This window comes from Zingiber officinale, chromosome 4A (assembly GCF_018446385.1).
Source record: "Zingiber officinale cultivar Zhangliang chromosome 4A, Zo_v1.1, whole genome shotgun sequence".
NCBI lineage: Eukaryota > Viridiplantae > Streptophyta > Magnoliopsida > Zingiberales > Zingiberaceae > Zingiber > Zingiber officinale.
In genome coordinates, this window is record NC_055992.1 from 122,198,415 (window position 1) to 122,261,366 (window position 62,952).

At 39.9% G+C, this 62,952-nt stretch overlaps 2 protein-coding genes and 1 long non-coding RNA gene across 3 annotated transcripts in view; 1 reads left to right on the top strand and 2 right to left on the bottom strand.

Annotated features, from left to right (window-relative positions):
• The window catches only part of LOC121970856, a 2,243-nt gene extending 1,591 nt beyond the window's left edge, over positions 1-652 (top strand). Inside the window, exon 3 of the mRNA XM_042521852.1 lies at positions 416-652. Coding sequence (XP_042377786.1) covers positions 416-431 — 16 coding nt within the window. The 3' untranslated portion in view covers positions 432-652. The remainder of the gene's footprint in view (positions 1-415) is intronic.
• Positions 653-32,531: 31,879 nt separating this feature from the next.
• On the bottom strand, positions 32,532-35,305 carry LOC121972716 (granule-bound starch synthase 1b, chloroplastic/amyloplastic-like). The gene is made up of 12 exons (XM_042524361.1): positions 35,033-35,305; positions 34,761-34,940; positions 34,588-34,677; positions 34,421-34,484; positions 34,227-34,327; positions 34,005-34,114; positions 33,680-33,923; positions 33,423-33,599; positions 33,143-33,334; positions 32,975-33,061; positions 32,762-32,890; positions 32,532-32,672 (listed from the first exon to the last, which is right to left on the bottom strand). Exons 1-12 carry the CDS (start codon positions 35,303-35,305, stop codon positions 32,532-32,534), a joined length of 1,788 nt encoding a protein of 595 aa, XP_042380295.1.
• Positions 35,306-44,714: 9,409 nt separating this feature from the next.
• On the bottom strand, positions 44,715-48,347 carry LOC121970857. The gene is made up of 4 exons (XR_006109023.1): positions 46,178-48,347; positions 45,820-45,931; positions 45,514-45,564; positions 44,715-45,104 (listed from the first exon to the last, which is right to left on the bottom strand). It is a non-coding gene; the product is annotated as an uncharacterized LOC121970857 (long non-coding RNA).
• Between the last annotated feature and the right edge of the window lie 14,605 nt (positions 48,348-62,952).

The window sequence follows — 62,952 nt, forward strand, 5'->3', positions numbered from 1 at the left end:
GTGCACAACTTACTTCCGTTCTTCTTGGTTAATGATGTTCATTGGCAGATGATGTGCGGAATGCTGTAACAGTTGAGCAGGCATATAGCTCATTTATAGTTGAGCTAAGTATGTGCGGACATGTAGATATAATTTCTTAAATGTTTGTGTATCATTAACTCAGTTTGAACCAGTTATTGGAAAGTGCGTGTGTTTTGGATTATTTTCTTAACTGAAATGTAGAAGCACTCCAACTTGGTGTTTTGGGACCACATTATTAGCTGCATTTTTGTGTTGAAAAGGCAAAAAAATTGTACCTGCAAAGCTATAATCAGAATTAAGAACTGAAAACATGAATGTAGAATAGATGAATGTGCATGGTAATGTTACTGGAAAGCATAAATATCAGTTCATTTTTGATTTATTGTGTGTGCAGATGTGTAGATGAGTAGCATTTTGAAGCATCACCAACATTGACACCAAGTGCCTCACCAGGTCTTAATTACTACAGAATCTCCTACTGCATGTACTTTTTAGATGAGTTTTTCCTAATTCTTCTCATCTCATGATGTATAGTTTCGGCCTTTTATACTTCTCATATTCAAATTTGCAAACCAGTAGCACTTTTTTATAAGAAAATAACTTGTATCATGACCTGTCTTTATGTATGGTGCTGGTGCCCCTAATTTAAATTTGTATTGTGGACTTTTATTCCATTCAAACAAATGAAATAGCCGTAGTATTGTAGCTTAACATATGGCATACCATATGTATCAGATAGATACTGATCTAACAATATGCTAACTGCTTTTCGTTCCAGGCCCATGTATCATGAACCTGCAGTTATCAGCTTTGATATCAAAATCAAAGTTTATCATCTTGGATATCAAATTTTAAGTGATCTGTGGCCTTAATTTCACTTTGTTATACCTGTTTATTTCTGAATTGATTCCGAGTTAATTTTCTGAAACTTCATTCAATTTTGGAAATTTGATTCTAGTTATGAAACTTGATTAGTTGTTAAATTTATGTCGACTTCAGACTAAAAAACTTCATGGCAACCTCAGAATCTGAAACAAAAACTGGAACTTAATTTATGAATTCATTTTCTGGCTTGTAAACTGAGAGTGACTATGTTTCTGATACTGGATTCCAAATGGGCATGTCATGGTGCTTATAGATTTTCAGCGATCGTGATGTGACAATATTGGATTCTCCGTAGATTTTGATAGCATATTATGTATTTAGCGGTGTTTTCAGATGGTGCTGCACCCTAAACTAGCCGCAGTTACAGTGATCTAAATTAAAAGGTTCGACTGAATTTGTGTTGCTGCTTTGATTATAATTTCAATTGGATTTGTTTATCTGAACTCATTTTATTAGCTTTAACTATCTGAATTGAGTTAATTGAAATCAGTTTATCTGACAACAGCTAACTGAATTCAGTGCTGTTTTGAAAATCCCAACGTAGACGACTTCAGGAGCTTCTGAAAACTACCACTGTAGGTCACCAAAACTTGCCATATGTTAATAACCGAACCTTTAAATCAAAATCGAACAAATTTTAATTGATTTTTGGTTCGGTTTAAGTGATTTTTGAATTTGAAAATCGAGATGAATTAATTAAAAATTTTATTTGCAAAAAAGTTTTTTTTTTTTTTTGAATAAATCTAATTGAATTGGTTGGTTCGATTTTATCTATATTTTGCTCGCCCTTATCCAATGTTGCAAGAAGCAAAAGTCTAAGGATCACCCCATTGGGCACAGCGTAGCGATTGGAGACATAATGATTAACTCATTCAACTATGGTTTGATTATCTTGTCGGGCATACTAGTGCTCGAACGACTATTGACATTGATTGTTGCTTCAAAATTTACTTGCGTTTTTGGGTGAGCGAATTAAAAGGGAAGGCTGCGCACTTCCATATTAGTCGAACTTAGGGTTGTAAATAAGTTAAGTGAGTCAAAGTTTAGAGTGCTCAAGTTTGTTGATAAGGTAGCTGAGCCAAATTAAGTCATTAAAATCATTATTCAAACTTGACTTCAAACTTGACTTGTTTTTTTTATTGTTTAAAATTTTAATTTGATTGATTGATTATTCAACTTACCATTCAACTTTATTCATTCATTTTAAAAGTTTCTTTATTTATTTAGTATGTTAATAAAATTTTTATTAATTAATATGCTTTATAAATGTTGTTTATTAAAATTGTTCACAAGCATTAAGGGTATTCATAGTGGGAGCTCCTACTGTTGATGTGACAATAGGAAGAAACTCCCTCCCCATTTGGGAAGGAGAGTCGCTCTTTCATCTTTTTTTTTTTTAAATTTTTAATTAAAATAAGTTTTTTAATTTAAATATAATATTTAAAATATTTTTTAATTTAAATATAATATTAGAAAATATTTTTTTTATTATGAAAGGAATATATATGGTGTGGAGGTTTAAAAAATATGGGACCCATGAACGAATTATTGAAAGGTTTTTTTGATAGTGGAAAGATATGTGAGGCTTTCTACTTTTGATGTGGCGCGGATATGACAACGAAGGAGCTCTCCAAGAGGTCCAACGACTGTGGATGCTCTAATTAACTAAACACATATATACTCAAACTTATTTATTTAATTTAATAAATTATTTAAATTTATTTATTTATTTTATCTTATTATTTATATTGAACGAGTATAAATAAATTATTATCAAGTGGAATATTATATTTATTTATGAACGTTCCATTCTATGACCTTAATCGGATCAGACTGAAGCTTGGGATACATTGATTAAAAAATAATAATAACAAGGTAAAGATTAAATCAGTGGATACTACGCAATACACATTTAATTTTATTTAGTTGTTTCAAAAAAAGGTAAAGTGACTTCAAATCCCTAATAGTAAATTCAATTTCTTTCTCAGTTTGTGTTTCTACCCCTTACATGTAAAATTAAACTCCCTAATATAGTTCGATTTATTTAATTATCCACATTTTATAGGTAAATAAGTCAAAAATAAGATATAATTTTTCTTAAATTTAATATCATTTAACTAGAATTTAATATATTTTTAATCAATTGGGTACTTCAATCAATTAAGAATCAATCGACAATCAATCAGTTTGTCATGAGTAAACAGAAGTCCTCGTTATTTTTTATAGGTAAAAAAAATTCAAAATGAGTATAATCAATCCTAAATTCAATATTATTTAACTATAATTAAGTATATTTTATATTCAATATTATTTTGTATAGGTTAAAGCATCGTGCTCACTCACTTGCTTTCACCATCAGTTCAAATCTCCTGTCCCTAATATCACATGTCCCCATATCTCACTCGTCGTCTCAGCCTATCACCGGCGGTCTCCGGCCGCCGCCCCGATCAATACTATAACCTTTGGGGAAAGTAAACCTAAGGGGATCGTCATTGGCACAATCGGCGTCGGAATTCAGCCGGATCTGAGCAAACTTTCCTCTGTCGTCAATCTAAGCCCCTGCTCAGATCCAGTCAGATTCCGACATCGATCGTGCCGATGGCGACCCCCTTGGATTCACCTTCCCCAAGGGTTATAGTGTTGATTAGGGCGGTAGCCGAAGACCGTCGACGGTAGGCTAGGATGATGTGTAGGGCACGAGGACAGAAAAATTTGGGAACCGAGGATTTGATCTCCTTTGCATACGCTTCAAGTACAATTACGCCACACACGTTTTTTCCCATGGAATTTAATTGACCCAAAAAATAAAGAAACTCTTTTTTTTTAACCTATTTATTAAAACAATTAATTTAAAATACTTTTATTTAACAAAAAAAAAATAAAAAGGAATAAGAGTCTTCGCGCAAAAACAAGCAAAAGCTTGAGCCGGCTAGTGGAGATTCCGGTTGGCTTCGAGCTTCAAGTGAAGATGACGACGATGACGACGATAGCTCGTCTTCCATTCGTTCACGAGTGGCCGGTCCTTTTTTTAGTGACGAGTCAATTTACTCTTTAAACCATATGCTTTTCCAGCCGTTCAAGAACCGATGATATTCTTGAAGTTGCACCTTGCATCCAAGTTGACATAGTACTAAGGTGATCATCAAGACTTTTCATAAAACCTCGAATTTCATCATTAAATTTCTCGTACTCAGTTTCAGCATTCTTCACAGGTGCAAACTCGATCTTCTTTTAAGTTTTATAAACTTGATAAAGGCATTTTTTTTTGACAGCACGTGAACTGGAAGAATTAGATGACAGTGACTCCGTGGTAGATAAAAATTCAATTTCAGTATTAGAATCACTCTCATCTGTCATAGTCAAAGTAACATCAGTATTTCCTAAATTCTGCTTAACAACAAGTGGATCTTCAGTCACATCCCCTCATTGCTCGATCCTTGCCATACATAATATCCAAATCCGTAAAGTAAGGAAATGAGATATTATACAAGCCCTTAGCATCTTTGTGAATTTGTAATGATGAAAAGGGCATAAATATCAGTAATATCTTCAAGGAAGCTTCAGATTACAAGATTATGTTGAACAATCGAGAGGAAAAGACATTACATTGAAGAGGTACCTGGTGGTGAGCGTGGGGAGGAGATGCAACGGTTTGTGATCCAGTCGGAATACTTAGGTCACCGGTACAACGCTACTGGGAAAAGCAGAGGAGTTCGGGTTCGGGGAGGAAGGGGATCTTCGAATCCCCAGCGAGGTGGTGGCGTTCAGTGAGGTGGCGGCATTCAACGTTGTTTGAGAGCAGCATCGACGTCGTTCGAGAGCAGGCTGCAAACAGAGGAGAGGAGAGAGATACGATGGGATATCATTTCCTCATTTGTATTTCTATTCCTGTAAATTAACTATTAACAATGATTGCTATTCTTATTCTCCACTTGTATTTCTCTAAATTCTGAAAGCAGAAAATAGTTGAATAATATTCGTGTATTGTTAATTATTAGGGTTTTAGTCGTCAGTCAAAATGTTAGGGGAAGTTAAATTGAATGAAGAAGACAAAGATAATGCTATAAATTAGGAGTTAATGAGGAGAAACTTTGGAAAGTGGAGCTGCACCTAAACGTTTGGCCACATGCTCTCTTTCTTCCAACTTCGATCGTTATTATCTTCTTGCTTCTTCGACTTCTTTCTTTTCTTATAACATCTCCAATGCAAATTTTGTCAAAGATTTTATAAAATTAAAAAATCTTATTAAAAATTTTTTTATAATTATGTAGGTGAGGTTTGGAGTTTTTAATCTAAGAACATATTTATGTTTTTAAACTTGTTTTTTTTTCTTTTGAAGGTGGAGCTTGTAATTAATGTGCATGATTGATTATTTTTAAATAATTAAAAAATAAAATTATTTGATGAAATAGTGAATTATAATATTTTATTTTATAAATAATTACTAATAATTAAAATGATATATATTTTTTTTTAAAAATAAATATATTTGAAATAAGTTAAAAAATATACAAATGATTATAATTAAATTAAATTTATAAATTAATTAAATATTAAATAAAAATAATAAATTATATTAAATTTAAAATCATAAATAAATTAATTAATTAATTATTAATTATAAATAAATTAAATTAAACATCATAATTAATTAAAATATCAAATGAAAAAAATATTGTGGAGAGAATAGAAGATTTATATTAAAATTGATGTAATATATATGCATGGAGTCATGCAATTAGATGTGGAAAGAATTGTAAAAAATCTCACTTGGAGCTTAAACTATTGAGAATGTTTCAATGAATTATTATAATGTCGATGTGGTATGTTGAAATTTAAAAAAATGTTCACTTGGAGCTTTAATAATTGGAGTTGCCTTAACTTTGTGTGTGGAACTATTCCGGCCTAACTTTGATTTTTATGTTTTATGGGCCCCACCCTGTGCTGTGTTTATTCAAATGGGTTTTGAAGTAGAAATAAATAAAATAGATAGGGGAAAATAATATTTTAATATATTTTTTTATTTTGAAAATATTTTTATTTTAATATTATAGTAGTTGTAAAGTCAATGTTAAAACGTAGTAAAATAAATTAATTTGATTTGATTAAAAATAATAATATCTTATAAAGACAGCAATTTTGATGTAAAAAATTATTTATTTAATTCAAATTATTTTAATATGATTGATTCATCATAAAATTATTATATATATTTTTTATATTAAGTATTCAGATATTATAATCCGACTAATAGCAAGAATTATTTTCTACCAAGTAAGAGTTTCAAAATCATGAGTTATTCAAAAATTTTCAGTTCTAAAATAAATAATTAATAAATTTGAAAAAGTAAACCCAATTTATTTATTTAAATTGAATAAGGTGAAAGTATATTGATGCGATGGTACGGGAGGGGCCCATGTAATTCGGGTCGAAGACGTCGGTAATCGCCAGCGTGGAGGTTAAAGTCAAAGAGTCAGTCACAGTAGCCGAACGATCAGCTCAAGTGGCCAAGGAGCCCCATCCACAGTAGTCAAATGGGCTTATAACGAACTCTCCAAGGAAACCCGAGCGACGGCCGATCGAGTGGCTACCCTCGCTCGGCGAGTTGCAGATTCTCCCGGAACGGAACTACATTGTGCCGAGAAGATGGAGGACACCGGACAACTCAACACTGTGACGTTGACGGAAGAGGAGTTGGATATGTTAGTGCAAGCCAAAGTGGTGAAAATGGTGGAGCAACAGTAACAGCAGGTGCTAGCCGAGCGCCAAGCACAAGATCCTGCGACTTTAGCAGCAGGACATAGGGCCGCGCACAAGGAAACGACAGAATACGCATCCGTTCGGGCGCAAAAAAAGAGGTCAATTGGAACCATTAGGGATGCACCTAATGCCCCAATTCCATTCCACCGAGTGTTGTTCCAGACACCGTCAGAAGAACGACGCTAAGAGAAGAAGGAAATAGGGCCTTCCTCCGACGAAGCGCCCCTTCGAGACGCATGCAAGGGGAAAGCACCCAAAAAAGACAATTCGGCGGAGCGAGTCAACGAACAGTTCACTCAAGCCTCAAGGGATCCTGGATGATCCGTTGCCCTGCCATTATACTCCACTAGAGATCGAGGAGTATAATGGAGCGACGGACCCAGACGATCATCTGACCAAGTTTGATAACGCGACCACACTCGGACACTCCACCAATACACCGACGGAGTGAAGTGCAGGGTCTTCTTCACAACGCTGTCCGGATCAACACAACACTGTTTCCAGCAACTGTCGATCGGATCAATCCACAACTTCAAAGATTTCCGAGCGGCATTCTTACACCACTTCACCAGCAGCCACCACCACCAAAAAACCAGCGTGAATCTATTCGCACTGAAACAAGGGCCCAAGAAAGCATTGAGGGTCTACATCAAGCGATTCAACCAGGTCGCTATCGATATTCCAACGGTCTCCTTGGAGACATTAGTAAAAGCCTTCACCCAAGGACTCGTCGAAGGAGAATTCTTTCGATCTCTCATTCGAAGGCCGCTCAGGGCTTCGACCACTTACAAAGGAGAGCTACGAAGTACATAATTGTGGAAGAGGCTTAGGGAGCCAGAAAAGGAGAAACGCATACCGAGCTGGCCCCGACACCCGAACGGCAACCACCCACTAATCACCAACCACCAAAGGGGCCCCAATCGGGAGAAGTACAACACCAAGAGCACCAGACGCATGCGGTGCAGCATGGCGAAATTAGTCGACCAAAATCCTTCAAGGGAAAGAGGTGGACATCAATGTTCTGTTCGTTCCACCAGTCGACCACGCACAACACACGTGATTGTTACGATCTGACATCGATCGATAGCCGACCGGTGCTGCGAGGGTATCATCGCCGATCACCACGACCCTTCCAGTAGCCGAAGTTTTCGCCGGAGAAGAGAGGTGGGTGAGCTGTGTTGTACCTATTGGTGCGGTTAGCACTAACGGTCTAACTCAGGTTTTGATGAATGACAAATCGGGTTAAGTTAAGTTTGTTGTGATCTAACACTCTGACCGAGTGTGCAAACGAAGTCCAGACAGGTCGACGGGCTGACCGGATGTCTGGCACGAAGTCCAGCTAGGTCGACGGGCTGACCGGATAGCTGGCAAGAAGTCTAGCTAGGTCGACGGGCTGACCGGATAGCTGGTGAAAAGTCCAGACGGGTCGAAGGGCTGACCGGACGTCTGGCAGGTAAGTAAGGTAAGTCACTGGAGGGGAGTGACTGTGAGGACGCGCTCCCGGGAAGGAGACATTAGGCGTCGATCCGACTTAGATCCATTTCGGATATTTAAGTCGAGATCATGACTAGATTCCGGTCTCGAAAAGACGGAATCTAAGTCATACTTTTTATGTCAAACTTATAAACTGTGCTAACACTTTGTTTTGCAGGATATACACTATTTATTTGCCTCAGACTAACTGTGTCTTGCAGGAAAGCTGGTTCCTGGAGCAAGGTGGTCCGGGCGCCCGGGAGGCAAAACTCATCCTGATCGCGCGTCGCCACGTGGAGCTTGCTGGTTGGACCTGCCACGTCCCACCAGGGCACCCGGAAGGGATCCAGGCGCCCCGAGCCTCCTATATAAGGAGGGTCAAAGGCAGAGCACAAAACACAACTCAGAATTCTCATACTGCTCTACGCTCCAGCGACGCTAACAAAGCTCCGACAACTCGCTCCTGTTCTTTTAATTTCCTCCTTTGTCGGTATAAGCTTTGTTTCAGGTACCGCTCTGATTTGGTGCAACCACCAATCAGACAGGGGGTGAACTTTCTGTTAAGTTTTTTTTTGGTTTTTAATTTTTTTTCGCATAATTCCAAACCGGTAATCTTACATTTTTTGGAAAGATCTTTCTTCGTTATCTAAATTGGTGCAACATCCATTTAGATCTTTCTATCATCTTTTTCTTCCCACACTGCTAATCCAAGACCAAGTCTTAGGACTTTTTTTTGTCTATTTGTTTACTTGTGTGCAGGATTAAAATGTATCAACTTGAAGGATTCAGCACAGTGCGTCCTCCCCTCTTCAACGGGGATGACTTCCCGTACTAGAAGAAGTGAATGGAAGTATATCTCAAGACAGACTTCGACCAGTGGATGAGCGTCACCAGACCCTACAAAATACCAGTAGACAATTCCGGGAATCTACTGGATCTAGAAGATTGGACATCAAACCTAAAAAAAGAAGGCATCAACAGAGAACAAGGCAATCAACACCCTACAGTGCGGGTTGACTAGAGAAGAACTAAACCGGGTCGGACCACATAAGAACGCCAAAGAGCTGTGGGACAAACTGATCGAGCTGCACGAAGGAACGAGCAACGCTAAGGTAACAAAACGAGACTTATTATTAAATAAAATATTTAATATAAAAATACAGGAAGGGGAAACTGCAAGTCAGCTTCACGCGAGGATCAAGGACATCCTCAACGGGCTCCACGCCATCGGCCACCAAATGGAGAACCGGGACTTAATAAGGTATGCGTTAAACGCATTTCCACGTAATAGTTTGTGGGCATCTATCGTAGATGCCTACAAAATCTCTAAAAATTTATCTAAACATAAATTAGACGAGTTGTTTTGTGAATTAGAACTACACGAACAAACTAACGTCGGGGCCGAGAAAGGAGTTGCTTTGTTTGCAGGTTCCTCCAAAGAAAAGAAGAACAAGCCTGAACCTGAAGGAGATTCTAACCAGGACTCTGAACATGAAGAGCACCTGGTGAACTTGGTAAGGAAAATGTTCACCAGGAGAAAGAGGAGCTTCAACAAGAAAGACCTTCAGAAAATCAACTCCCCCGAATCAAGGAGCGTGATGTGCTTCGGATGCAACAAAAAGGGCCACTACAAGAACGAGTGCCCGAAACTGAAGAACGACAAACAGAAGCTGATCAAAAAGAAGGCGCTCAAAGCGACGTGGGACGACACTTCCTCGGACGAATCGGAAGCCGAAGAACAAAAGAACCAGAGTTACCTCGCGCTGATGGCCCGCGAAGAAGAATCGGAGGATGAATCGGAAGACGGGTCTAAACCCGAATCAAGCCACGAGTCCGTACTCGTTTCCGAAGGTTCCGAAGAGGTATACCGAAATCTAAACAGAATTTTTTTTAAAATTATTTCCTGCTTAAATAATAAATTAGCAAAAATAGAAAATGAAAATAAGTCACTCCTCGAGGAAAATCAAGACCTCAAGGAACAAATCAAAAACTCTAGTCCAACTCAAGATCTAACACTTGAGGAGGAGAATCTATCATTAAAAATAGAAATTAATAATTTAAAATAAATGTTATAAAAATTCACAACGAGATCCAAGAACTTAGATTTAATTTTAAACTATCAAAAAGTAAGTTACAACAAAACTGGACTTGGTTACAAATCAAGTTCAACTAAAACTTTTAATTCATTAATAACCCAACACAAACCAACATGTAAAGCTTGGGTTCCGAAAGCGTGTCTCACCACGCAAGTAGGACTTAACCAATTTTACATACCTAAAGAAAAAATATATTATATAAATAAATCAAATCAAAAACCAAAATACAAACCTAAATCAAACAATTCAAAATCTAAAATTCACCAAAAATTAAACTATCACCTAGTTAATTATAATTATAAAAGAAATAGACATATACCAAAGAACAAAAAATTAAATTAATGGTCATTAATTCAGGGGAGGCTCCAGAATAGTTGGCACCTCCAAAACTAACCTACCCGACAGAGTAACCCCAACCAACCTACCCGACAGAGTAATTAGGACTAGTTAAAGAGGGTTAAAGTTTAACTTGAAAAATTGTACTGGTGAAGTTTTAGATGATAGTACATTAGGGAAGCTTAGTCTATGCATATCTAGGAAGATATGGCTTCGACCTGGTGCATTTGGCTAAGTGGAACTGACCGAAGCTACCCTTTATGAATCCTAACCAGTTAGACCAAGGTTTTGTACTAAGTCCAGTGGATAGGACTATTTGGAAAACCTCGAAGGCATAGTTACTTTAATGATGTCCGAGTGACTCACCATAGCCCAGAAATTTATCTAGAGAACACCTATTTGTTGAACCCAAAGCTAAAACCTGAATCTAACACAAGTTAAAAACAAACTCCAAAATTGAATCTAATTCATCTCACAAAATTATAGGATTCCTTGATTGACAATTTAGATCGGGTGAGATAACTAAGGATTTTAAAAATAAAATAAAATTTAAAATTAAATTAAATTAAAATTAAATTTAAATTAAAATAAATTAAATTAAATTAAAATTAAAAATAATTTAAATTTAAATTTAAATTAAACTTAAACTAAAATTAAAATTAAATTAAATTAAACTAAACTAAAATTAAAATTAAATTAAACTTACATTTTTTAACCTAAAAATTTATTTGAATTTTTTTTGTATATATATATATAAACTTTAAAAATTAACTGATGCTTAAGAATTAACTGAAAATAACCTTAAGTAACTAAAATTACACTAACCTTAATTCTTGTAGGAAACTAAGTGGATCTTGGACAATGGTTGCTCCAAACATATGATTGGAGATCACACCAAGTTCACTCAGCTTACTTACAAAAGCCTAAGAACAGTTGCCTTTGGAAACAATGGCAAACTAAAGGTAATTGGCATAGGTAATATTGAAGTACAACTTGACTTTATCATTACAAATGTCTTACTCGTTGAAAATTTCAAGTATAATCTGCTAAGTATCAGTCAATTGTGTGATACTAGATATAAGGTTAGGTTCTTATCTACAGAATGCCTAATCAAACACCTAGATAAACCCTAACATAAGCCTGAAAGGGTTTAGAAAAGACAACATCTATGCAATCAACTTAACCACTTCTTCAATTAAGTGTTATTTAACACAAAAAGAAGAAACCTGGTTATGGCATAGAAGAATGTCACACACGAATTTCAAAAATATAAGCAGACTAAATGGATTAGTTAAAGGACTACCAAAATTACCTAACTTAGATTCAACCATATGTAATGCTTGTCAACAAGGTAAGCAAACAAAATCCACCCACAAACCAACTAATGAATCACAAACCAACTCAATTTTAGAACTTCTACACCTAGACCTATTTGACTCCCATGGAGTCAAATCAATAAATGGAAGCTTATACTGTCTAGTAATAATAGATGACTACTCTAGGTTCACTTGGGTAAAATTCTTAAAAAATAAGGATGAAACTTTTGATTTTTTTTTCAAACTTTTGCAAACAAGTTGAAAATGAAAAGGACCTTAAAATTAAAAGAATTAGAAGTGATAACGGAAGAGAGTTTAAAAATCATAACTTTAACAAATTCTGTCTTGAAAATGGCTATCATCATGAATTTTCGTGCCCTAAAACCCCCCAACAAAATGGGATTGTAGAAAGAAAAAATAGAACCTTACTTGAAGCCTCTAGAACGATGTTAAATGAATACAACTTACCTATATATTTTTGGGCAGAAGCTGTTAGTACAGCTTGCTATGTACAAAACAGAACAACACTAAATAAAACCCATAACAAAACCTTTTTCGAAATTTATTATAATAAACAACCCAATATAAAATATTTTAAAGTATTTGGGTGCCCAACTTTCATCTTAAACACAAGAGAACACTTAGGAAAATTCACTTCTAAAGTTGAAAATGAAATTTTCGTAGGTTACTCCCCAAATAGTAGGGGCTATAGAGTTTACAATAAGGTTACCCTAAGAATTGAAGAAACTACTAATGTGAAATTTGAAGAATCCCATTTGACTCAAGTCAAAAGAATTTTTAGATACCTTAAGGGAACAACAAATGTAGGTATTTGGTTTCCTAGGACCAACAACTTTGAATTGATAGGATATTCTGACTCAGATTATGCCGGGTGCAAATTAGACCGCAAAAGTACAAGTGGTGGATGCCAACTATTGGGCCCATCACTTGCCAGCTGGTTTAGTAGAAAGCAACACTGTGTTGCATTATCTACAACTGAGTCAGAATACATAGCAATAGGAGAATGCGTTGCACAACTATTATGGATGATGCATACCTTAAACGATTTTAACTTAACTATCTCAAATGTAAAAGTTTTAATTGACAATATTAGTTCAATTAATTTGACAAAAAAATCCAGTGCATCATTCTAGAACCAAACATATTGAAATTAGACAATCACTTTATCAGGGAGCATGCCACTAAAGGTGACATTGAACTCAAGTACATTGAGTCCAAGTCAAATTTAGCTGACATATTCACCAAACCACTCCCTGAAAGTGAATTTAGCAATCTACGTAGGAAATTAGGAATGTGTCTAATAGACTAGGATGTTCAAAATTCAAAATTATTTTCTAAACTGATTGCTTTCAAAATTCTAGGTTAAACTTGTTTTCATTTGTTTTAAAACCTTCCAAATTTTAGAATTTCAAAACAACTCTAGCCTTAGACTAGAAAATTCCCTTAGAAATCATGTTCCCCCAGGACTAGTATTTGAGCATCTCACCAACACCCTAGGCTTACTTTGATTGTGATTGACAAACTTAGAAAGGGTGAGATGCATAGGCCAATTTCCTGGACTTAAGATGCTTATTTCAGTGCATCAATATAAGTCTGGGCGTTAAATACAAAACTCACATTAATCAAGTTAAGTTGTTCAGCTTAGTCAACCACTAACTGATCACAATGAACTTAACTTGACTAACTAGGTGAAAGCTGTTATCTTCTGATAGTCAGTAAGTAACTAATTGGTTAGACAGCTATTTTAGATGTCAGGTTTAGGGGGAGGATTAAATCAACACTTAACACAAATATTATTTTCTCCACCTTAAACATAATATGTTTTTCTAATATTTTTAGTATTCAAATTGTTCTTTGGTTTCAATTTTTTTTAAGTCTTGAAAAGAAAAGTCTTTCAAACTTAATTTTTGAAATCGTATTTTTCAAATATTCTTTTAAAACTAGCTCTTATAAAATTAAATTCTTCAATTAGATTCTATAAACTCAGAGGTGTTTTCAAACCTAGTTTCAATCAGTTTTGAAAAGAAAATATCTTTTAAAATTCAGTTTTGAAATTTTTTTTTTCAAAATTGAAAAAATGTTGTTTTGATTGTCAAAACTTATGTTTGAAAAATACTTTAAAACATATTTTGAAAACATACTTTAAAACTTATGTTTCTAAAATTTGAAACTTATATTAGAAAATTAGCTTTTCAAATTTTTTATTTGAAAATCCTCTATGAATTTGCAAAGTCATTCTTGAAAATTAAATTCTGGAAAAGTAAATCTTTAATGATTTATATTTAGCAACTCTTTCAAAACTTAGCTATTTTCCAAAAGACTGTTTTATATGTTATAGCTACCTTAAAAACTTAGTCTTAAAAATTAATTTAATGTTTCAGACAAATCCTCGAATGTTAAAACTCCCCCAAGTTAACTTGACATCATTTTTTTATTCTGTATTTTTTGAATATCTAAATGATATCCTTGTTTGATCAATGTCAAAGGAGGAGGGATAGGTGGTTAAGTTAGAAAAACAAAATTAATCATGCTAGAACAAAATGCTTAATTTTTTCGCATATTTCTTACTAACTTAGTCAGGTTGTCATTCCATCAAAAAGGGGGAGATTGTTGGTGCGGTTAGCACTAATGGTCTAACTCAGGTTTTGATGAATGATAAATCGGGTTAAGTTAGGTTTGTCGTGATCTAACACTCTGATCGAGTGTGCAGACGAAGTCCAGATAGGTCGACGGGCTGACCGGATGTCTGGCACGAAGTCCAGCTAGGTCGACGGGCTGACCGGATAGCTGGCAAGAAGTCCAGCTAGGTCGACGGGCTGACCGGATAGCTGGCGAGAAGTCCAGATGGGTCGAAGGACTGACCGGACGTCTGGCAGGTAAGTAAGGCAAGTCATTGGAGGGGAGTGACTGTGAGGATGCGTTCCCGGGAAGGAGACATTAGGCGTCGATCCGACTTAGATCTATTTCGGATATCTAAGTCGAGACCGTGACTAGATTCCGGTCTCGAAAAGATGGAATCTAAGTCATACTTTTTATGCCAAACTTATAAACTATGCTAACACTTTGTTTTGCAGGATATACGCCATTTATTTGCCTCGGACTAACCGTGTCTTGCAGGAAAGCTAGTTCCTAGAGCAAGGTGGTCCGGGCGCTCGGAGGGGATCCGGGCGCCCGGGAGGCAAAACTCATCCTGATCACGCGTCACCACGTGGAGCTTGCTGGTTGGACCTGCCACGTCCCACCAGGGCGCCCGGAAGGGATCCAGGCGCCCCGAGCCTCCTATATAAGGAGGGTCAAAGGTAGAGCACAAAACACAACTCAGAATTCTCAGACTACTTACTCTGCTGCTTTACGCTCCAGCGACGCTAACGAAGCTCCGACAACTCGCTCCTGTTCTTTTAATTTCCTTCTTTGTCGGTATAAGCTTTGTTTTATTTTCATTAGCACTTCTGTACTTAACTTTCTGTTATCAAATATTCGACCTGCTAGTGGATTGCCCAACGAAAGCACTCGACGAGTACGGGCCTTGGAGTAGGAGTCGACACAGGCTCCGAACCAAGTAAAACCAAACTGTGTTAGCCTTGCCTTGCTTTCTTACTTTGTCTTTACTCTATTTCCGCTGTGCGCTTAACTCTTTCGAACGAAAGTTTTAATCGATATTCACCCCCCCTCTATCGAACGCTTACGATCCAACAGTATCCTTCTTGATGGGCCATTGAAAAGAATCTCGCACACAAAGAAAAAGAACAACAACTGTACCAAGTCTTAGTTTTGGATTAGTAATGCGGGAAAAATTATAATAAGAACTTGAGTGGTGTTTGCATTGACTTCAAGAAGCGAAAAGCTCTTGATTGCGATAAAACGATCGGAATAAGTCAACTATACCAATTCCGATTGAATTCAAAAAAAATTTTTAATACCACAAAAAAATTGCTTAAATGGTGGTTTCACCGATTCGAAGCGACCCCGCTCTGATACCAATTGTAAGACTGAAAAGCACAAGGGGGGGTGAATAGCGCTCGTGGCTAATTTGTTCATTTCTCAGAAAACTCGATCAAAGATATGCAGCGGAAATAAGAAAGAAGCAAAGACACACAAACACTGAGATTTACTTTGTTCGGAGCCTGTGATGACTCTTACTCCAAGGCTCGCACGTGAGAGTACTTTCGATGGATAATTACTATAAGCTCGAGTAAACTTTACAGATATGTAAGTAAGTACAAGTATTAAATAAAGAATACCGACAATACAAAGATGATGGAAGTAGTCGTCGATTGTCGGAACAGTAGAGCGTTGTTGAAGCGTTCAGAGCAGCACACAGGAGCACAAGTTGTTCTGGTTTTGGTGTGCTTGAAGTGCTGGACGAGACTCCATTTTAAAGTAGACTTGAGGCTGATCCAAATCCGCTTACCCTGGGATCAGGATTTGACTAGCCTTTGATCAGTCGACCAATCCTCCTGATCGGTCAACCGATCCTGCCTGAATCAGTCCGCCTCCCAGTCCTGTTGCTTGGATAGACTTTCTTTGTTCGGTCGACCGATCCCATCGTTCCGTCCACCGATCCCCAGCTCATCTGGTTTGATCAACTTAGGTCAACCACGTCACCTCTTATCCACGGTTCGGTCGACTTATCCCGAGGTTCGGTCGATCGATCCCTCGATCGAACCCGACTTGATCTCTGGAAATATGATCCTACTGTACTGAGGTTCGGTTGACTGATCCTGTCGTTCGGTTGATCGATAAAGGTCGAATCTCAATCCTGAAACAAAGTGTTAGTCTCATACAAAACAGAGTTAGAATAAACAGTAATTTATTAACGAGGTTCGGAAAATACAACAAAGAAACGAAAGAGAAGAAAATCAAACCTTAACACAAGGATGTAACGAGGTTCGGAGATTAGGGCTCCTACTCCTCGGCGTGTCCGTAAGGTGGACGAGTCCAGTCAATCCGTCGGTGGATGAGCCCCCGTAAAATCGGCTAATATGAACTCCTTCTGGGTGGAGAAACCTCGCCACAAAACTTGCAACAACAAGGAGTACAAGAAATACAAGTAGAAAGACAAGAACAATGTACAAACACTAACTCGCCTTCTCGTCGACTGCCTGTGAAGCAACAACTTCTCGGACAACAGCAGCAGCTGACCGTCGACTGGAAGCTCACACGAAGCTTACTGGGGAGAGCTCAAACAAAGCTCAGATCGCAAGCAGCAGCAAGCTAGAAGAAGGAGAGGAAGAAGAGAGAGTCAACCCTGTAGCCCTCGACCTCTTTATATTACCTGTGCCTGCGAAGAACCTGCAACGAAGACAGAAGACGCAGAACCTAGCCGATGTTACTCACAACGGCTAGATCCAGACCGATCAAGCTTCACCCTGATCGGTCTGGGCCTTGCCTGATCGGTCGTGGGGACCAATCAGGCCCTGTGCTGATCGGTCCCCAGACCGATCAAAAGGCTTCACAGAGAGTTGCCCAACTTTCTGTGTGGAATCTGATCGGTCCCTGGACCGATCCCACCTCAGGTGGTAGCATCCCTGATCGGTCCCGGGGACCGATCAGGCTCCATGCTGATCGGTCCCCAGACCGATCAGTAAGCCCACATAACCATGATCGCCTCCTGTTTGTTATCTGATTGGTCACCAGACCGATCAGATACACAAACGTATCACTGGATCGGTCTGCAGACCGATCCAGAGCTTGGTTTTTGCCCAAACCAAGTCCCAAGTCTCCCAAACCAACATCCGGTCAACCTTGACCTGTTGGTACATCATGCTTAGCATCCGGTCACTCCCTTGACCTGCTAAGACTCCCCACCAAGTGTCCGGTCAATCCCTTTGACCCACTTGGACTTTTCTCTTCGTGTCAAGTATCCGGTCACTCCCTTGACCTACTTGACCTTCTCAACACCAGATGTCCGATCATCCTTGATCCATCTGGATTTTCCCTTGCCCGGCTTCACTCACCAGGACTTTCACCTAGCTTCACTCACTAGGGTTTTCACCTGGCTTCACTCACCAGGATTTCCAATCTGTCCGGTTTCACTCACCAGGACTTTCCCTTTCACCTAGCTTCACTCACTAGGATTTTCACCGTGCCAAGTCTCCATACTTGGACTTTTCCCGTGCCAAGCTCCCTGCTTGGACTTTTCACCATGCCAAACTCCCTGCTTGGACTTTTCCCATGCCAAGCTCCCTGCTTGGACTTTTCCCGTGCCAAGCTCCCTGCTTGGACTTTTCCCACGCCAAGCTTCCTGCTTGGACTTTTCCCGTGCCAGGCTCCCTGCTTGGACTTTTCCCAGTCAGGTCAATTCACCTCGGGTCAACCAGGTCAACCTTGACCATAAGGTTGCACCAACACTCTCCCATCAAAATATAACTCTTCTGGTTTTGTCAAACATCAAAATACAACTCGAGTCAGGTCAACTCGAGTCGGGTCAACCAGGTCAACCTTGACCTAAGGTTGCACCAACAATCTCCCCTTTTTTGATGTTTGACAATACCTTTTAAGTTAGGCTAATCCAATAGCCTCAACTTTCCTCATGCCAATAGGTAATGAAACATAAGTTACAACCTTACATTCTCCTTCTAAGAAGGCAATCTCCTTCTTAGATAATGAAGGCCTAACTTAAACCCTTCATTCTCCCCCTATTGGCACACATCAACAAACTCTCCCCCTGAAGAGTAAGTTATCGTTGTTCACAACTTCACTCGTCGTGATCAACAAACTCTCCCACTAACTCCAATGTTCTTCCTTGAACATTCTCTAGACATTCTTCCCCTTTTTGACACACATCAAAAGGAGTGAATCAAGGTCAAGAGTTTCTTTCTAATGAAAGTCCCATACCTTTCATTGAAACTCTTAATTTCCCCCTTGACACTAGAGTCAACACTCAACTTAGTGATAATCTCATATCACTCAAGTCTTTAGGAGTAAAAACTCCCCCTAAAAATCAACTTCCCCTTAACTAATAGGTAAAACTCTCCCTAAAGGTCAACTCCCCCTTGACCATTGCACCAACAATGTCTTGGAGAGTTTCAATCCTTTAGAAATCCAAAACACCACTTCCAACTGAAATTTCAGACAAACAATGAAAATCAACATTGGCACGCCCTGATCGGTCACCAGACCGATCAGGGATTCCTGGATCGGTCACAGTGACCGATCCAGCATCCCCTGGACCGATCAGGCAACCTCTTGATCGGTCCACAAGTCTGATATCAGATTTCTGTTTTCTTCTCTCAAAATTCAGAAACCTCTAGAAAATCACAGAAAATTTCAAAAATTGTAAAATTTTGAGGATACATTCCTCATAACATACACTATCATGGAAAAATAATTTTAGATGAAAATAACTTCCATTTTCAAATCTTGATACAAAGTTCAAAAACTTTTGAAATAGTTCAAAGTTTAACTCATCTTTGTATCATCTTGCTCAATGATGAATGCTATCACTAGAAAAGCTTCATCAAGGTTTTTCAAATCAATTTTAAAATGATTTTAAACCTTTTAATTTAGGACCATAATCTTAGGACTATATGTACATGACTTGTACACAAGTTTTCCCTAAGATCCTCCAATCTCTTGAATTAGGCTCATCTAGGTACAAGAACTATGTACATTGATCCTAACTCATGATCCTAAAATCTCACACACATCTAAAGTGTATCAAACACATCCAAGTCAATTTTGATGTGAGATATGGGTTTAGGTTATCTTAGGCTAAGTTCTCATGCATTTTCTAAACACCAATTTGATCTCAATATCAAATTGTGTTTTTATCCTTAAATCAATTTCATTAATTATTAATGCAAGAGATGATGACATGGCATAAAATGATGTTATAAATAGAAGCATGTTCCAATTTCATGATGTCATGGCATAAAGTATAAAACTTAAAATAAGCATGACATATAATTAGCCTAAGCATTATCATGACATTTCGAATGATAATAAGTTAAACATGATGTCATGGCATGGTATATGGCAAACAACCATGGTAAGTTAGCACAAATAAAATACCTAGATTACCTATCTAAGTATCCTTAACACCTTAGCTAACTTAAAATCTAAACCTAGATTGCTCAAAGTGCTTCAAGAAAATGCCCAAACCTAAGTTGGCATTCCTATTTTTCTTGATTAATTTATGCCACTTAACATTAAGTATATCCTCAAATATTGGCATATTTCATATTTCCTCAAGAATAGCACCTTTTTAATTAAGACCTAGATTGTCTTAAATTCCTAAGAGAGTACCAAGACCCCAACTTGGTATTTCTCTAGGTTTTCCTAACTTGTGCCAATAAAGATTAAAGTCGATATAATTTTTTTTTTAAAATATGGCACAATTTACTCTTTAAGGAGTAAATAATAAATCCATTTCATTTTCAAAGATTCACAAAACCTTGAAAATATTCCTTGAGTGTCAATTTCCTCAAAGTTGGGTTAACTACCCTTCTAATCGGAGTTGACACTCTCTAACCCATCTATGGGGTAGAGAAGATGCTCCTAGGAACCCAATACCTATTAGAGCTCATTGGGTTCATTAAATATTCACTAGGGATAACTTCCCTAGCAACCCTCCTAATGACCCTCTTAGGCTTTAAAGCCTTGGCCATTTGGGACTCATCAAGATCAACTATAGGGGTGACTCCCCTTGTGACCTTGGTGTTGGTCTTCCTAGCCCTAGGTTTTGTTCCATAATCAAATGGAACATTATAATAGGTGGGCTTGACCATTTGGGACTTAGGTTTGTGACCCAAACCTTTCTTGTCCTTGGGCTTTGAAATTTGACTCTTAGACCCTAGAGTTGACTTCTCTAAATTCTTTAGGGCCTTTTCTAGAGTGTCAAGTCTTGACCTCAAGACTTGATTTTCTTTCTCTAAAACCTCAAGTTTTAATTTATCATTCTTTCTTGAGGTGTTCCTAGGCATATGTCTAGTTGTCTTGGGGTTTCTACCTAGGTTCTCCTTAGCCTTAGATGAGTTAATCCTAGGGTTGACATTTCTAGTATTATCCTTATCTAAGCTAACATGTTTAGCACCTAAGCACACATATGATTTTCTATTGTTAACATGCTCATCATTATTTGCAATAACAATAAAACTACTAGCATGTTTCTTATTTGAATTGCAATAGTGTGCCTTAAAAGGTACCTTAGGGTTTGCCTTAGCTCCCCCTATCGATGTGCATCCCTTGTCCTTGTGAGGTTGCCTCCCCCTTGGACATTGACTCCGATAATGTCCCCTTCGATTGCATTGGAAGCATACCACATGCTCCTTGCCTTTGCGTGTCGGGACTCCGGCTCCCTTGACCTTTGGTGCCGGTGGAGTCTTCCTAACCCTCCTTGGACACTTACTCTTGTAGTGCCCAAATTCCCTACACTCAAAGCATATTATATGTAACTTATTTGAAATTACAATGCTTGAGTTACCTAGGGTTGAGGATGGATGAAGGCTCTCTTCCTCATCCCTTCCGGAGGTAGATGCTTCTTCTTGCTCCGATCTTGAAGAAGAGACCTCCTCCTCTTCTTCCTTAGACGTTGAGTGACTCTCAACTTCTAATTCGCTCCCTCCATGATGTGAGCTACTTGGCTCACTTGACTCCTCTTCATGGCTTGAAGTGGAGCTCTCCTCATGAAACTTGGCCAAGTTATTCCACAACTCCTTGGCGTTGTTGTAACCACCTATTCTACACAAAATGTCATTAGGTAAAGAAAATTCAATGATTTTCGTTACCTCATCATTGATGATTGATTGGTGGATTTGCTCCTTGGTCCAATCCTTCTTTTCTAGGGTTTCTCCTTTCTTATCCATCGGAGACTTGAAACCTAATTGAACACAACTCCAATTTTCAAGGTTAGTCATAAGAAAATACCTCATTCTTACCTTCCAATACGCGAAGTCGCAGCACTCGTAGAATGGTGGAAACGTGATGTCTTCTCCGAGTCGATCCATTCTCTAGCTTGTGCTCCCCCGGGTGTTAATCCGACGAAGAGCAACCTCGCTCTGATACCACTTGTTAGGATCGATGATCGCGGCTAGAGAGGGGGGGTGTGAATAGCCGCCCCAAATTACTCGTTTCTTTCTACAAATCAAAGTTAGCGCAACGGAAAATACAACAAAGAAACGAAAGAGAAGAAAACCAAACCTTAACACAAGGATGTAACGAGGTTCGGAGATTAGGGCTCCTACTCCTCGGCGTGTCCGTAAGGTGGACGAGTTCAGTCAATCCGTCGGTGGATGAGCCCCCATAAAACTGGCTAATATGAACTCCTTCTGGGTGGAGAAACCTCGCCACAAAACTTGCAACAACAAGAAGGAGTACAAGAAATACAAGTAGAAAGATAAGAACAATGTACAAACACTAACTCGCCTTCTCGTCGACTGCCTGTGAAGCAACAACTTCTCGGACAACAGCAGCAGCTGACCGTCGACTGGAAGCTCACACGAAGCTTACTGGGGAGAGCTCAAACAAAGCTCAGATCGCAAGCAGCAGCAAGCTAGAAGAAGGAGAGGAAGAAGAGAGAGTCAGCCCTGTAGCCCTCGACCTCTTTATATTACCTGTGCCTGCGAAGAACGCGAAGAAGACGGAGACAGCCGTTGTTACTCACAACGGCTAGATCTGCACCGATCAGCTTCACCGATCGGTCTAGGCCTTGCTCGACGGTCGTGGGGACCAATCAGCTCAGGCCGATCGGTCCCCGCATCGATCGTAAGGCTTCACAGAGTTGCCCAACTCTTGTGGAATCTGATCGGTCCTCGACCGATCCCACCTCGTGGTAGCATCCTGATCGGTCCCGGGACCGATCAGCCATGCCGATCGGTCCCGCACCGATCGAAGCCCACGTAACCATGATCGCCTCGCTTGTTATCCGATTGGTCACCGCATCGATCGACACAAACGATCACTGGATCGGTCTGCAGACCGATCCAGAGCTTGGTTTTTGCCCAAACCAAGTCTCAAGTCTCCCAAACCAACATCCGGTCAACCTTGACCTGTTGGTACATCATGCTTAGCATCCGGTCACTCCCTTGACCTGCTAAGACTCCCCACCAAGTGTCCGGTCAATCCCTTTGACCCACTTGGACTTTTCTCTTCGTGTCAAGTATCCGGTCACTCCCTTGACCTACTTGACCTTCTCAACACCAGATGTCCGATCATCCTTGATCCATTTGGATTTTCCCTTGCCCGGCTTCACTCACCAGGACTTTCACCTAGCTTCACTCACTAGGGTTTTCACCTGGCTTCACTCACCAGGATTTCCAATCTGCCCGGTTTCACTCACCAGGACTTTCCCTTTCACCTAGCTTCACTCACTAGGATTTTCACCGTGCCAAGTCTCCATACTTGGACTTTTCCCGTGCCAAGCTCCCTGCTTGGACTTTTCACCATGCCAAACTCCCTGCTTGGACTTTTCCCATGCCAAGCTCCCTGCTTGGACTTTTCCCGTGCCAAGCTCCCTGCTTGGACTTTTCCCACGCCAAGCTTCCTGCTTGGACTTTTCCCGTGCCAGGCTCCCTGCTTGGACTTTTCCCAGTCAGGTCAATTCACCTCGGGTCAACCAGGTCAACCTTGACCATAAGGTTGCACCAACACTCTCCCATCAAAATACAACTCTTCTGGTTTTGTCAAACATCAAAATACAACTCGAGTCAGGTCAACTCGAGTCGGGTCAACCAGGTCAACCTTGACCTAAGGTTGCACCAACAGCGTTCAGAGCAGCACACAGGAGCACAAGTTGTTCTGGTTTTGGTGTGCTTGAAGTGTTGGACGTGACTCCATTTTAAAGTAGACTTGAGGCTGATCCAAATCCTCTTACCTTGGGATCAGGATTTGACTAGCCTTTGATCAGTCGACTAATCCTCCTGATCGGTCAACCGATCCTGCCTGAATCAGTCCGCCTCCCAGTCCTGTTGCTTGGATAGACTTTCTTTGTTCGGTCGACCGATCCCATCGTTCCGTCCACCGATCCCCAGCTCATCTGGTTTGATCAACTTAGGTCAACCACATCACCTCTTATCCACTGTTCGGTCGACTTATCCCGAGGTTCGGTCGACCGATCCCTCGATCGAACCCGACTTGATCTCTAGAAATATGATCCTACTGTACTGAGGTTCGGTTGACTGATCCTGTCGTTCGGTTGATCGATAAAGGTCGAATCTCAACCCTGAAACAAAGTGTTAGTCTCATACAAAACAGAGTTAGAATAAACAGTAATTTATTAAGTAAAACAGTTTTTGACAGCCTTCGGACTGTCCGATTCTGACTTCGGATTTCCTCCAGAAACCCTAGGTCGAACCGACACCTACTGTTTCCCTCACCATGGAACACGTCCTCACCTACTCCTCTCAAGAGAGTTTACCTGTTGCTAGACCGATCCTCCAGATCAACTAGACTTTTGCTCAGCGCCCAAGGCTTCAGGACTTTCTGCTGAACGCTCGCTCCACGACCCGTTCAATCTTTCACCTATTCCACAGCCACCAGGACTTTCACCTAGAGTCCTTGACTCTAGGGTTTTTGCTCAAAGCAGCCGACCCGTTAAAACTTTCCGCCTAGGGTTACCGCCCCCTAGGACCTAGGGTTACCACCCCTAGGGTTTTCCACCTATCTAACCGCAGCTAGGTCTTTTGCCTAAGAATACTTAGGACTTTTCCTGCAAGCTCATTCAGACTTGTTAGATAATAATTAACCTTAAGTTTGAACCATTTTCCTTTATCAAAATATAAGTTTGATCGTCTGATGCTTCCCGCACCATCAGGTGAATGGTCGTGGTTATGTGCCTCCGGCTGCTCAAACCTGAAGGCTCGAAAATCGCCTTGCTCGCTGACTTGTCTGCAGGTTTGTTTGCCGACCGGATGGAGGAAAGTTGAACCCTCGGTGAGACTGGAGGTGCAAAGACAATCGGGGGTGCGCAAATAGTCCACGTTGGCAGCTCAGATAACGACGGTGTCCGTTCGGAGGGCATCGATGGTTGGAGAGCCATGAGTCCATGATCAACAAGTGGAGCCATCTCTATCCGCTCAGTAGATGCCAGCGGACTGGAAGTGGGAGCTCGAACGACGGAGGTCGCCGAGCAAGAGGAGTCGTCCTCTTGTCGCCTCTTGCGGTGTCTCAGCGGCTCCCCACATCCCGCCAAGTCCGAAAGTGGTAAGACCGGCGTCACAAACTGCCATTCGGCAGTTGGGTTCGCAGAAGTGGCCAAATCCTCGGCCGTCAAGTTCTGGTTCGCCCCCTCTTCAATTAATTGCTCATGAGTCCCTTCTGCGCTGATCGACGTCTCGTCCGCAGGGCCGACCGGGTGTCGACTGCGGCTCGCCAGCTCCTTGTCGGCAGTGTTGTTGATCTACGCATCCGAGAGCTTGCTCTTGCCGGCCAGACGCGCATTCAACATGACCGTGAAATAAAAAAAACAGTTAGATTCAAAGACAAGGAGAGGAAAGGGCATACCTAGACCGGACGATAGCCACGAGCGGATCGACTCAGCCCAAAGATGTACAACACCCCCTTAAGCAATAGCTTATGGATGTCGTATTTCTGATTGGCCAGGAGGGAAGCTACTTCGAGGTAGTCCGAACAGTTGCGGTACTTAGTCAGCGCTGGAGGAACTCCGTTTGCCAACGGGTTTGGAACTTGGGCTGAACGGGGAAGCGAATATAGAAGTAATGCTCCTTTCAATGCTTGTTGGAGGTCGACATTTTTTCAAATAGACGGAGCCCACTCGGGCATGAAAGAAAAAGGTCCCCGAGTCAGACAATCTGTAGGACCATTGCGACCAACTAGAAGGGGGGTTGGATAACCTGCAAAACAAACCAGGGAGCTAACACTTATAACATAAAGTAAGCAGAAATTAAATCATAAAAATGAGGTACATGATATTTACTTAGTTACAACCAGGGAGGTTGTTAATCCAAGGTAAATATAGTACTGAATACTCTTTCAGGCGGAGAAGCCTCTTACAACGTTGAAGCGCAGAAACATAAGCTTAACTCTAAACTAAAGCGTACAAGCGTTGGAATTACAATTCGTGAGTTCGTTAAAAAGCTTCTAGACCAAGGTTATATTTATAGCCTTGGTCGGGGCGCCTGAAAGGATTCCGGGCGCCCTAGGGGGATAAAACTTTATCCCCCAACGTTCAGATCGAGATTGACTCGATCTGGTCAAACTTCACGGTCCGGGTGCTCGGAAGGGTTCCGAGCGCCCCGGGCTGGTCCGGGGGCCCCGGACTGTTCCGAGCGCCCCGGACCCCCAAGTCAACAGATGTTGACTTTTCTCCGTCGGGACCTTTGCTCCATTTCGGTCCGCCTCGGTCTGGGTCTTCTACTCCGGATCCGCTCACTTGGGTGATTTCTACCATCCGGAAAAGGGCTCACCCGAACCTAACTTTCGGTCTTCTCGAGCAGGCTTCCCTTCGGCTTCTCGTCCCTCGGAATCACCAGCGTACTCATCCGTAGTCTTCGTCCCTCGGTCGCACCCCGTGCCAACCTTCTCGCTAGCTGCGTCTCTTGCTCTCCGAGCAATCTTCCGCTCCGGCTTTCGTCCCTCGGAACCATCGCACGCTTCCTTCTCGTCCGCCAATATATTCTTTCGCAACACCTCGTCCCTCAGACGCACCGCGTGCCATCCTTCTCGCTAGCTGCGTCTTCCGCTCGAGTACCTGTGCTCCTAAGCTCCTGCACAGTTAGACACAAGGTTAGAAACACACATGACCCAACTTAACTTGTTGATCACACCAAAACAACCTTGGGGTTCCAACAATCTCCCCCTTTTTGATGTGATCAACCCAAGTTAAGCTAGGGTCAAAATAGAAATGAAAATTAAACAATTTATTTTGTCATAATGTGCAACAAGCTAGAAACATTAAATTTCAAAAAATTTTAATTTTCAATTTCTACCTCCCCCTAAACTAATACTTTTTCTTCTCCCCCTTTGGTCACATAAAAAATTTGGGTTGCAAGAAAAATCCAAGGGTTGATACATAGAAAAATTATAAAACTCTATTTCAATGATTTTCTGAAAAATTTTTCTAAGGAAAATTTCTAAGACAAACATAACTTTTGAAAAATTTCTAAATTTTCGTCATCTAGAATTAAGAACTTTATAAGTCGAAAACTTTATGAAAAAAATTTGAGAACATTTTTAAAAAATTAAGACAAATTTCTATGCATTTATTATATATATATATATATATTAATTCTAATATTTTTATCAAAAAATTTTAAATTTCCATTTTAATTTATCATAACTTCTTAAATCACACTTTTTCAAATTTAAAGCAACCAATATTAAACATGCAAAAAATTATATATGTTAATTTCTATTATTAGTTTGTCGAAATTCTTTAATCGACAAGCTATTTCTTTTAACTTAATACTTTTTATTACATTTTGAATTTCTAATTCACAAAAATATTTTGATAAGATAAGTTCTAACTTGATAAAGTTTTTTGACAACATTTCTAATTCGCAAAATTCGTTCGACAAAATATTTTATAATTTACAAAAATATTTTGACAACATAAATTTTAATTTGTAAAAATCTGTTGATAATGGATTTTCTAATCCAAAAAACGCTTTCAATAGTATCTCTAATTTGCAAAATTTATTCGAGAAAATATTTCGTAATTTGTAAAATTTATTCGATAGAAGATTTTCTAATCCGAAAAACTCTTTTGATAATATCTCTAATTTGCAAAATTCGTTCCAGAAAATATTTCTTACTTTGCAAAATTTATTCGATAGAAGATTTTCTAATCCAAAAAACTCTTTCAATGATTCAATTTTTAATTCGTAAAATTCTTTCGGCGATATTTCGATTGATTTAACTAATTGTTTAGAAGGTGGAGACCATACCTGACTTACTTTGTCAGCTGTTGATTCCCCCCCTATTAAATTGCTTTCTTCAGAAGACTCTGCCCCTTTCTCGATGCTTATTTCGAATGAGCTTTCTTCATCTTTAGGTGGGTCTTCCGCTATGATAGTTGTTTCGGCAATTTCCTTGGTCTCAGTTTCGACTTCTTCTGATTCTTCATGAATCTTCAAGAACATTCTTCATCTTTGCGCTTTTGTATTCTCTGATTCTGTCGAGATCTTCATCTGGTATTACGGTTAGAAGATGAAATTCTGCCCGACCGTTTGCCATATACTCGTTACAATGCTTCTCGTTCCAGAGGCGTTTATCGAGTTCTCCATTCGTTGTCTTAGGTGCTTCAAAACCAGTTTTCATTATTAAGAGAATACCGAAATCAGAGTTTAGATATACCTCCATTTGTTTCTTCCATAAAGAAAACTCCCCCTCGAATGCTGGTGGATAGATGCTATCTCCGGCTATCGTTTTGTTGCTTCAGACGGCGGTTAGTCCTTCTGAGGCGTCTCGGCTCTAATACCACTTGTTGGATCGAAAAGAATTTAGATATCTCCACAATTGTATGATATTGTCCACTTTGGGCCAAGTCCTCATGGTTTTGCTCTTGGGCTCTCCCCAAAAGGCCTCATACCATTGGAGATATCTTTTCTCTTATAAACCCATGATCTTTTCCATGTGTTTTCAATGTGAGACTATGTTTGCAACCTTGCAACCCCAACAATCCCCCCCTCAAATAAAGGACCACAGGCTTCCCACGTCCGATCCTCGACCCACCAGGTCTTCCTACCCCTCGGTCCACCCGACCTACTAGGACTTCCTTGCCTAGCCGCAACTAGGACTTCCTGCATGGTGTCTGGTTCTCTTGATCCGAACATAGGAGCCCCCCTTTCTTTATTCTATGTCAATATTATACCCACATGGCTCAATCAGATCATAGCTCTTGTGCACAGTCGGCGGTTAAACCTTCTGGCAGTCCAGACTCTGATACCACTTGTAGAACCGTTGTGGCCGGCTAGAAAGGGGGGTTAGATAGCCTGTAAAAACAAATAACCCTTCCTCGAACTCTTTAAGCTAACACTTATAACATAAAGTAAGCAGAAAGTAAATCATAAAAATGAGGCACACGATATTTACTTGGTTACAACCGGGGAGGTTGTTAATCTAAGGCAAATGTAGTACTGAATACTCCTTCAGGCGGAGAAGTCTCTTACAACGTTGAAGCGCAGAAACAGAAGGTTAACTCTAAACTAAAGCGTACAAGTGTTGAAATTACAATTCGTGAGTTCGTTGAAAAGCTTCTGGATCAAGGCTATATTTATAGTCTTGGTCGGGGCGCCTGGAAGAGTTCCGGGTGCCCTAGGGGGATAAAACTTTATCCCCCAACGTTCAGATCGAGATTGACTCGATCTGGTCAAAATTCACGGTCCGGGTGCCCGGAAGGGTTCCGGGCGCCCCGGACTGTTCCGGGCGCCCCGGACTGTTCCGGGCGCCCCGGACCCCCAAGTCAACAGATGTTGACTTTTCTCCGTCGGGACCTTTGCTCCGGTTCGGTCTGCCTCGGTCCGGGTCTTCTATTCCGGATCCGCTCACTTGGGTGATTTCTGCCATCCGGAAAAGGGCTCGCCCGAACCCAACTTCCGGTCTTCTCGAGCAGGCTTCCCTCCGGCTTCTTGTCCCTCGGAATCGCCACGTGTTTCCTTCTCGTCTATCAGCGTAGTCATCCGCAGTCTTCGTCCCTCGGTCATACCCAGTGCCGACCTTCTCGCTAGCTGCGTCTCTTGCTCCCCCAAGCAATCTTCCGCTCCGGCTTTCGTCACTCGGAACCACCGCACGCTTCCTTCTCGTCCGCCGGTGTACTCTTCCGTAGCACCTCCCGTCCTTCTCGCTAGCTGCGTCTTCCGCTCGAGTACCTGTACTCCTAAGCTCCTGCATACTTAGACACAAAGTTAGAAACACACAGGACCTAACTTAACTTGTTGATCACACCAAAACAACCTTGGGGTTCCAACACAATCTAGGTTAATAGAAATAATGGGAGACCCAGGGTGTCAAAGGGATGTCGTGCAGGCTGAACAACACGACAACCCTACACAGCAACCGAAAGGAGTTCGGTACCAGCTGATTAAGGAAAATGTGGAAGTACTTACAAACAGAAGAAATAAAGGGGTGAACGGGAAAACGAAGGTCGACGTTAAACTGGTCCCTAAAAAAAGTCACAAAACCCTCAGGGGGTTCGTAGGGTCGGTCAAAAGCGGAAGGAGCAACGATTTGAAGATCAGAAGGGAAACGGTAAAAAGATCTTAGATTTTCTAGCTCATCCCTAGGAAATTTCAATTCGGTCGAGGTATACCAGACCCCTGGGACAGAAATAGGAGGCTGAGAAGAGCTAGCCATCGGAAATGATGAAATAAGAGAAGAGGTGATAAAGCTTACGGAGAGAAGTCACCGAAGAGATTGTCGGTGAAGTCGCCGGCGAAGATGGAAGCTACACAATCGCACAGGGGAGGAGAAAGCGTGAAGGGAAGAAAGCGGCAAGTAAGGGGCTTATAAGGCCCACCGCGCGACCACTGCCAGTAGTCCGATCGAGGGCATAAAGAGTGAGAGAGTGATATGAAGTTAAAATTTGAAAAGGCGTCTGTTACATCACCAGCTGATATCCGTCTGTCACGTCAGACGTGCGACAGTAGGAATAAGACACGTGGTAGCACACCATAGGAAAAATTAATGAGGCGTAATTAAGGGGTATGGGCGGCCTAATCGGCCATCATGACGGAAGATTTGCGTAAATTCCCAATAAACGGAGGTGACGTCAGCCCTTATCAACGGGCGCTCAGCCACAAAGCCCTACGCAGAATTTTGTACAAGTATACTCGCCAGGCCTCTCAATCAGCTTCCGATGTAAGATGCTGATTGGCGTGATGGACATGCAACAAAAGAAGGGTAAGGTAATAATGGTCCGAACGGCAGCCAAATGATGCCCAATCAGCATGAGGCCACCTCACGCATTACTTGTCCAGTCAGTCAGATTTCAACCTTCTTCGACTAAACTTAAGAGGGAGGCTTGTGATGCGATGGTATGAGAGGGGCCCATGCAATTCGAGTCAAAGATGACGGCAATCACCAGTGTTGAGGTCAAAGTCAAAGAGCCGGTCGTAGTAGCCGAACGATAAGCTCAAGTGGCCAAGGAGCCCGCCCACAGTAGCCGAACGGGCTAACAATGGACTCTCCAAGGAAACTCGAGTGACGCCCGACCGAGCAACTACCCCCATTTGGCGAGTTGCAGATTCTCCCGGAATGGAACTACATTGTACGGAGCAGCTCCCCCCGCTCGACCGCCTGCTGGATATTGACAGGACGACTACAGGGTGTCTTAAGCTCCGTCGAGCGGCTACCCTGCTCGGCAGAGTAGGAGAGCGCTCCCATATCATTTTCGGAGTTAGTGCCGCTAACACCAGCAAGGTAGATAGACAGATCGTACGGTGGAAGCTTCCACTGTCATGTCAGAGGATATGCACGCCCTGTTAAGATATGGTGTCAGGAACACTTGACTGTCTGGTCTTTTCATAGAAAACTTGGGAAAGCGTGCTCATCTTAGGAAGCGAGCTCGCAAGCTACAAGAGCTCTATATAAAGGGGGGGTCCAAGCACCGGCGAAGGTATGCATTATTCACTATTCGCGCTTGTGTTTCACTGTTCCCTCACCTCCTTCTATTTTTCCGGTCATTGACTTAGCGCCGGAGGGCCACCGCTGGGGACCCCTTCCCCAGTTTGATACTGACGTTTGTTGTGGTACAGAGCGAAAGAGTAGCTTACATGCGGTCAACCTAGTGGCCACATCCTCGGTAACCATCTTCATGCTTTTTGGACAGGATCATTTATGAATCAATTGAAAATGCAAAAGATTCAAAAGATAATAATAAGATTATTTCTGAAACAACCTTGCAAATACAAATTCATAGATCTTTGTGTACGGACTCCTAATTGAATTATTTGGGATTTAGAAGTGAAATAAATCATTTTATCTACTAATAGTGGTCAAATTGGCGTATTACCAAACCATGCCCCCTATTGCAACGGCGGTAGATATAGGTCTTTTGAGAATACATCTTAACAACGACCAATGGTTAACGGTAGCTCTGATGGGTGGTTTTACTAGAATAGGTAATAATGAAACCACTATTTTAGAAAATGATGTGAAAATAAGTACTAACATTGATCCGCAAGAAGCTCAACAAGCTCTTGAAATAGCTGAAGCTAATTCAAGTGGAGCTGAGGGTAAAAGACAAGCAATTGAAGCGAATCTAGACGAGCTAGCTAGACACGAGTGGAGGCTCTCAATATTATTTCCTATCATGAGATAAAAATAAAAAGAATTAAGTTTTTTAAAAGTTCTTTATATAAGCAATATTTTTCATCAAGTTGAACTAAAAAGAAATTATTTACTTTAACATTTAGCAGACCCTCTTTTAATTTTTGATCAAGTTATTTAATAATTACAGGTGTAAATCGGGTGGGGTTGCTTGTCGCCTATATATCTAGTTCGGATAGTTGTAACTGTTGTGTTTTCGTAGACCAAGTTGTGTAGGGTTTAGGGTTAGCACCTTTTTGTGTCAATTCTTTCGTATCAGCAAAACAAACTCGATACAACATCATTCATAGCTCTTTATTCAGCAATGTAGTTGTAACCACAAGCAGTAGTAGCACACAAACTCTGAGCAAGTAGTGTTTTATATCTCACACATCACATGCCACATCGAGCCCAATTCGAACTAGACTCGAATCAGCTCTCGAGGAGTAGGAGCAGCCACATTTTCCTTTGCGAGAGGAGCAATTTCCTCCCCGTCGAATCCTTGCTCACTTCCACTTGCCCCCAAGCCGAGCAGGAACTCCTCCCACCTCTTCGCCGGCCCCTGAAACAATCAACCGATCGACAATTAACGTCTTACCGATCATACATATACCACCAAACTTCCTCTGTTAGTAGTGTTAGGTTCCTCACCTTCCAGGAAAGATCTTGGTTCATGCAATTCGTTATCATTCGCGCGAACATAGGCGTTTGGTAGACGGCAAGGGCCCTCCTCACGGCTTCAACGACCCTTCGAACATCATCTTTATCGACATAATCACACTAGAAGACGTACCAAAAATGCTCCGTTAGACGATGTGAGCTCATCTAGAAAAAAGGAAAGCATTCAAATAGATGGTTGGTTACATTGGCACTGAAGACACCCATATGATACCCGGTGATTCCATCTCTCACCGTGTCGACAAGTCCACCGGTAGAGGCACATATCGATGGCTGCATCGTATCGAAATTTTAGATCGATAGAAGATGAACGAAACCGAAGGAAGGAAATCGAGAAAAAGAGGAGAGACATACAACTCCATATCTCATGCCTTGGAACTGAATGAGGCCACAAGGCTCAAATCTGCTTGTAATAGCAAGAAGATCGGCTCCTGCCATGATCAGATGTGCCAAAGGAACATTGAACTTCATATGAGCTCTCACTTTGTTCGGGTACTTGGCTTCGAGTTGGGCGAGCTCCCTCTCCATCTTCCCCTTGCCGGTTCCCTGTAAAAGTTAGCCGAATTAGGAACAACTCTCGCAGATGAATTCCGAAAAGAATTCAGCTGAGTTTGGGGGGTTTGATGCATCTTACAAGCACTATCACTTGGACATTCTCATTGATGAATTCGGGAATAGCTGCCGCGAAGATATCTGATCCTTTCTGCTCTTCTAATCTACCGCAGAAGGCGATGAGAGGGATGTTTCGGTCGACCGGCAATCCTACTTCGGCTTGTAAAGCTTCCTTGTTCACTGGCTTTGCTCGCATTGCCTGAAATGAAGTTTGGGTGAGTGAGTTTGTGTGGTCTTTGGGGTGAAGAAACACATATTGGTTTCGGAGAGTCCTCTCACGGTGGTGGCATCGAATTTTGCGGTGATGTATTTGTCGGTCGACGGATTCCACTCGTTGATGTCCATCCCGTTTGTGATTCCGCCGATGCCTTTGGCGCGAAGAATGTTGTTCAATTCGACTCCTCGCTCTTCTCCTGAAACGAGTTCTTGCGCGTAGTAGGGACTGACAGTGACTGCTTTGTCACATTCTATGATCCCAGCCTTCATCCAATTGATCTTCCTTCCTTTCACCGGGTTCTTATGCCTGAAACATTTCCAAACACCGTTCGAGTCTCCATCGAAGAACACCCGATATCGAAATGAGATTACACGGCGGCTTACATACCCATCGGTGAATTCGAAAGAGGACTTAAATCTCTCGGGCAGATTGAGAATTTCATAGTCTGAGAAAGCGAATCGACCCTGGTAGACGATGTTATGAATGCAGAAAGCAACCTGGAAATCAAAGTAGAAAATGGATCTCGATCATCAATCAATCAAAATCAACAACAACAACAACAACAATAACAAAAGGCTTCAGGCCAGACTAAACTCTTTAACTCTTTACCTTAGCATTCATGTAGATCCCTTGTGATTGGTACATGCTCTTCAAGTAGCAAGGAAGAGGACCGGTGTGCCAATCGTTTGCGACGAAAATAACATCCTCCCCTATTCGCGAAGGACCGGGAAAAGGAAGCAGTGAGTATTGGCGGGAGGAAAATTTAAAAAAAAAACACGATACGATCGAACCGAACCGCATACCGTAGGGCCCAGAGTGGTACTTGCTGTTATTGAGATGAAGGACCTTTGGAGCCAACAAAGCTGCCTGAAAAAACTCATCCATGGCAATTGTCAGAAATTAACAAAGTGATCCTGATCCTTTGAAGAACAAGTTGCAAATTTTTAGCTTCTCAATTCGATTGCCCGACCTGACAGAAAAGGCTGAATCTTTGCTGGTTGTCTTCAAAGTCGGTTCCGGCCGTAGGGCCGTATAGCTTGCCGCCGGTTTGGCCCCAAACCTTGAGCAATATATACAAAGAATGATCCGAAGTGTGATTGATCAGGCAATTGGAGATCAAACAGAGCAAGGAAGATGAAGAACCTTTGCGAGGAACAGAGGGTGATCGACAAACACCCTGTCGACTCCCCTTTTGTAGCAATGGAAGTATCGAACTCTTTCGATTCGATTACCGACTTTTACATCGACCAGAACGCTTGTGTCCCAGGAATCATAGTACTGATCGTATCGAGGAGCAATGGTCATGACTCTGTGCCCGTTTGCCTGAACAAAGATGAGGAAGAACAGAGGACTCAGAAAAGATGCAAAGATCGGTAGCCTTTTTTTCTTATTCGGGTGGTGAATCGGATTGTTACAGCCATGGCCGGAGGAAGGCCGCCGAGGACGTCGCCGAGGCCTCCGGTTTTGCTCCAGGGAGCCATCTCGGCTCCGACGAAGACGATGTTCATCCCCTTCCCGCAGACGACGACGGAGCTTGGGCCGGACTTGGTGGCCGGAGGCCCCCTCTTGGGCTGCCACGAGGGCGGCGCGAGTGGCCTGCCGTTGATGGACCTCATCTGAAGAGAATCCATGGCGGTCTGAGATCTGCATCCTTGGAAGGTGAGGGGGAACGCCATTGCTGCCGCCATGGACGTGCAGTAATTAACCTCTGCATGCATGCAGTAGCGATCAAAATACATGTAGAATCATGATATATATCATAATCGGAATTAATTGAAACAAATCACGATCGGAAAAAAAAAAAAAAAAAAGATTGCAGTAAGAGATCGAAATTAATCTGTAAACCTCTGTGGAATCGAGCTTAATTTGAGCGTGGGAAGTGGGAGTGGCCTTTCTTCTCAGTTCTCAGTCGCTCTTTATAGAATGCGCCGCGAGTCCACGTGGCACTTGTTGAGCGCGCGGTTCCTTGTGGCCCCCGCCCACTTCGCCGGTGGACTGAACCGTCCGCCGCCGTTGGTAGAAGACGACGACGGCGACGCGAAACGGCCTGTTCTTCCAAAATTACCAAATTAGCCACCGCTAAGTATTATTATATTTAGAGAAATGGTATGGCAAAATTAGACATTAATTAATTTCTCTCTTTCTTAAAATTGAGTCGAATTTTTTTGCTTATATTATTAATTTGATATTTACTAATTTGGGGAGGGAGAAAAACAAAAGAGAGAGAGAACGAGGTTAAGAAGAGTACAATTTGGAGTTAGTGGACGATACTAAAAGTTGTAATAGAATTTAGGGCATTTAATCATATTGATCTTATACGTCTTTCCTTGTTTATTTTGGGTGATTATTGAGGATTTTGGATTAGATTATGTGGTAATGACAACTTGTTAATCTTACGTGGAAGTAAACACTTGTGTATTTGTAGTTGTCATTTTAAAATCTTTTAAACTCTCTTTAATTACTTTCAAGGTAGTAAATGGATTATAATATAAAGAAAAAGACTCTTACCCGAACTAGAATGAAATAGATTTCTTTCTAAAGATTACAATTCACTTTGTACATAATTTTTTTTTATATCAGATATTTAGATGACCTGATTAATCCATAACAAGTTAGATATAAAATTGATTAGGTGGGGGCAAATTAACTGGAGAGAGCGAGCAGGGGAGGGCAACATGGAGTAAATAGGTAAAGAGGGAACGAGCAGATGCATCGACTATCGCCGAACCGACTTCTTGATCAAAAGGAGTCAAAGTAATTAAACAGGTCGGAAAAAAATAAAAGATTCACAAGCAATATATACGACATTTATTGAACCATGTAAGTAAAATTTAGTATTATCCATTTCAAATACTCAAGTTTTGAAATTCTTAAGACTCTTTTCCTTGATACCTCTCTCTTATTTCCATGTTCAATTTTTTTTCCACACTTAAATGTTTCTCAATCCATTAGAAAATTAATTGTTATTCATTTACGCTGTCAAATTTTTTTCCACACTTAAATTTTTCTCAATCCATTAGAAAATTAATTACTTTCTATTTTAAATTCAGATAAGGACATGCATACATTAATAAGATTTTCAGGAATATATATTGATACGGTCGAATTCAGATTAGGACATGGATACATTAAGAGGTTATAGGAATATATTGATTTTGATTTAAAATAATTTGAAGTTCTTTAAAACCATCAATTAATTTTGATATTCTTCGAATTAGAGTAGCCATGAGAATTCATTGGCGGTTCTAGATCTTATAATAAGCTTATGACAAACTTTATCAAACATCTAAGTTTAAAAATTTATTGTTCTAAATTTACGATATCAAATTCAAATATAAGGGCATAAATACATTAAAGATGTTTTACAGAGTATATTGATTTTGATTTAAAATAATTTGGAGGATAAAATTGACTAATAGACCTACACCATTTAAAAATTTAAAAGTTGATATTTTTTTTTTAATCAGGAAAGTCCTAGGACCCATAAGTATTGATACTGTGATATGGAGATGGAGACACGCGGGCAGGAGGAATATTTTGATCATTTCATATTTTTTTGGTGCTTTAGTTTTTTAAGTCTTTTTTTTTGGCAGAATGAGAAGGGGCGGCTCCTTCCTTCATCTTCTCCGCTGCACGCACGCTGAGCTACATCTCTCATCACTTCGCCTTCTCCTCAGCCAAGGAGGCTGCTGCTAAACGCAGTTAACGCCGCCTACCCCCCAACACAATAGTCGCATCCTCACAGGAGAGCCGACAGCTTCTTACCGCCACCATGCATGTCACCTCTCATTCGCACCGCCACCTCAGGCACACTGCAGCCTCACGCGTCTCCTTGCTCCCTCACACGTGCAAGACACCGTAGACTAGAGACGATCTCCCCTGCTGCATGCACCGCCCCCCCCCCCCTTCCCACAACCAAGCCACCGCCACTGGGTACTCGTCACCTTCCTCGTCGCTTGTCGGTGTCTCCATTACTGCTTCAACCGACAACTATCACGAGGGCTCATGCATTATCCTCCTTTTCCACACCTCCGATGGCGCCTGAGTAGGGCTCCGTCCTCTCCCCCTCAATGCTCGCATCAAGCCACTACCACCTCTAGCGATCGTTGCCTCCAGCGGCCGCCTCCGGCCACCCCTCGGTCCTCTCCAATGCCGAGGGCATGTCCTCACGCTCAAAGGTCGCTACCCTCGCACTACGGGGTCGCTACCCTAGCACTACAGTCAACCCATGTAGCTCTCTAGAATGCCACACCCCATCGCCTCTCTTGCTGCCTCACCGCAAGTCGTCTCCGGCGTAGATTTGACTATCTCCAATGTATTTTCGCATTGTCGTATGCCTCTGATGTTGATTAGGCCTCCGAGCCCTCGCTGCAGTTGTGCTATGATCTAACTTGTTGTTATATTTCGGTCATTGCCACCACCTTTACGGTTCCACGTTGTCTATTCTGTTCCGACAATTAAGCTGCTACTCTGTTCCAGCTCTGTATCGTTACTGTTTTTGGCCTTCACGTCGACATGGTGTTTCGGCTTCACGTTGTTGTTATATTCCAGTCTGTATGCTACTATCACATTCTAGCCTGCGAGCCACTATTATGGTCCGTCCTACGAGCCACTGTTATGCTACGGTCCTCAGCTCCCCAGACTTAGCTCCTCATTCAGCTCACATTCATCTACTCTTTTGAGTTATGACGACTCGATCAGCATTACGACCAACTCACGGACTAACCAGAGGGCACCCCGGGCCAGGATACGCACTACAAAAAAAACACCCATATAAGAGCGGTTTTTTTTACTTTTAAAAGTGGTTTTCAAGCGCTCCTACACTTTTACCAACGGTTATAAAACCACTCCTCTTGTTGCCGTCCCTATATCCTATAGTAGCGGTTTTTGTAACCGTTGGTACAAGGTGAAAAACCGCTCTTATTATTCTATGTAGGTACGGTTTGAAACCAATCTTACACGTTGTGCATATAACAACGGTTTCAAACCGCTTCTACAGGTATAAATCCAGGAGCGGTTTAAACCGCTCTACAACCTTTTAGGTGTAAGAATAATTTTAAACCGCTCCTACACGCCATGAATATAAGAGCGATTTCCAAACACTATTGATGCTAGAAATTTAGGAGCGGTTCAAACCACTTCTAAATGTCATGGGTATAGGAGCACTTCAAAACGTTAGTAAAGCTAGAAATATATGAGCAGTTCAAATTGCTCTAGAACTCATAAGGTTTAATAACAGTTTTCACAATATATGAGTGATTTCAAACCACTTCTAAATGTCATGGATAAAGGAGCATTATTAAATGTTTTAAGAGCACTACAAACCACTCTTGAACCCGTGCTCTTACATGTCATGAAAATAAGAGTAATTTCAAAATTGATGTTAGAAATTATAGATTTGTTTTAAACTATGCTTAAAAGTACAACCTATTGATTGATTAAAAGTGATCTAAATAATTTTATGGATTAAACTACCTGATCAATTATGTAAATCGAAATTATCATGTTAATCGTGCCTGATGATGAATAAATCAATATGATTTGAGATTAGATACTTGCGAATACTACAATTAAAAGATGTTTTTAATTACAAGTCTAAAGATTCTTTTACAATCAAAACATGAAGATGAACAAAAAAAAAAGCCTAGAATTCTTGTGAGGGTGATCTGATCTCTGGTTTACTCTTCCCTCCGCCTTGCTTCTTGGGCAGTAAAGCCCGATGGATGTTGGGCATGACCCATCATTAGAAATCGTCACACACGCTAGGAGCCTGCCAAACTCCTCATTGTTTTTCATGAGCAATTGAATGTGTTTTGGGATGACGCGTCATTTTTGGCCAACTCTAACACCTTGAACAATAAAGAAATATAAATTTAGTTAGAGAAGGGGATACCTAGTGAAAGAACAAAACAACGAAGCTTACGTCAGCATCTATGTACTCGAGGACTATAGAGAGAGACCGGTGCACCGGAACCAACGCGCTAAGAGTATCGATCGACCCCAAGGTAGTGAGTGATGCACCCCATCGGGAACTGGAGGCCAACCTTCTGCAACCAAGAAACAACCTTCGTCCCCTTGGCCTTGCTATGGCCACTCTTAGTCGTCGTCGCCCCCACTGTTGTCAAACTCATCACAAGAGATCGAAGCTATTCGACGGGGAAAAAAAATAGCAGCAATGATGGATGCTAGATGGGTAGGGTTTTCACATGATTTTATTGAATGGGTCGTCACTCGGATTGCCAGCGTGGAACAACTAAAGGTGTTAGATGATGTGAGAAATTTAGATATTCGACTGTCACGATTAGCTTTCACATGGCGGTAATCCCCTTTCCAATTAAGCAAAATATGCTCTACAAATCTTCCATTATCAATAATACTGAATAAATGACAATAGTACGGTGTAGTCAATCATTGATTTTTTTCCTTTTTTATTTTTTAAATGTTTTTATTTTTTAATATTTTTTTTTGCACGTATTCCCTTTTTTATTATTTACACGGTTTTCCTTTTTTAATTTTTTACACGCTATTCCTGTTTTTTATATTTTTTTTATACATTTTTCCTATTTTAAATTCTGTTTCCCCTTTTATATTTTTAAATATATTTCCTTTTTTATTATTTACACGATTTTTATTTTAAATTTTTTACACGCTTTTCTATTTTTTAAAAAAATTACACGTTTTTCTTTTTTTAATTTTTTATAAGTTTTTTTATATTACTTATTTATGTACTACTATAATTTAGACGAGTGTCGTTTGAAACAGGTATATTTTACAAATCAATTCTTATCCATTAGAAAACAAATAGATCCGCTACCTTAGTGAGTCCCTCGTGTCGACCCCATGGATATAAAAGAAGGTAAATGTAGATACACAGGTGTTAAGCGTATGGTGGGTGACCACAGGTCATCAGTTCCTGGTAATCGACTCATGACCATTACACTAGAGATATCATGCGTCCACCATCTGTGTTATGCCATAGGGGCATTACCCATTAGAGGAGAGAATATAAGTGGTTTATTGCCGCACTAATTCTTATCCATTAGAAGAGAGAATGGTTTATAGCAGCACTTTATATAAAACGTTGTTAGCGATTTGAAAATTATTTCTAGAAATTAAGCAATAAAAACGGTGAGTAGCAATATTTGACACAAAATTGTTGCTATGTAGATAATTTCAATGTCTTGTGATCCATTGCACCATTTCCTCGGGATAGAGCTATCGATTTAAGTTGGGTCCGTTAAGTTGGGTTCGTCGGATTGATATACTTAATTGTTATTTTTTAAAAATAATATTGATCAATTTTAATTTGATAAGTTATTAACTAAATTTATCTGGTCAAAAATATTTAATTAGTAATTAATTCTTTTTTAGCATCCAAATAAAAAAAAATATTTATAATAATTAGTGGATAAATGAGAATATGAAAACAATAGTATAAAAATTGATAACAAACGATAGAAATTGTGAAAGAAATAAAATTTAAAGAGAAATAATCTATTTTAATATTAAATATATTTTTATTTAAAAAATTAAACATAAAAATGCTATGTCCAAATTTTTAAAAAAATTATAAAAAATTAATAATAAGTATAACCAATAAATATTTTAATTTATTAGTGAAACCTAACTTACACTAGTAAAAAAATTAAATATTACCGTTCAAATCTAATTTTGATAAATAATAAATTAAATATTACCGAAAAAATAAATTTGGTTAGTAAAAAATTATATATTACCTGTTAAATTTAACTTTGATTATAAAAACAAATTAAATATTACCGACCAAAGTTTGAATGATTTGATAGCGGTTTATAGCAACATTTTACACAAAACGATATTAAAAGTATTCAGTATGAATGTTTTGATAATTGTTCTTAGAAGTTAGAGCAATAAAAACGATTAGTAGCAACATTTGACATAGAACCATTACTAAAATTATCCAATATCAGTAGTTTCAAAATTATTTCTAATATTTATATCATTAAGAGCGGTTTACAGCGATGGTTTATTCAAATTGATGCTAAAACTATATAATAGGAGCACTTTGAAAATTAATTCTAAAACAATGGAGCAATAGAAGCCTTTTATAATAGCACTTTACACAAAATGATGTTAAAAGTATTTAGTAGGAATAGTTTGATAATTGTTCTTAGAAGTTAGAGCAATAGAAACGGTTAGTAGCAGTGTTTGACATAGAGTCATTGTTAAAGATACCCAATATCAGTAGTTTCAAGATTGCTTCTAAAAGTTATATCATTAAGAGTGGTTTATAGCGGCGGTTTAATCAAATTAGTGCTAAAGTTATTCAACCAGAGTGGTTACAAAACTGTTCTGAAAAGGTAAGACAATAGAAACGGTTTAGTTCAAATTGATTCTGTTGTTGGATTTCCAAGAGCGGTGTTACAACCGCTCCTAATAAACGCTTCTATATGGGTGTTTTTTTTGTAGTGACGTTCCCTATGCTTATTCTTCATATATTTCATTACTCTACTATTTATCTGTCTCTTTACATATTTTTGGGACCTATCTCAAGCACCGAGTGCTAGGGACCGGGGCAACCTAATCGATGTTTGCAGGTAGCATTGACCGGAGGCCTTCTAACGACTTGGTCAACTCGGATGACAGGTCACCCCCCCCCCCCCCTTCTCCCTCCAGATCATGACGATTTGATCAACATTCCTACCACATCATTCCAGCCATTCCGTCTTCTCATCTTTCAAACAGGATCATATTTGGCATCGTCTGTGGAAACTTCGCTTGATCTGGAACGTGAAGATGGACGTTGGAAAATTCCTTGTCATCACCATGAACTTAGAGGATTTCGACGAACTCATTGCCACCACAATACAAAATGAAAAATGAAATTTCTTAGGCATCATTCTTAGTCAACTGGGGCGCTCGAAGCTTACTGGTCTTCGTCCTGAAGAGACCCTTATTCTCTAGATCCTTTGGCGTCACAAGTGTTGGATTCTTATTATATTATATTCCCCCCTGACTCCATGGGTATTCAGGAGATAAGGGACCGAGTTAGATCCTTAGTCGATCAGCAAGACTCCACCTCCTTCGTTCGGTGTTGAGCTATTGTCATCGGTCTCAGAGTGGAGCATCACCATCGGTCTCTAACAAGAGTATTTCCAAGACGTTCGGATTATACATTGAGTTTCCAGACTCCCGAGTTGTTCGGCCGGGTGATAAGTGAGCATGCTCTCGCACCATATTCGAGACTCCCGAGCCATTCGGCCGGGTTATAAGCGAGCTTACTCTCACGCCATGTCCTAGACAACCGAGGCATTCAACTGGGTTATAAGCAAGCATGCTTTTCCGCCATATCCAGACTCCCGAGCCGTTCGGCCGGGTTATAAGCGAGCATGCTCTCGCGCCATATTCCAAACTCCTTAGCCGTTCAACCGGGTTTTAAGCAAACATGCTCTCTCACTATATTCCAAACTCCTGATCTGTTCGATCAGGTTATAAACGAGCAAGCTCTCGTGCCATATTTCAGACTCCTAAGCCATTCGATCGGGTTATAAGCGAGCATGCTCTTGCTTTATATCCTAGACTCCTAAGTCGTTCGGTCGAGTTATAAGCGAGCATACTCTCGTACCATGTCCCATATAGAGCTGTAAACAAGTCAAGTGTCCCATATAGGGCTGTAAACAAGTCAAGTCGAGCAGAGCTTTGTGGCGTTTAAGTTTGTTTGATAAGGTAACCGAGTCAAACTTAAAATGAACCAAGCCTTTAAAATGATTATTTAAGCTTGACTTGGTTTATTTTATTATGAGTTTGAGCTTATTTGAACCTTGGCTTGAGATTGGTTCATTTAGATGTTATCGAGCTCTCAATTTAAGCTTAGCTTAAGCTTGGTTCGAGCTTGGTTCATTTAGATATTATCAAACTCTCAATTCAAGCTTGTTTAATTATTTAAAACTTTTACTTATTTAATTAGTTATTAAACTTGATAATTCAAACTTATTTATTTTTTTATTTATTTAGCATATTGATAAGAGTTTTATTAATGAACATGGTTCGTGAACATTATTCACGGACATTAATGAGCTGAACACATATGTATTCAAACTTATTTGTTTAGTTTAACGAATTATTTAAACTTATTTATTTAATTAATCTTATATATATTGAATGAACATAAGCAAGCTTTTACCAAGCCAAACACTAAGCTTGTTCACGAACGTTTGGTTCGTTTACAATCCTAGTCTCAAACTCCCAAGCAGGTCAGTAAGTTATAAGCGAGCATACTCTTGTGCCATATTCCAAACTCCCGAGTTATTCAGCCTGGTTATAAGCGAGCATGCTCTTGCGTCATATTCCAGACTCTCGAGTCATTCGACCGGGTTATAAGCGAGCAAGCTCTCGGGCCATGTCTCATACTCCCGAGTTGGTCGGCCGGGTTATAAGCGAGCATGTTCTGACACCATATTCCAGACTCCCGAGTCATTTAGCCGGGTTATAAGTAAGCATGCTCTCGCACCATATTTTAGACTCTCGAGCCATTCGGGCGGGTTATAAGTGAGCATGCTCTTGCACCATATTCTAGATGTTGGTCCCTTTGGAGGCCGGCAAGAGGGGAGGGGTGAATTTCCCTAGAAAAATTAAACCAAAAACCCTTCTCGGATATTCAACTAATTTAAAAGACACTTGTAATAATAAAACTAAGAGACTAAAAGAAAAAGAGAAGATCACTACAAGAAAAAAGCTAATAATCAACGCTTTAAAAGCGTTGTCTATGTGGCTGAAAAAACGTTGTTAAAAGCACTGTTGTTAAAAGTCTGCTCAAAGACAACACTTTAAAAGCGTTGTCGTTTGTAGAAAAGACAATGTCTTTGCAACTCTTTAAAAACGTTATTGTTTTTTACAAAGACAATGCATAAAAAGCGTTGTCTTTTTTAAAGACAACGCATAAAAAACGTTGTCTTTTTTAAAGACAACGCATAAAAAGTGTTGTCCTCTTTAGCAAAGACAACAGTTTCACAACACATAAAAAAATATTATCCAAGAGGTTTTAAACTATGATCTTTTAATACCAAAGACAAATAAAAGATAAATAAAAATGAATCTACATCAATCAACGACATATTATTAAATAAACAACCAAGATAAATATATAAATTATCATCCATACACTTTATAACAAGCATAATTACTTGCATACAAAGAAATTTTAATTAGGAGACACTGAAAACTACTTCTATCGTCTACATTTTATTGCATGAACTTAAAGGATCTTTATAGATGCTACTTATCCTCTTGACTTGAATGTTCTTTACTCATTGACTTTAACCATATTCTCACTTAAATCCCAAAGCCTTCTTGATAGTTCTTCGTCGAAGTACTTCCCAATCACACCCATGAGGTTCGGATGCAGTGTCACATAGTATGTAGTTGTTGCTCCTGTAATCATCCATACCCAAGCTATTTAGCTGGAGTTTTTGAATACCTCCATTCACCTTTAAAATATCTGAAAAGGCACTGCACATGAAAGACAAAGTGTAAGTTAGTCTTGATGACCCACAAAAATGGAACAACAACAATATCTCTAGTAGATTCTATAAACTCTTAGATTCTAAAGTAGGAATCAAAACAATTTACTTAGCATTAAATCAAAAAACAACACAACATAACTAATAAACCAAAAAAGGAGAACAAATTCATGGCTTAATGTACAATATCTTATATAATCAACATCCACATTTCACTATGTGCTACCATGTCATGGTTGTGCTAGCAGAAATGTTGATGCTACTATTTTAGAATTCCACAACATCTTCCCATTGTGATGTTCGTCTAAGATAGAATGGCAAAAGCACACAACCAATATGGGCAATCAATAGAAATATGAACAAATCCACCTAAAAACCAAATAATTTTTTTTACATACCTCTAGGAATGATGGTCGAACTTCTATAAGTTGCACCAAGGTAGAACAAACCTGTGTATCAAAGAAAACAAACATAGATCGGTGAAAGATCAAAAAGATTAAGGTAAAAATACTTAAGCAACACATTAGTTTGGATTCATTAAAGAACTCTTTTTTCTCACAGATACATATCCAACATTCTTACCAATCACTCAAAGTTATTAGATTTATTTGAGAACTCTCCGCTTTCAAACAAATTTTAACAAAAAAGAAAAGTTATTACGTCCATGTAATTTTCTAAGAGAATGGAGATAAATGATGACGAACCTCTCTCTTGATATATGCAGCCATGGACTTTTATTTTTCTATATTCTGCATCTTAATCCTCCATATTCTGATCAAATAGTGCTTCTTAATCCTCCTCTTCGCTTATCAATGTCTCCTCAAAGAGCATCATGCAAGCAATTTTGAGCATCACTTAGCTATGTTTATATGTGGCTTTCTCGTTGCACTTGAGAAGAGGCTTAAAGTAAAAATTGTATGTTTGGCATGTGTGTTATCAGCAATGCAGAATATATATATTACTGAAAATTTATATCTCACATAAAAGTTACTTGCAATGAAGAAGAAAAATCATATGTAATCAACTTAAACAAGCATATCATACGTATCCTTTAGAATTTACCTGTGATATGATGTCCTTTAGAAGTGATACACAAAATTTGTTTCTGACCCATTAACATCTGCATTGAAAAAGACTTAATGCATCACCATTTATCAACCAAGCAAGATATTGGAGCTTGTTAGGAAAGTGTGATGAAATGCTACAAGGAATCGATTAAACTCGGAGGCCAATGCTTAGTTTCCCTAACATATGAGAGATTAGTATAATGAGTATTCAAAAGAGTGGCAATTGTCAACTGGTTCTCGACAAGCAAGAGAAGATTCATAATTCTACTTTACAGGGCTATTCACCCCCTCTAGTCGGTCCAACCGATCCAAGAATAGTCAGATCAAGGAAACAATTGTTAAACCAAGAGGGCAGCATAATTCATTCCACTAGATCTGCTAAGTAAGATCGAGGAAACAATTGCTAAACAAAGAGGGCAGTTTGATTTGTTCCACTAGATCTGCTCCTCAAATTATTGGTAGATTCTGGGAAAAAACAATTGAGGACTTTAAATCTAGCAAGCTAACTAAATGGTCGAAAATTGATGCAGCCATAGATCCCTATTTCTTTTACAAGTCCAATTTGATAAAATGAAATTGTTTTTGACTTCTTGTGCATCAGCATTGGTTGCTATGATATGCAATGACAAGAAAATTTACATATGAATATCTAAAAACATTATTCCATGCAAGAGGCATATATATGAAGAGATCAAGCTTCAAGAAATAGACTGTTTGCACCTCAATAGATATATTTGGACCATGTAAATCTATGTGGATATAAGAAGAACTCACTGTGTACAGCTTGATGACTAGAGTATTTTGGTCAGAAATAATGTTCAAAATCCTCTCTCGAACACAAATATCAGAACTCTTGACCAAAATCACACATAAGCAATGAAAAAAACAAACCATTGATAACCTAGATGGCACAGCAGAACCATCATTTTTAGTTGTGCTCCAACCAACATGAAACAGATACTTGTTACAACTGTCCGATGAAGTCCAACACTTTCAGCAGTTGAAAATTGGACAATCTAGCCAATGAAAGGCACCACGGCCAATGAAGTTTAGGTATGCACTAAGTCCCTAATGTTCATTTTTTTGACTTGAGTGTCAAAATGTGAGCACATTCCCCACATCTATTTTTGAGCATTTTCATTCCTCTTCAATCTATTTTTGAGTATTCAAAAATTTAGGAAATATTAGAAATAAACTTCCACATGAATAAATTTGTCAAAATTCAACTAATCTAACCTAAAACATTCAACTAACTAATCATCACAAGAATTCAAACCAAAGAAGATGCAAGTTTAGAAACTAACTAATGAAAGAGGCATTTCATCAAACACATAACGAGCGAGAATTCAATTAAGCAAAATTACATGCAATTCTAAACATGGGAGAATAGCTACGTTACAATTCAACAATCAACAAGAATAACACAATTCAACATATATAGAAATAACCCAATGTCATAGGCATGGATCGGAATAGAACTCTCCTCTTCGAATCCGAAGTGGAGAGGGGGCTGCTGGATGGAGCTTCTCTGACGGCCAATCTACCAGCGAAGGCTGTGGACAAAGTGGATGGCTGCTCGTCGATGGAGAATGAAACCTTCTCTTCGAATCTGAAGATAAAGGGGTTGTTGAAGGATGGATGAACTCTCCTCTTCAAATCCGAAGAGGAGAGGGGTTGCTGGCTAGTGATGAAGCTTTACTCTTCAAATCCGAAATGGAGAGGTGGAAGGAAACTAGTGGTGGCGAAGAAACCTCTACTAATCAGGAGAGGGTGATGTAGAGTTCGGTGGTGGCGCCTCTCCCAATTGGAAGAAGCTGTGGGCTAAAGATGAAGGCACCGTGAGATGGCTTTCAGATCTGGAAGCTCTGTGAGAAGACCTTGCCGTCAACGGCGAGGAAGATGGTAGAGGAGATGAGATGGCCTGCGGATTCTGGGATGAAGCTCCTATTGTGTGCGTTAGCGTCGGCTGTAGATGAGATGGAGGCGGAAGAGGGAGCCTGTCCTCTCCCAATCGGGTAGAGGAAGAGAATGAGGGACGCCGACAGTGATGGAGAAGGCGAGAGATGATCGAAGTTGTGAGAGGGGTTCGGGAGGTTTTCGGAAGATAGGTGGGTGCGAGTGAGTGAAACCAAGGGTTTTTCAACTCCTTAGTTGATCCAACGATTTGTATCATTCTAGATTTAATTTAGACGAGAACTTAACAATAGGCAACATTAAAAAAATGATAATAGACTATGCTTTTCAAGAAGTGTTATCGTTGACCCATAAAAATCACTAAAAGACAATAGTTTTTAAAAAAATGTTATCTATTAGTAAGAAAATAAAGAAATAGACAACGCTTTTCACTAAAAGCGTTGTTAAAAAAAAACAACAACGCTTTTTAAAAAAAATGTTGTCTTTTAAGTGTTGTAAAAGCCCAATTTTCTTGTAGTAAGACACAAGAGATTTACTTGGTTTGCAATCAGGGGATTGCTAATACAAGGAAAGTAAGCGCACTATCTGTTTATCTCCTTCGGGCGGAGTAGCCTCTTTACAGTGTTGACAGCACAAATAAAAGAAACATAAATGAAAGCACAGAGAAAACTGATTACAAGTGAGATCATTTAACTATGCAGATCAGTGCTATATTTATAGCACTAGTCGGGGCGCCCCGAAGGGGTTCCGGGCGCCCTGGGGGGATAAAATTTTGTCCCCCAACGATCAGATCGTGTTTGACGCGATCCTGGTCAAAATCCGGGTCCGGGCGCCCCGGAGCCCAAAGTCAACAGATGTTGACTTTTTCGTCCGGGACCTCTTCTCTGGTTCAGTCCCGCCTCGGTCCGGTTATTCTCCTCCGGATCCGCTCGCTTGGGTGATCTCGGCCATCCAGAATAGGACTCACCCGAACCCAAGTTCCGGCCTTCTCCTCGAGCAGCCTTCCTTCCCGCTTTCTCATCCCTCGAACACGCGCGCACGTTCTTCTCGTCCACCGGTGTACTCTTCCGCGGTCACCTCGTCCCTCGGACACACCGAGCCCGTCAGCTCTCTCCCGTGCCGTCCTTCTCGCTAGTCGCGTCTTCCGCTCGACTCCCTGTGTTCCTAAGCTCCTGCACACTTAGACACAAGGGTTAGAGAACGTAGGACCTAACTTAACTTGTTTGATCACATCAAAACATCTTGGGGTTCCAACAATCTCCCCCTTTTTAATGTGAGCAACCCAAGTTAAGTCAGGGAAAACATATGCAATAAAAACAATATATTTGCAATTAAGTCTAAAGATATTTCAATTTAAAAATTATATACCTCTCACTAGACTTAACATCTGTCTCCCCCTTTGATCACATAAAAAATAGGGGTTCTTAAACAAGTCTAAGGTAAAAAAAAATTTCTATGGCAAAAAATAATTTCTAAAAAAAATTTCTAATTTAAAAAAAATTCTAAGGCAATTTTCAAAAAAAAAAATCGAAGGCAGTTTATAAAAAAATTCTTAGTCAAATTTAAAAAATTTCAAAGGTAATTTTCATAAAAAAAAATTTCTAAATCAATTTTAAATATTTTCTAACACAAATTAAATAACTCTTTTAAAACATTAAGTAAATTAAATTAATATTTTTTCAGTTAATCAATTAAACTTTTCATTTTGATACTTGACTTTCAAGTCGTGGCGAGACACTAGGTCTTTTTGGTTATTGGAGCAACAACCACTTCCTTAGACAAAGCCTCATAGAGAAATTAGTTGTTTAATTTCCTTGTTGAAATTGCTAAGTCTAATTTTAATTTTAAATTAAATAGGTTTTTGGAACCCAGTAGAGGTTCCTACCTACAGGATTAACCAAGTATTTCCTAGGTACATAGATTTTTGATATATTTCTAATTTGTCTTTGATGAAATCTATAATACCAATTTAAATCTCTATAATTTCTAAAAGTAGAAATATTTGAACCATTAGATTTTTTCAATCTTTATATTTCTTCTTTTAATTTTTCATTTTCAATTTTTCAAAATCCTCTATAAGACATGATTTTGTCAAAATTCTTTTTGTTTCTAAAATTTCATTTTCTAATTTGGTATTTTTATTTTCTAATTTATACATGGATTTTGCCATTGCCTTAATACCAAAGTAAAGTTCATCAGTGGGTAAGAGGCATACCTCACTTACCATATCAGACTTGAAGCCTGAATCTCCCCCTGCTTCGCTACTTCCATATGAGGTCGCTCCCCCTTCATCGATGTTGGGTTCTGATGTATTTTGTCCTTCGTAGCTTGCCAACAGTGCTATCCCGACATATTCTTGAATCTCGGACTCAGATGAAGAAGTGTCGTCCCAAGTAGCTTTTAGGTTTTTGTGCTTCTTGGGAATCTTGCCTTTGTCCTTTTTTAGTTCTGGGCAATCTTCTTTTAGGTGTCCTTCCTTTTGACACAGGTAGCAACGCATCCTTCTTCTATTTCTTGGATTCTTTTTATTCTGCATTTCTTTAAATTTATTAGATCTAAAAAACTTTTAAAAGTTTCTTACCATGTATGCTTCCTGATCGTCTTCTGAATCTGACTCGGGTTCATCCTTCTTGGTTGCGTTTAGTGCAATCATCTGGCTTGCTTCCTTTGTTGTCCCGACACACCTGGTTTCATGCAATTCAAGAGTGGAGAATAGTTCTTCTAAAGTACGTACCTCCAGGTATTTCGAAATGTAGTAGGCATCGACGATTGATGTCCAATCTGAAGTTCTGGGAAACGCATTGAGTGCGTAGCGTATTGTTTCCCGATTCGTTACCGTTTCTCCGAGGTTCTCGAGACCAATAATCAGTTCTTTTACCTTTGTGTGTAGACTGGCTACCTTCTCACCTTTTTCCAGTTGAATGTTCATTAGCTTGTTCCGGAGGATGTCTCTTCTAGCGAGCTTCGCTTCGAACGTGCCTTCGTGGAGTTCCAGGAACTTCTCCCAGCGTTCTTTGGTAGATGAGTAGCTTCCAATGCGGTTGACTTCTTGAGGCGGCAACACGCTCAGCAGGTGATATTTCGCACGTCGGTTTGCTACAAACTCATTCTGCTCCTTCTTTGTCCAATGGCTCTCTTCTTTTTCTTCTCCATCTTTATTCATCGGAGCTACAAAACCATACTTCATAATAAACCGAATTTAGAAATTAGTTCTTAGGAATACCTCCATACGTCACTTCCAGTCTGCGAAGTCCACCTCGAAATTTGGTGGAACGATACTTGGTCCGACCATCTCGTTGCTTCAATTGGCGGTTAGTCCTCCTGAAGCGCCTTGCTCTGATACCACTCGTTGGTCCCTTTGGAAGCCGGCAAGAGGGGAGGGGTGAATTGCCCTACAAAAATTAAACCAAAAACCCTTCTCGGATATTCAAATAATTTAAAAGACACTTGTAATAATAAAACTAAGAGACTAAAAGAAAAAGAGCAGACACAAGAGATTTACTTGGTTTGCAATCAGAGGATTGCTAATCCAAGGAAAGTAAGTGCACTATCTGTTTATCTCCTTCGGGCGGAGTAGCCTCTTTACAGCGTTGACAGCACAAATAAAAGAAACATAAATGAAAGCACAGAGAAAACTGATTACAAATGAGATCATTTAACTGTGCAGATTAGTGCTATATTTATAGCACTGGTCGGGGCGCCCCGAAGGGGTTCCGGGCGCCCTGGGGGGATAAAATTTTATCCTCCACCGAACAGATCGTGTTTGACGCGATCTTGGTCAAAATCCGGGTCCGGGCGCCCCGGAGCCCAAAGTCAATAGATGTTGACTTTTTCGTCCGGGACCTCTTCTCTGGTTCAGTCCCGCCTCGGTCCGGTTCTTCTCCTCCGGATCCGTTCATTTAGGTGATCTCGGCCATCCGGAATAGGGCTCACCCGAACCCAAGTTCCGGCCTTCTCCTCGAGCAGCCTTCCTTCCCGGTTTCTCGTCCCTCGAACGCCGCGCACGTTCTTCTCGTCCACCAGTGTACTCTTCCGCGGTCACCTCGTCCCTCGGACGCACCGAGTCCGTCGGCTCTCTCCCATGCCGTCCTTCTCGCTAGCCACATCTTCCGCTCGACTTCCTGTGTTCCTAAGCTCCTGCACACTTAGACACAAGGGTTAGACAACGCAGGACCTAACTTAACTTGTTTGATCACATCAAAACACCCTGGGGTTTCAACACTAGACTCCCGAGTCGTTCAACCAAGTTATAAGGTAACATGCTTTCGCTCCATATTCCATACTTCCGAGCCATTCGGCCCAGTTATAAGCGAGCATGCTCTCGCGTCATATTCCAGAGTCTGAGCCGTTCTGCCAGGTTATAAGCAAGCATGCTCTCGTGCCATGTCCCAGACTCCCAAGCCGTTCGACCGGGTTATAAGTGAGCATGCTCTCGTGCCATATTCTAGACTCCTAAGTCATTCAGTCAGGATATAAGCGAGTATGCTCTCACGCTTATATTCTAGACTCCTAAGTCGTTCAACCGCGTTATAAGTGAGACTCCCCTCACGCTTATATTCTAAACTCCTGAGCCATTCGACCGAGTTATAAGTGAGCTTGCCCATGCGCTTATATTCCAAACTCCTGAGTTGTTCGGCTGAGTTATAAGTGAGCTTGCCCTTGTGCTTATATTCCAGACTCCCGATCCGTCCAACCGGGTTATAAGCGAGCTTACCCTTGCATTTATATTCCAGACTCCCAGGCTGTTCAGCCGGGTTATATTCCAGACTCCTGGGCTGTTTAGCCGGGTTATAAGCGAGCTTACCCTCACGCTTATATTCCAGACTCCCGAGCCATTCGGCCAGGCTATAAGTAAGTCTACTCTCGGACCAGAGTATCGCTACTAGTCTCAGACCAAAATATCTCTATCAATATATCTTCTTGAGGCCTCAACCTCCCTGGTTCAGGGTCAAGCTATCTCTACTAGTCTCAGATTAGAGTATCTCACGGGCTTTGTGTCCTTTGATTTCTCAGGCTCCGCACCTGCTCAGCTCACGAGTCTTGCTCCCGATTACCTTCGATTACACAGGCTTTGTGCCCTTCGATCTCTAGGGATCCACTCCCACTCTACACCACTTTGCTGCTTGCTCGACATTCTTTCAATCACCCACTCAGCACCGCTTGGCTGCCCGCTCGGCATTCACTCTGTCGCCTGCTTAACATTTGTTCAGTCGCTTGCTTAGCACACAGGCTCTGCACTCGTCCAACACACGAGCTCTGCGCCCGCTCGGCTCACGGGCCTTGCTCCCGCTCTTGTTTTATTCACAGGCTCCTCTCTTGCTCGACATTGTTCGATTGCTCGTTCGGCATTCGTCCAATCGCTCTCTCGACATCACTTACGTCGTTCGCTCGGCATCGCCGCAACTATTGGCAAGACGTTACACAACGAGCCCAGTGATCTGACTCTGTACTCGAGTGTGATTCGGCCTTTGTGATTGACTGCCTATTCAGTCAGACTCGTACCTTCTTCGACTAGATTTAAAGGGGAGACTTATGATATAGTGATATGGAGATGATTCGGATGAAGACAAGTGGGCAAGAGGGACATTTTGGTCATTTCATATTTTTTGGTGCTTTGGCTTTTTAAGGGTTATTTGGCCAAGAAGGGGGGCTTCTTCCTTCGTCTTTTCTGCTGCACGCATGTCGAGCTGCCTCTCCCGTCACTTCGCCTTCTCTTCAATAGATGAGGCCGCTGCCAAACACATTCAGCGTCGCCTACCCTCAGCACAACAGTCGCGTCATCACAAGAGCGCAGATAGCTTCTTGCCGCCGCCACGCACGTCGCCTCTCATGCACGCCACCACCTCAAGCACACTGTCGCCTCGCGCCATTTCCTTGCTCCCTCACACGCGCAAGAGACTGGAGACGATCTCCCCTGCTACACGTGTCGTCCCCCCTCTCTTCCATGACCAGGCCGCCGCTAGTGCGTACTCGCCGCCTTCCTCATAGCTTGTCAATGTCTCCGCTACCGCTTCAATCGACCACTGCCACGAGGGCTCATGCGTCGTCCTCCTTTTCCACACCTCCGTCAGTGCTTGAGTAGGGCTTCGTCCTCTCCCCCTCAGTGCTCGTGTCAGACCACCACCACCTCTAGTGATTGCCTTTGGCCACCCTCAGCCCTCTCCAACACCGAGAGCCCATCTTGGCGCTCCAGGGTCACTGCCCTCGCACTACGATCTGCTCACACAACCCTACAAGATGCCACAACCCATTGCCTCTTTTGTTGCCTCATCACAGGCCATCTCCAACATAGATCTGACTATCTCCAGTGTAGTTCCGTACTGTTGTATGCCTCCGATGTTGATCGGGCCTCCGAGCCCTCGCTACAGTTGTGCTCTGATCTAACTTCTTGTTATCTTTTGGTCGTTGCCACCGCCTTTCCGGTTCCACGCCGTCTATTCTATTCTAGTCATTGAGCTGCTACTCTGTTCGGACTCTATATCATTGCAGTGTTCTGGCCTTCGCGCCGACATGGTGTTTCATCCTTCACACCGTTATTATATTCGCGTTTGCATGCTATTGTCACATTCTAACCTGCGAGCCACTATTATGGTCCGACCTACGATCCACTGTTATACTCCGATCCTCGGCTCTCCAGATCAAGTTCCTCATCTAGCTCACATTCATCTACTCTTCGGGATCATAACGACTCGATCAACATTACGACTAACTCACCAGTCTATCAGAGGGTACCCTCATAGGATAAGGTATGTTCCCTATGCTTATTCTTCACGTATTTTATTACTCTACTATTTATCTGACTCCTTACATATTTTTGGGCCTACCTCAAGTATCGAAGTGTCAAAGACCGAGGCAACCCGGTTGTTGTTTGCAGGTAGTGTTAATCGGAGGTCTTCTGACGACTTAGTCAACCCAGATGGCAGCTCACCCCCTTCTCCCTCCGGGTCATGACGGTTCAATCAACATTCCAATCTCATCATTTCGATCGTTCCATCTTCTCAACTTTCAAATAAGATCAAATATCATTATTATAAAATATTCAGATCACTTTAAATCAAAATTAATATACTCTTACAAGTCGGGACGACTTTAATTGATGGATCTACATAAATTGTGTAATCTTATGAATGGTTGTTAGTTAATGAGTATGATAGTCGGATGAACTTTAAATCATTTCAAACAGAAATCAATATACTCCTCCAATTCTCATTAAATGAATTTATGTCTTCATATCTAAATTCAACTACATAAATTGATAATAATAAATTTTTGAATAGATTAAATAAAAACAATTAAATATGAAAAAGGAAAGGGTATAACACAAAAGTGTTATATGTTTTTGAATTTTTGAAACTTAAATACGTGGAATGCGTAATACAGAATGTTGAATCTGCTCACACGTTTCAGTAAAATAACACAATTTATAAGATGATGGTAAAACAGAACAAACACAAGTGACAGTGATCAGAAACACTCGTGTGAAGAAGTTTGTTAACTGAAACAGTTTGCAGGAAAAATTGCGACGCCAGAAGATTTTTTTAAAAAAAAATTAAAGCTCAGTTAACATTATTGCAAAAAGCATCAAGAGTATCGTTCTCAACTTCTTTTGCTCGTCCCCAACTCGAAGAATCTAGCATGTTATGCTTACAATGAAGAAACAAGAGGCATCGCCAATTCGTAGCTAATCTGACACCTCTAGCATTTTATCTGTTGCTGCTGCAGCCTTCTGATTCTCCAAATCTGTTATGCGCTTGTTTAGTGACTCATAGCGTTCATCGACGGTTTGATAAACGGCATTCACCTGGAAAATCAAGCATCTACCAATTTGTTAATAGTGTGGCCTTTTGGTATTCATGCTATGATCAGGCAAAACAAATGACCAAAGACTGGTAGTCATTGCATCAACGTAAATGAATAGAGCTACAGAGCTTATATCGTGAGTTTCTTATTAAATAATCCTGAGAAACACACAAGGGAACTCTTGAAACAAAATAAACCACTTGACAATGTAACCATTGCTTTTAGATCAATAGATAGTTAAAAAAGCTAAGGGCAAACCAAGGAATTTGCTAATAGCAGCTTCCAGGGTCTGTGGTAAGGTATAATCATACCGAGTGAAATCTAAGTATACATGAGCCACGGCCCTTGCTCATTTCGAAAACATTGGAAGAAAACTGCCCCATCTCAAGGAAGCAAATATACAGAGTAGAAAATTATCAGTAGTAATACAAAAGTCCAGGCCACAAAGGATTTTTGCTGTTGTGTCAAAATTGGTTAAGTAATAGACCATACTAGATCTTCAAACAGCTAAGCCATTTGCACACAACTTGACTAGAGCTCAAGAGAGCTTGTTAAGCTCAGCTCAGCCTGTCACCTCAATGAGCAGATCTAAGCTTTTATGTTTGACTCACCATCTAAACAAGCCAAGTAGAACAAGTGAGCAACATAGAGGATGCCAAGTTGAACCCTCATCCACGTTTGCTGTGTTTATAAATAAATAGGCTTGTTCAAAAGCTCACTAAGAGCATCCATATTGGGAGCTCTTGGAGAGTTCCCATTGTCAACGTGGCTCTAATGAGGGAGCTCTCTCCCATAATTTCTGACAAGAAGCGGCTCCCTGTTTAGGGCATCCACAGTCGTGAAACATCTCCATGAACTTCTTCGTTGCCACATGTGCTATGTCAAAAGTAAAAAATCTCACACATCTCTCCACTATCAAAAAAACCTCTAACCAACTTCTTTATGGGTCCCACACTTTTTCATTATATTTTACTTTATATATAAATAAAATTTAAATTGATAAATTACTATTAAATAATATTAATAATTAAAAAATAAATTACATTATTAAAAATAAAAGACCTAAAATAAAAAATATATTAAAATTTTTAATTTAAATTAAAACAATTATTTTAATTAAAAAAAAAAAAAAAAAAAAAAAGGAAGGAAGAAGCGGCTCCCAAAGCTGGGAGCTACTTCTTCCCGAAAACCCTCCCCTTCCCTCCTGCCATGTCCACAATGCGACCTCTGTGGATGCTCTTAGGGAGCCGCTTCTTCCCTATTTTTTTTTAAATCAATGTTTTAAGTTTAGTTTATTTAAACAATAAAATATTAAAAAATAATAATTTATGAGAAAATGTGGGACCCATAAAGATGTTGTTGGGAGGTTTTTTAATAGTGGAGAGATGTGTGAGGTTTTTTATTTTTAACGTGGCGCCGATGTGACAATGAAGGAGCTCATGGAGAGATTTCACGACCGTGGATGCTCTAATAAGCTTATGAATAAAAAACATCATATACAGATAGTTACATGAAATCCTGTTATAAACTTGGAATTGATTCTAATTTTAATGAAATATGAGCTTTTACACTACACACCAACTCCAATTCCTTTCCCAATGATAAAAGCATCACCCACTGGTGACGTGGCTTGAGGGAGGAACCTCCGTCCCATTATCCCATAGCGACGGAGTGGCTCCGCAAATTGTCATTGTCTTTTATATTTGTTATTTAAAAAATAATGTACACATAGTAGGTAGGTTGAGAAGAAATTAATTGAACGAAGATAAACATTAAACAACGGCTACTTTGATAGTCGTTGTTCAATATTTAATTTTTTTTAATTAAAAAAAAATTCAATAAATACACCACGAACTCATATTTTTTCATTCATCTCTTTATTCTCTATTTCTTTTATCCTTTCATTCTCTATTTGTATTTAAGATGGACGAAAATTTCAATGTTTCTTTTACAAATCTTTTGAATTCTTCAAATGCGGAAGAAAATACATCTTCTCAAAATATCCACATTCCTCCAAACCATGATGCCCAATATCCTCAATTTTTCTCTCACACGCAATACCGTCCAAATTTTCAAAATATTTCATATGTTCCACAAGGTCTTCCAAATTTCTCAAATTTCCAAAGTTCTCAAAATTTTTCGCTCCCCTTTCAGAGTAACACCGCCCCAACTCCATTTGGTATGTATTCACACCCAAATTGGTCAGCCATGAGCAACCAATTTGGGATGCCTCCTATGTCTTTCGTATTTTCACCTCCTCAACCACCAGTCATGTTTTCGAATGAAGACCCATCTATCAGCGACAAAGAACCTGTAACGCCATTGTCTGTTCCAACATCTCAGTGGCCACCACATTCATCACAAGAAGAGCGTGAAGTTGAACTGGAGAAAGATGATTTGAAACGATTTTGGTCTCTTGATGAAGGCATGGTCCTTGCAAAGTCATGGGCAACTATCAGCACCGACACAGTCATTGGTAATGACCAGAAGGATCAAGTTTTTTGGAAACGTATAGCTGATTACTACAACAAGCATCTGCCAATTGGAACTATGAAGAGAAGCTATCAGGTGTTAAAATCACATTACTATAAGTTTGCGCCGATGGTAAATGAATTTTCTGCAACCTATAATAATTTGTATACTTATCGTCAAAGCGGATAGAGTGATGATCATGTGTTGAAGAATGCACTGAATATGTGGAAAGTCAACAATAAAAATAGGGATTTCAAGCATATGCATGCATGGAGGGTTCTCAAAGAATATGAGAAATATGCTCCACAATCAATTGCTCATTCCTCTAACAAGAAAGCAAGGACATCCAAATCCAGATACGAGTGTTGATGTTGATGACTCTGAAGTCCGCATTCGTCCGATAGGGCAAAAGGCGGCAAAGAGGGAAGGCAAATCCAAAGTTAGAGAGTGCGACACAATGGAACAAATCCTCGACAAAGAATGACAAGATATTAAAGAACATCAAATGGAAAAAATGGCTTTGCGAAAAGTTGAGATCTTTCATAAGGATTATGAAATTCTTATGAAGGATACTAGTGAGATGACACCAGGACAACTTCGGATACATGAGAAAATGGTTGAAAAAATTAATACATGGTCTGAAGTAGATGTGTTTAAGTTTATTTTTTATATATTATTATAATTTATGTCTTTTTATTTGATGAATGGTAATATTTATGTATTTTTTTTATTATTAATATTATTCTGGGTGTTAGCCATTTATAGATTTATATTTTATAAAAAATAATTATATATATGGTAAAATATGGAGAGATGAATTATATAATGAAAAAATGTGGGACTCCTACGAAGAAGTTGTTGAGAGGTTTTTTTTTATAGTGGAGAGAAATGGAGAAGTTTTTACTTTTGACGTGGCATTGACGTGACATTAAAGGAGCTCCTTGAGGGTATCAATGACGGTGGATGCTCTAAGGGGGCCAAAGTATCAAAACTTAAACTGCCATACAGCTTAGTAAATTTAAGGGAATGGAACTTAAACTTGAATATCATATTTAAATCAGGCTCATTCTCAAGATTGATACTAAATTGTAAAGTTGAGCCCGTGCAAGATAATGTTCAGAGCAAATTGGATTGTTTCCAGCCCTACTCAAAGATAGGTCAGACAGTGTTATTATTGTTGCTTTTAAGGCTATAGACCTTATTGCATATCAAAGATTGGATGATCAAAATAATGATTTTGTTTACCCTTCCCTTCCCTTCTCTTCGTATGAAGGTATAAGAACAGAAATGTTTTCACATGCCACATGAAGCTCATAGACTTGAGTTTTGATTGGAGAAAACATAAGCATTTTTTTGTAAGGATAGCCTTGTGCACAAAACTCCCGCAAGTGCAGCATCCAAGGAAGGGTCAGACCATATTGGATCTATTATACACAATCTTATCTTACATTTTGCAATAGGCTATTTTTAAGACTCGAACCCATGACTTTAAGGTCACGCGGAAAATAAGCATTCTTTTGTATTACATGAAAATAAATAACCATTGTCATGTGATTATTATATAATAACTTGCAAAGGGGAGCCTTGGCACAACAGTAAATAAGGGTAGCAATTCGGTTCGAGTTCGGGTTGATAGGTTCGGGTTGACGGGTTGGCGGATTAGCAAATGACAACCTGAACCCGACCTGATTATTAATTCGGGTCAAACTATTCAACCTGAACCTGATCTATTTATTTACACTTAACCCGAACCCGACCCGTTTGACCCGTTTGACCCGAACATGACCTGAATTCATTAAAGAAATTTTGTATATTAAATTAAAAATAACATTTATCTACACAAATTGAAAATCCATATCATAAATGATAAGCCATAGCAGCATTGCAATCAATAACATATCTCTATGTTTAGGGTTTTACTTTTTAACTTTTTTAAATTTGTAATTTTAGTTTAAATTTATAATTATTTATAAACGGGTTCGCGGGTTGTAATTGGGTCATTTCAGGTTAACCCGAACCCGACCTGTTTATTAATTGGGTCAATTGGGTCGACCCGATTTCGACCCGAACCCGAAACTACCCAACCCTAACCTGATTTTTTCGTGTTCGGTTCGGGTCGTGTTTTCGTATCGGGTCAAAAATTATCACCCCTAACGGTAAAGTTGTTGCTTTGTGACCAAAAAGGTCATGGGTTCGAATCCTAGAAATAGCCTCTTGCAAAAAGCAAGGTAAGGTTGCGTACAATGGATCCTTCCCCGGGACCTCGCATAGCGGGAGATTCGTACACCGGGCTACCTTTTTTTTTTTAACTTGCAAATTGTAAGCAAGAAAATCGATTTTTTCTGCAATCTTCCATATAAAAATAGATACCCCTTGTATTGTGGCTATGACTCATACATCGACGGCCAAAGATAAGCAAGGAAAATGAATTGCTTGAGCATACCCAACTCTAGCATCAAACGTTTGTCATTTTCCGATCAAAAAGCAAGGGAAAAAGTCGTGTATGAGCAAGAAAAAAGACACAGATTAAAATAGGACTGCTCACATAATAATTATGACGAAAGAGAAATTCACAAAGGCAATTAAAATAGTCTATCATATTTAGCATCAGAACTAAGCAGAAAACCCAGATTGGCTCCTTCACTGAAACATAGCCACATAATCCTAACCTTGCATTTCATTATGTACTAATTGCAAATCCAAGGTATAACCTTTGACATCATGGGAAATGGGAAAGAGGCATTTATGTTAAAATTAAGGAAAATCTATTGAGGTGGAGAATAATAAAATCTGTTTTCTCCAAGCCCTTCAAAAGAAGCTTTTTTTTTATCTAACTACAATAAGAATAATGATCTAATAAGTATACCATTGTCATATGATGTTCAAGGATTAGAAACCTACATAGCCAAATCGCAATGCAAGGAAATGCCTTCTAACCAAAGTAATGAAGGGAACTGCAACTTCAAAAAGCATTCTTGATATTGTTGGAACTAATAACTTTCTAATTCAAAAACTATTGTGTTAGCTCACAGCATCAGTTTTTGTATACAAGCAACTTTCAAAATTTTTCTTTAAATCATTAGACAGTTAGCACTAAAAACTTGCTTATTCTAATACTATTATGTTAGATAGCTGTGTGTGTGCGTGTAGAAGAAAATATTATATCCTTCTCAAACCTGAACAAAGGACATAAGCTCCATAAGTTCATGTAGTCAGTAGCCCTCCTAAAACCAAGGAACACTATGCGCAACTTACAGTACTTTACAAACTCATTTACAGCACAGATATTTGACTAGAGCATATCTGAGAGCTTCCCAATTTAGATTAGCCTATGCATTGCAAACACAAAATGTACATGATTGTATAGAAAAGCAAGTTCCTTTTCCAAATTAGGATCGCAAAACTTCATAACCATAGACAAGTGAGTTCAAATAAGGTGTATCAGCTAAATAAGATAATTTTTGGCTGGTATAATCATGCATGACTAATGAGAGACCATTTGGCCACTAAGGCCCCCTTTTGACCTAAACAAGAAGGTGTTTTGGAATACCAGTGAAGCTAAATAGTTGAGCCAGCCCAAGACTAGTTCGAGTGAAAATATTTCATCAACACCGGGATGTATAGTAAATGAAGTCATATAATTTACCATTGCAGATAGATTTTGGAAATGAACTCCACAATTTGAGCATCTAAACAAGATAGTCTACCCACATTTGTCCAGATGACCTTTAGTAACTATAAGTCAAACAAAACCTTTACATTCTTTTCCGACTCATCCAAGCCTAAAGACAACCATTCAATCCAACCCTAGAGGACTCAATCTTTGAAGTCGAACAGCATACTCTCCCGCAAACTACGTCTTCAAATTGAATCGTACTATCAAGCCATACATACATGGAGGCTTATCTACCGAAAAGCAATACTCATAGATAATTTCACAAAGAAAAAGCAAGGTAGGGTTTTAATACTAGCAATTTACAACCAGACGCGTACAAGCATCAAAGGCGCGCATAGTAAGAATTTATAATCGGAATAAGAAGGCGTGAAGGGGGTAACCTGTCGGCGAATGGCATCTTGAGCGAGCATGTAGTCCTTGTAGAGGAGATAGAAGCCGGCGAAGGACGCCGTGGCGGCGCCGGCGAAGAAGGATGCCATCCTAACCCGGAAAAGGAACCCCATATCTCTCTCTCCCTCCTTCCGTCTCACTCCCACGCTTCCTCGCCCCGCGATCCCCGGAGATCAAGCTTCCGACGACGGCAAGGAGTTTGCTTCGTGTCCGAGCCAACGAGTTGCGCCCTTCGTTAATAAATATATCGTCTTTCTCTTCTTTTCTAAACCGCACGTAGTCGGCCCATGAGCCCCTTTAACTTCATCAAATCCCCAATTTTCAAGGCCCAATTAAAATGATGAAACTTTGCTTATCTTTAAAAAAAAAAATTCACAATAGTTTTAAAATCTTCAAAATACTTTTTTTTAAAACATAATTAAATCATATGAATCTCAGAAAAGTTTTAAATTCTAAATTTTTACTGATATATTTATTTAATTAAAAATAATTTTAATTAAATCTTTTTTTATAGATTA

What these genes read in the sequence shown, in the direction of transcription:
- LOC121972716 (XM_042524361.1), bottom strand. Translation starts at nt 35,305, where the DNA reads ATGGCGGCAGCAATGGCGTTCCCCCTCACCTTCCAAGGATGCAGATCT. An exon ending in TGGGTGTCTTCAGTGCCAAT is followed by an intron (nt 32,891 to 32,974) that starts GTAACCAACCAT and finishes TACGTCTTCTAG; the next exon opens with TGTGATTATGTCGATAAAGA. An exon ending in ACCAAGATCTTTCCTGGAAG is followed by an intron (nt 32,673 to 32,761) that starts GTGAGGAACCTA and finishes TGATTGTTTCAG; the next exon opens with GGGCCGGCGAAGAGGTGGGA.